Genomic DNA, 70,799 nt, shown 5'->3' with positions numbered 1-70,799 from the left:
CTACCATTTAACTAGCTCTGTGACCTTGGAGACAAATTGTACAACTTTCCTGAGGCTCGGCGTTCCTCATCTGTAAAATGGGTATGATGGTGGCTCTTCACAGGGTCGTGGTGAGGACTCAGGGAGAATGATGGACATATTGCCAGGTGTGCAGTAAGTGCTCATCAAATGGTAGCTGTTAGGAGGGGCTTTGGAGACTTTGAAACGGCTTAGCACACCCCATGCCCCCTTCATCCCCTCTCTCCCTATGATCTGTCTCAGGTCTGGCTAGAGAGAAGTAGGAATGAAAAGAGCAGCCACCTGCCTTGGAAGGTTTAGAGTCAGAGAAAACCAAACCATATAATGCTTTCTTCTTCTTCTTCTTTTTTTTTTTACCACTTCTCTCCTAAGAGGGTAAAATACACATCATACATCGTTTTTCCCTGGACCTTTGAAATTTTTGCTATAAACCATAAACCACATCAATGAATTTCCCCATGAATATTTATTGAAGTAGCACTTTTAATACAAAGCCATCTGAAAAGTGAAACTCCACGGAAAATGCATTTTGTGTAGCCATTGATCTTAAAATATTTACTATGAACATACTCATCCCAGAAACCCTCCACACCGCGTTTTATGATTTGTTCTGGGTGCCGTTGCCGGGACTTGGCCTAGATGGTTCTTACAAGCTGAATAGTGTTGGCGAAATGATCTTCTGGACTGCATTCAGCTTTCCTTCTCTCCAGCCCCTGATTTGTTGGTTTCTGGCAACTGTTCTATAGATGTCTCCGGGATTCTCACCAGCTGGTGAAGGCGGACTAAAGACACACCTGTAACCGATGAGCTCTAAAAACCGGTAGAGAAACAGGGACACAAGCTAGAAGGAGCTTAGAGGTCACCTTGCCCATGCCCTCCCTGACACACGCAGGAGCTCTTAAAGATCGGATGCCATTTCTCAACCCGCCCATTAGATGGGCAAAAGTGGAAGAGTGGAAACCCCCAAGGCCCTTGAAGATGTAGGGGGAGAAAAGCATCTCCTACATTGCTGGTGGGAATATGAATTGTTATGGACTTCTTGGAGATTAGGCTACCGATATCCACTGAAATTAACATGCCATATATCCTCTGAATCAGCAGTTTTGCTTTTGGGACCCTGTCCTCGGAGCTAAGAGCACCCGTGTACAGATGCACATGTGGAGGGTGCTTATTGCAACACAGTGTGCAGTGGCCCCAACGAGGAGCAGCCCAGATGTCCACCAAAAGGGAAATGTGTGCTTAAATCGTTCCCTGATTCTGTAGACCGGTGGTCTTTGAGTATTTTTGATTGCTTGTTTAGTGATAGCATGTACCTCCAAAACATGGATATTTGTTTGCATGTATGAATATCCGAAGTGGAGGATAAACAAACACAAAGTAGACATTTTAAAGAGATGAGATAAAAATCAAAGTTAGGGGACCCCTGTGAACTCTGGCCGGGAAGAAAGGCCATGAGGTCAGACTCAGACTCCAGCTCCACCACCACGCTCGAGCAATGGAGAGGGTCGGAGTCTTCCGCAGACGCGTGGACAGTTAGGGGCAGAGTCACTTCTGGAGCCCGAGGTCCCCCAGGATCCTCGGCCTGGTGAGCTCTCCACTCCTCAGCATATCTCATTGTCCACATCCACAGGTGATGGCCCTACACAAGATTTGCTCAGTGATCAACGGGATTAGGACAGGCAAGAGGTGTCAAAAGGGGTGTTTCTGTGGGAAATGGCAGTGACTCGTAGAGCAGAATGTGGCTTTTTAGAGGAGTCAGGATAGGTGAGGATGTCTCTGGATTATTTTCATCTGTTGTTCGTCTGAAATACAAAGTCTGCCTAGCCCTGACTGGTGTAGCCAGTTGTGCCATCCCATGCACTGAAAGGTCATAGATTCGATTCCCGGTCAGAGCATATGCCCCAGGTGCAGATTCGATCCCCGATCAGGTTGTATATGAGAGGCAACCTTGATTGATATTTCCCACATATATGTTTCTATCTCCCTCCATTTCCCTTCCTCTCTCTCTCTCAAAAGCAATAAAAATTTTTTTAAAAAATCTACCTAAAAGAGTTCACTTTGGAATTCACTGTCCGGTGCAGCTCTGAGATCTGACAGTTTGTAGGTATCCTAGGCATCAAGCATCCTCTTCCTGGCCCAGGGGCCTGGCCTGACGCTGAACAGTGTAACATGGCTCAGCCCACTGATGACAGTGAGAGAGGGGCAGGGGAGAAGGCGGGAAGGAGAGAGAGAGAGTGAGAGAGAGAGAGAGAGAGAGATTGCATTCTGGGACCTGGGGACTATGGTTGGTCTGAGGGGGCCAGGAGACAGAACCAGGTCCAGTACAATTCCTTGATCAGAACTCGATGGCATCAGAGATGGTCCTACTGCCCTTGGCTACTGGGCTATTTGAGGGGAATATTAAATTATAATCCAACAACCTTTATACATCTAGAAGTTTGTCATAGTAATTAAATGCTAATAAGGCGAGGGAGAGTAAATGGATAGTTTCCTTAAAGACTTCACTCCACCACCCAAGGTCAGGTGGAAATTATAAGTAATGTAGTGGTACAGTCAGATCACTCCAGCTGAATAAATGCCATGACAAAGGTAAGGAGTCATTCAGTCCTCTATATTTGAACATCTCATTAGAGTCTGTGTCATTCAAAGATGTATGGGGTGGCAGAAAGGTGACATTTAAGGTCTCCCACGGAAAGCCAAGCCTTTAATTATCTGATGGAGGTTAATGTGCCTATGGAGCAAGGGAAGCCTGGGTGTAACAGGGAATGACACATTATGCTAAGAGCAGATTTCATGGGGGAGCCCATGGGGTGGGCCATCTCCCAGGATGACTGTCTGGTCAGAGTTTTCCTGCCTTGTTGGTTCTCTGCCAGGATGAATGTGGGACCAGGAGAGTTCTTGGTAGAAAGAAGTGATGGTTGTAGTTGTAAGGGAGAAGGCTGCAGGAAATGAACCCCTACCCTCAACAATAATGTAGGCAGGAGCTCAGCCAGCCTGAGGGTCTGGAGGCACATTGCTGAGGATGCTGAGGGCTGTGCGGTGGCTCCATGCAGGGTGGACTGTGAGGTCCTCAGCTGGATGATGGAAGGCAGCTACCACAATGGCTCCCAGTGATCCCACCTTCTGTTCTAATCCCCTCCCCTGAGGGATGCACCCAGTGACTTGCTTCTAACAAATATAATACAGTGAGAGGGATGGGATGTGACCTCTAAGATTAGGTTACAAAAAACTATAACTTCTATCTTGCTCACACTCTCTTTAGCTCGCCTCCCTTTCTCACTCTGATGAAGCAAGCGACCATGTCGGGCAATGCCTTTTGGAGAGGCCCACAAGGCAAAGAACTGAGGTCTTCAGCCCACCAGCCCATGAGGACCTGAATGCTGTCAGTGACAATGTGAGTGCACTTGGACATGCGTCCTCTCCCAGTTAAACCTTCAGATGAGACTGCAGCCTGGTCAGCTTCTTGATTGCAGCCTCATGAGAATCCTTGGGCTGGAGGACCCAGTTAGGAGTTTTCTGACCCACAGAAACCCTGAGTTGATGAATATTTGGTTTGAGTTGTGGCTTTAAGTCATGCTTAAGTTTTGGGGTGATTTCTCACACAATGATAGATAACTAATGCAGTGAGTGTTAGACTCTATGATGATGCTGCAGTGGGAGGTTCTAAGTGCTTGCATGCACCTAGCATCTTTGTCTCTGCACGTCTCATCCTTACCACATCCTATGGAGAGAAAAGATCCACCTACACTAACCTCAGGAGTGGGGGTGGGAGAGAAACCTTTTTTCTTTCCTGCCTGGGAGCGGGAAGATATCCTCCAACCTTCCTCTCTGTGTCACTTATCCAAATACACTATCCCTCCTCTTGCCCTCAGAAGGAGTGGATGTCTCCGTATTATACTTTGGGGCATAAAATAGAAAGGAGTTTTTTATTTAGAAGAAAAAAAGTTTTGCCATAGGAAGGATTATCTTTAGGGAATGAGCTGCCGAACTGAGCTAGAGAAGCTCATCTATCTCAAGGAAAACAAGAATCACCCCCCCGCCCCCCCCCCAATGGAGGCTCACATGGGAGCAAAGGTGGGGCTTACACCATTATCTTCCTGAATGTCCATGAACAGGACTTTGGAGGAAAATCCTGCTGATTTATTTCTTGTTCTTTTTCAAGAGCCAGGAACAGAGGGTTGACCTGTACAGTAGTTCAAAATAACTCTTCAGGGGGATTTGGTGGCTGCCATAGTTCTTCACTTTTTTTTTTTTTTTTTTTTTTTTTTACCTGTAACACTAAATAGTTATGGCTGAACTCAGTTCCCAATATGCAGGTGATGGAAAATTTCAACCAAGTGTATTCAGCAACATCCTCTCAATTCACAGATAAGAATAGACATTATTTTTTTAGGAAGATATTATTTTCCTGAAAAACTTTAAAAGCCAGGTGATTTAGGGTTTTCGTGCATCCCTCCTTCTAGTTCACTAATACTTCCTGTGCCTCCTGCATCCTTGTCCTGTGCTAAAGGCAGAGGTTACAAAAATAAATACAAGACTCAACCTGCCTCCAATGGTTTAAAATCTAGTGATAGACATCTGTAAATACAGTTTTCAAGTTATTGAGAAATGTTGGTGAATTGTTAACATGAAGAGTGGTGGGAAGAAACAAAATGTATCCTAAGGCAATTTATTTTTCCCATGGCACTCTCCATTTGGGGAGATGCTGGACAAAGATTGGCTTCTCAAGTGAAGTTCAGTCTGTTATGACATTTTGGCGAGGGCCTGTATTTTGAGCAGGGACAGAGATTGTTCCTTTTCACCAGATTATGCAGATGAGACAAACACAATTTTAGAAGGCCAAAGCTGGATAAGGCCTAAGACAATTTTTATGTCAAACGTTTCATTGTTTTCATGAATAAGTTGAGATTCAGAGAGAGGAAGACACTTGTCCAAAGTCACGTAGTGAGGAAACAATGATTCTAGAATAAAACTCTCACTCCAAGCCAGGAATTTTTGCAATCATTTTAGGTTACCCGAAGACATCAAAGATAGAGCTAGTGCCTATGATGAAGGAGCTGGGGTCCATGACGAAGGAGCTGGTGTCCATGATGAAGAAACTGGTGTCCATGATCTTGGTAGATTTAGCAAGTGCTTGCTCTGTTTTTTTTCCCTCCCTGAATCAAATGTATATGATAACCTAGCTATGCTTGAGAACAAAAAGAGAACCAGAGTGGGCCCCAAACTGAACAAACTCTGAAAGACAGGAAACAGAAAGATGAGGAAATCAGCGCCCAGGACATTGCTGGCAGCTGTGCCTCAGAAGGGTGAGTGCTCCCTATCAAGAGTTGGAGTTGGAGGGCAGGAGGTGGTTTGAGGTCATGAACAGAGCCATTAGTATCAACCCTGGGGCAGCCAGGGTGGCTGACCCTTGCACAATTCTCTTCCCCTTTTATGAATACACAATCGCCAACATTTTGATGAAAACCAAAACTATGGGAAAGACAGCAGAATCAACCAATGAAAAAACTCACACCCTCCCAAAACAGAATTAATTGAGCAATCAGTAGAGAACATTTACATATGTATATTTAATATCCTCAGAGAGCTATGAAGGGGCATCGTCTGTGAAACAAGTTCTAATCACTTAGAGGTATTGGGGATAAAAAAGATAATTATAGAAATTAACAGGTTGGTTGGATAGGATAATGTACACAGCGAAGAGTAAATTATAATTCTTGACTGTCAAAGGGAAGACCTCTCTCAGAACCCAGCAGTGGGATTAAGAGATGGAAAATACATAAAAAGAGCTGAGATGTGGAAACTAGATTTTTGTGTTCCAGCGTCAGTGTAAAGGAATGCCAGAATGAGGGATTAGAGAAGGAAAGAGGTAACAATATTCAAATCAATAATAGTTAATAATGTCCTAAGATTAAGGAAATTATTGAAGGGTCCACTATGTGTCGAGCAAGAGAAATAAAGAGTGAGTATAGAGGTGGCCAATATGAGTTGGGGACGTTCGTAATGACTCTGTTAATGTCAGGGCAGTGGGCTGGGGACATTAGACCCACATTCATTATCACATGGATATAACTTGGATGATTCTTCAAAATATCCACTGCATTCAGTGAAATCCAGTGGTCAGCAGTGCTCTACACAACATAAGGAATGCACTGATTTCTGGACTTTTTCCATAATGGTATTATGATGAACAGATCTAAAGATGGTCCCCAATCCCTGGCATTCATGTCCCTGTGTAATCTCCTAGCCTTGAGGGTGGGTAGGGTCTGTGACTTGCTTCTTATTCAGAAGACAGCAAAGGTGAAGAGGTGGCATTCCCATGTAATGTATGTCAGACTGCCTCACTCTGCAGCCAGCCTAAAAAAGCCAACAGCTGTGTTGTGAACTGTCTATGAGAGGCCCACTTACTGAGGACTGTGAGTGGGCTGGAGAGACTCAATCCTATAACAACAAGTGACTTAGTCCTGCCAACAATCAGTAAATTAGACGCGGACACTTCCCCAGATGAGAACACAGCCTGGATCACACCTTGATTGCAGTCCAGTGAGATTCTGAAGCAGAGGACCCATCTCAGCTGTGCCTAGACAGCTTACCTCCAGAAGCTGGGGGGGCGGGAGGGAGGAAATGTGTGTTGTTTTCATCTGCTCAGTTTGTGGTTATTTATGTAGCAATAGAAAACGAATCCAGGTGATTCTGGAGAGTTGTGATCTCAACCCTGGCAACATCTGATGGTGCAATGTAGATGGCTGAAGGCTGGGTAGAGAGGGAAGTATCTGTGCCTGACACCACTGCTCTGCATTCCCAGGCATTCTCCCAGACACACTGTGTGTGTGCCCTGGCTTCCCTGTGTCATCTGGATGTGGTAGCTCTGCTTATGGGAGGAGGAGTTATCCAAGTGAGTTGATCCCAAAGTCATGTGACCTGGCTCTTGACACTTGTAATGCTCAGGTAGGCTGGCCTGCGACTCAAAGGGGCAGTTGTCCGTCAGCAGCTGGAGCTCACGCCTGCAAGCATGCATACTCATCAACGCATGCACACTGCTGGGCTCAGGCCCGCCAAAGATGCTTGTCTGTCGATATCTTTTGGGAACAGGGCTTTTCTGGTGCCTGGGATGTTTGGGACACAGGATAAAAACCCCAAACTCCTTCCTTATGGCAAGTTATGGCCCATCTTTCCAACCACACTCATGTGAAAGACCTGCACAAGTTAACCAAGTTTTCAAGTACTGAGGAGGCTTGATAAATGACTCTTAAAATTGAATTCAGGTGCCCACAAAATGGTACTAGCAGTGAAATTAATGGGGTCGCTTCCAAATGAGCTTAATGGCACATTTGCCTCATTTCCAGCAATTTCTTGAAGAGTTCCAGGAATGCAGTATGAGGATAGTCAGGTGGTTTCATGGAAGAGCCCTCTTTCCAGCCCTGTCTCCACCATTCATTCTCATAGCATGACCTCGTGGGAAATTCTTTCCCATTCTAAGTCTCATTTTCCTTATCTACACAATAAAGGATGTGAACTTTGGGTAACATACTCAGAAACTAAATTTCTCTCCTGGCCCCTCCATGGAAATTATAATGTCCACCTCACTGAGGCACATGTGGAATGATGTTTGTAGAACTTCATGACTTGCAAGAACACTGTTTACCCTTACGAATCATCATTGGCCACACCATCAAGCCATGTATCTGTAACTGCTGCTGTCTGAATCTAAAAGACATGTCTCAAGTACTGAAGACACCTTGGAAAGGTAATTCATTCAGCTCATACTTATGCTTACAGCATCAACTGGAATTGTTTTTATTTTTGTTTGATATTAAGATTCCTTATTTGATATAAGCAATTGTTCTTGTTACTTAGGATGGACCTGCTTCTATTTCCCATGGCAGAGGAAAATATACTCACATCCACTTCCTGGGATTCTTGGTTTTGACTACCTATAATAGAGATCTTCATCCTGCATACTGTTCTAGAGTCAGACATTCCAAGGAGAGTTTGAAGATAGGGGCTATAACTCCCTCTGTCCGTCTAATTTTTATCACACAGTAGAGTTAAAGAGGGGAGGGTGGAGGAGGGGAACTCTCAGTTTCGTCACTCACCTCTCCTCCAATGGCAGCGATTCTGCTCTGCCCCAAGCTTGCATGTCTCACTCAGCAAACTGAAGCTGTGACTAACCGTACCTACCCTCCTTTTAAGGCAGTTTACTGCCCATCAGCTATTACTAAAAAATGTCTCTTGAAGGAGGTCACACCTTCAATCCAAATAGCGTATCAAAGCACCCCTTCCAAGATCACATCATATTCTTCATGAAAAGAGTGATGGTAAATACAACAGGGCCATACTCTTACAATCACTAAAGTTGGTGTCCTAGTCCTCCCATCTGTCAAGTAGAGATGATAACAAAGTGTTGGTTAAGGATTAATTTGTGGTTTGAGCTGAACAAGGAGTACTTTTCTCAGGATATATAGGTGACTTCCCTGTGTACTGACTTAAAAATGCTTCTTGTCCTGGCTGACTAAGCACAGCCTTCTATCGAACATTTCACAGCCAGACCCGTTCCTGTAAAAAGCAACTTTCTAATTCTACCAGCTCAAACTGGTCTGAGTTTTGGTCTTTACCTACATCAGCCAGAAACAGAGAATGTCAGGACGGCAGGGCCTATGTTTGCCCTGGGATGTAACCAGAGCCCAACTCAACCCAATTTTAACAATAAAGGGAATTTATTGGCTCATGGAACAAAACTGTCCAGAGGTGCGGCCAATCGCAGGCAAAGCTTGATCTTATCCTTCAACAATGTCACCAAGGACCTGGCTTCTTCTGCCTCTGGACTCTCCCTTCAGTAGTGCCGACTTCAGGCTGAGAGTGCTTCTCCTTCATGGTCCCGAGACAGCCACCATCAAGACTCAAGACTGAAGACTACCTGCTTCCTCTGGCACATCCAGCAGGTGGATAAAAAGAGCTTCTACCCAACATTCCCAGAAAAAGTCTTGAAAGACCAGGTACCCTCTGGATGCTTTGCTCACATAGCCATACCTGAACCAATCACTGTAGCCAGAGAGCTGGAATGTGATGATGGCTTAGTTTAGGTCACGCATTCAGCCCTGGAAGTGATAGTCAAGCCAGCCCAGCCAGATGATAAAATACCCAAACAGAAATCAGGGCCTGCTGGGAAAGGAAATGGGGGAATGAACACTGGGGGTGCAGTCAACAACATCCACCACATCCCTCATTTTATGGATGGAAAACTGAGACTAGAGAGGCCTCCCCAAGATCACAGCAGAGCAGAGCCTGGGGTACACCCCAACCCTTCAATCTGCAGATCCTGTATTGTTTCTACTCTACTCTACTTGCTCACGCCAAATTGCCCACTACTGGGTAGTGATCAGTGAGGGTTCTGACCAATCAATTTCTCCCTAAACCTGAATGAACCGGAGGCATCACATTTCAAACACCTCCAATGAGTTTCTAGTCAGAAGAAAACAAACCTATGCAGCCACAAAGATCAACCCCAGCATTTTCATCTCCCCTCTCGGAGCCCCCTAAGTACCAAGTAGCTCCTGCTACTTTTAAGAGAAAAAAATGCATTCTGGTGTGCAAACATTACTGCATATTCATGCACTCAAAATCTAATTTTAACTGCAAGAGACTTCATTACAAGATGCTCACATGATTAAGCAGCTTTCTTCCCAGGGTTTGAAAGCCTGTCTATTCTTTTCTCTCATTTCCACATCACTGGGATTATCAGAATGTGATTTAGCTTCTTAAAATTATATATTTTGGTGTTTCCAAATTGATCCACAACAGGAGACGAAATCCATGAAAATTACATGTGTTAGCACAGGTTTGTGCAACCCCATAGCCTGGCTGTTAAAGTTGGAATCTGTAGACAGTCAGGGTGTTACTCTTCAAAGGTTCCTGATGCATTTACCACACGCCTCGCCTGGATACAGGTCTGCTTTTACTCAACCTGGCCGGTGGGGACAGCATCCTCTTTATGGAGAAGCTGCGAGCTATAGACAAGACCTAACTTGGACACAAACAGACTTTCTCGAAAGGACAGACGGATCCCCCTTCCTGTGCTCTGCTCTCCCACAGAGCCAGGCCCAGGGCTACGCCTGCTGGGAGTCAGAAGCAGGTAGGGCCTTTGCACCTCCTTGCTCACCCAACATCCAGAAGCACCTGCCAAGTGTCAGGTGCCATTCCATGGGCAGTGACTTGTCCTGACCTGGATGCACCCTGACCCCATCATTCTCCTCATCTGCATGCCTGGCTGAGGTGCAAGCAAGCTACAAGGCCACCTGAGCAGCTGACTTGCCAACCTGGAAGGAGAGGTCTCCGGGTACCTGGTCGCAGGGAACGCACCCACCCATCCACCAGGAGGAATGGGCTGTGCTGTTGCTCTCCTGACTCCTGGGGTGGGGAAGGGGGATGAGCAGGGGGCTGAGCCTCAGCGGTGGTCCTTCTCCACTCTCCAGCCACACGTCTGCCTCTCTAGCATGGCTTCTGGGTCTTCTATCTGAAGACCGTCTGGGTGGCCAGGGAGTGAGGGCCACAGCCATGAAGCCAGTCGAGGGAGGATGCCAGCTTCCCTCTTCTCCGTCAGTTGGTGCTGCTGTCTCTTTTGAGACTCTAGGTTTGCTCTGGGATGCAGGTGTCCCCTGGCCCTCTTCCCACTGGTGGGTCTCAGCTGCTCCTAGAACTCGGGAGACAGCCTCATCAGAGGCCTTCACAGACTTGACCGTGGAGCCCAGGCAGAGCCAATAATGTTTACAAAACCCCTGGTGTTTCCAGCTCTGAGCTGAGCCAGATGGTGCTGTGGGAGGGTCTGCAACAGCCTCAGCATCAGGGTGGGTTTGGGGAAACCTCAGGAGGAACTTGGAGGCCACCAGGAGCGCAGATGCTCAAGCTCAGTCATTGGCAAAGCAGAAGGCTGGGGAGGCCTCCCTCTGAGGAAGGGTGGCTCCGCTGGGCCCTCTGGCCCTGCCTGCCTTTCCTAGGGGTGCTCTTAGCTCACCCTGTCCCCCCCCGCCCCCATGGGCCAGGGAGCAGAGGGCCAGGCCATCCTCATACCCAGCTTTCCCAAACCGCTTGCCCCGTTTTCTCCCCGTGATGCAGCGTGGCTCAGGCTGAGGGGATGTCAGGTGAAGGCAGTGAGCATCAGCACCTTCACCCGGCTCAGGCTGAACACTAAGTGGCTGTGAGGACAGAGTCTTTTTCTGTGTCCCCACCTCTGTCCTCACCCACCCACTCCCCTTCTTCTGCTGCAGACTTGGAGACACGCACGCCCCACACCCCATTCACCAGTGTTTTCCAAGCCTCTGAGCCTTTGCACATGCTGTTCTCTTTGCCTTAATCACTCTTCCCCTCTGCTTTGCTGGGATAATCCCTACAGATTTCTGGAGACCAGGTCAAAGTTGCTGTGGTGCATTCCCTGAAGAGCCCAGGCACAGGGGCCCAGCACCGTGAGCTGCACAGCACACACGCTCCTGCTACTGGGCTTCTCACTCCACGTGGGATGACCCCTGCCCCGACCCTGCTAGACTGGGCTGGGGTGGGGAAGGGGCCTTTCACACAGGTCTTCTCCGGGAGGCCAGCACACAGCAGGTGTCAGCATCTGGGAGTGACCCCCCTCCGGCTTTTGTTGAGGAAATGAATGAACAAGTGGGAAAGGTGGCAGCGTAGCAGAAATAGGGACAGATGTGTGGCAGAGACTGGTGACAGGAAGTGGTGGGTGAGTCACAGAGAGACAGAGAGGGCTCAGCCATGGCCACTGGGGATCAGGCAGAAGCTGTGGCTATGGCCTCTCCCCAAAGGGTCCAGGGTTGTGTTGCTGATGGACTGTGCAGCACCCCCTCCTCATGACCCAGGGCAGGACTCCCCTGGAGAGCAGGGACCTGTCAAGATGGGCAGGGCCACTAGTCACAGTGACCCCAAGACACACTTCCTGCGTTTCCCCATGCCCACACAACCCCGATCCTAATGGCATATGGGGCCCCCAGGTCCAGGACTCCCCTGAGGCCCAGCTCCCTCCCCACCCCCCATCCCCTCACTCTCACACCCTGTATGTGAGGCATGGGGTGAATGCCCGGCTTCCCTGGGGACAGATGGAGAAAGAAGCCAGGCGAGGAGGCCCCCCTCCAAGGGGCACTCATGTTGGAGGAACGGCAGGGGGTGCACAGGACTTGCAGTGGGTCCTGAGATTGGCGTGTGGCTTAGGGGTGCTCTACTCTGCCCACGGTGCCGCCAGCCCATCCACAGAGAGCGGGAGGCAGGGCTGCAGAGTTCGTGGTGCCCAGTGGTCACACCACACACATTTATGGGATGTCAGGGCCACGTGGCCCAGCAGCAGCAGTCCGTGAGCCCACCTCCATGCCCAAGTCCCTGCTGCTCAGAGCAGGTGCCCGCCCAGCCCATCCCCGCAGCCAAGAAGCCTGACCAGCAAGTCCATGCCTGGGGCTGAAAACAGGAAACCTGGGGCCTCCGAGAGCCCGGGTGCACACGTGTCTGCGGGAGACAGACGGAGCCTCTGGGAACACGTGGCCTGGAGACTATGCGTGGCAAGTCTGAGAGTGTCTGCACACCAGGCATGGTGACTTGGGCTTGTGAAAACAGGCACTGTAGCGTGGAGTGGCATGTCTAAGCGTGTCTAGCTAGGAGCGTGTGTCTGTTCGTGTCTGTCCTGTGGCATCGTGTCTGCCTGGGTGGGCTAAGGGCTTGTGGCTGGTCTCCTTGCACCTGCGGGAGGCAGCACCGGGCAGCCCGTGTCCCAGCGAGGCCACCACCTGAGCATGTGAGCGGGTGCAGCCCCAGGGGCGGCTGGCTCTCAGCAGGGCACGCAGAGCGGCGGCCTATCATCTGGGCACGTACTCCCTGGGCAGCCCAGCCCAGTTGTGGTCACGCAGGGCCTTGTCCACTGTCCGGATGTAGCCATTGATCAAGTCCTTCATCTCCGGGGTGAAGGGCTCAGGGTCGTGCGGGCGCCGGCCGTGGCGCCGGAAGCTGCCTTCCTTGTTGTTCTCCACGCAGAGCAGCCGCTCCTCGCTCACGGACACGTTGAGGAAGGCCACCATCTCCCGCAGCGTGGGCACCAGGCTGCGCCGCAGCTCCTCGTAGTGCACCACCAGCAGCCGCTTGCCGTACTTGAGCCAGTCCAGCACGTGTGAGGACCACCACGAGGCATAGCTGTTGACGAAGTCCGGCCACTCTGGGGAGGACAGAGAGGTGCCGTGTCAGGACCCGGCCCGGGACGGCTGCTGGTCTCCCTGAATGCCCAGGGAAGCGGCCAGGATTTTCCATCACCCACTGCCCAGGGCCAACCTGCCTGAACCCCCTGCTGAGGAAGGTGACTTACTGTGAAAAAGGGTTAATATCAGGCTGCGCTCTGAGGAGTCCTAAGCCAGGAAGATGTGACCTTGAGTCTGCCTATTTCCCAGCAAACACATCGAGTTAAAACAAATGTAAACTGCACGGACCAAGCACTGGCTCGCTCTCTCTCTCTCTCTCTCTCTCTCTCTCTTGCTATGAATTCATTGACCTTAGGGACTGCACCTGGCCAGGGAGAGCTGGGCTGCACCACGGTGCCTGGCACCCGCATTAAAGACAGGCGGAAATCGAGGTGCCCTCCTTCACCTGGATCTTGTCTCTGGCAACTATGCACACCTGATGTGGGGTGCAGGGACCGAGCAGCGTGCGTGGGGCAGCTGCTGGGCCTCCCGGTGAGAGGAAGACGCTGTGCCGGCCAGGCTTCCTCTCCTGGCCCCTCCTGTGATTCTAAGGCAGCAGTTCTCAACCTGTGGGTCGCGACCCCTTTGGCGGTTGAACGACTCTTTCACAGGGGTCGCCTAAGGCCATCCTGCATATCAGATATTTACATTATGATTCATAACAGTAGCAACATTACAGTTATGAAGTAGCAACGAAAATAATTTTATGGTTGGGTCACAACATGAGGAACTGTATTTAAAGGGCCAGAAGGTTGAGAACCACTGCTCTAAGGCTCACTGTGCTGGTGAGTGTGAGGCCAGCTGAACCTGGGCACAGCGGGGTGGGAGGACGCACCATGAAGCCACGGATAGGGCGATTGCAAACTTCCGCAGATGACCGACTTCATGAGATTTCTTTTCTAGCAAATTAAGAGATGAGGTGTTTTGCTGGGGGTGGGGAGTGGGGATGCACATGTTAAGAATCACCCCAAGGAAAATAGTTTCCATAACTGGGCTATGGGGAGCATTTGTTTCCTCTCATCTTCAACATGACCCTCTGAGATGGGGACCACCTTGCTTTTCAGAGGAGGAAACTGAGGCCCAGAAGGTGTGCAGCTTGCCGGGGTGACTGGGCTGGTAAGAGGCCCAGGAGGGATCAGAGCTTATCTGGCCTCCATCCTAAAGAGGAGTCAGCAAGGAGGGTAGGGATGCTGGGGGCTGGTCTAGGTGAAGGGTGATGGGGAAAGCGGGGAGCGGGGGTGGGGGAGGGAAGACATAGGTCAGCCCCACCTGACCCAGAGCCACGCAGGGACAGACGCACAGCCTGCCTGGCCTACAGCCCTGCATCTCATCATGCCACACCCTGCTGGACGCAGCTTTATTTCGGAGGAACACGCTTGGCTTTATATTACTCACCTCTGCAATTCACTGCCTAAAGCCGGCTGTGCGCGCCTTGAGGGCAGAGACCATGACCCCTGTCCCTGGGCCCCCCGGCCTTGCCCAGTGCCTGGCACACAGTAAGCATGTGTCAGCAGGCTGACTCCATGAATAACGCTGCAGCGAGGCCCCGCCCCCAGGCCCCTTCTCTACCTTTGCTCTTCCAGTTGCGGTCAGCTGCGTAGCCCAGGTGCCCGGCGCACTTCCTGTTGAATTCGGCCACCAGGGACCTGTACGGGTTCCGGATCAGCAGGATGGCTGAGTCGAACATCTCGATCTCCCTCCTGCCACTCTCGTGGGTCTTCACACAGATGGTGCGCCGGCTCCGCCAGTGGTCCTTCTCACCCTTAAATCCTGCCCGGGAGGGAGGAGAGGGCCGCTTTGGAGGAAGGCATTGTGGGACCCACAGGGCCAAGGGGCAGACAGGTCCTAACGCTCACCTGCCTGCCTGAGGGAAGACTGGCAATAGGGGCCGAGCAGAGGGCACTGGGAGGGCCTATGATGGTTGATAGGAGCAGCCTCTACAGGACTGACCCTGCCCAAGATAGCAGGAGATGTCTCAGAGCTGGGAAAGATGGCATCTGCTAGACAAAGGAGATAAGGCACCTCCTGCAGATCCCCAGGAGTCAGGAGTCAGAGGGCTTGACCATGCCCCATCTCTGGGTGCTGGAGATGCATACATTTGGGTATTTTCTTGGCAATTTCACAGGAACATCACAAATACCCCTGTGAGTCAACCATAGCTGCACACATAACTGGATGAAGTGACTGAGGTTCAGAGTGGGTATGTGACTTGCCCAGGATCATAGAGCACCATGGCAACAGAGCCAGGCCTCTCTCCACATGGCTGTGTGTGTCCCTGAGAAGCCCCCCACTTCCACCCAGCTCCCCACAGTAGGAGCAGGATCCCCATCATTACACTCAAGGGTTGTGAGCAGCTGTTGCCCCTCCCTCTGACCTCACGCCACAGGGCCCCAGCCTGCACCTGTGGAGATTCTCTACCTGGGACCCCAGAGCAGGTCTGGCCAAGGTCTCATCCACAGTGGTTGAGCCTGGCCCTGCAGAACCCAGGGACCAGTTTCTATGAACAGAGCCCTGCTCCCCTGGAACAATCTCTCTGGGCTGGGGGCCTGCCTTCTTCCTGGGTTCCTTAGGCCAGTCCTGGGCATTCGTGCCCAAATCCCTTCTGGCTGAGAAGGTCAGACTCTACCCACCCACACAAAAAGTCACATATTTATCAACACTGATTATCGTGTGCTCGTGCTGTGTCGGATTTTATGTCAGGGATCAAGACTGTCCTTAAGCTTACAGCCTAGTAGGGAAATAGCCCATGTATACTACAGAGAATAGAGGCTGTGGGAACAAAGTTTAGCAGGGACTGGTTAGAGAGTAGAGTGGGATGTCATAGAAAAATGTCCCCTGAATCTTGTTTCCTGACCACATCCCAGCGTAGCTATGCAGCCAGCTCTGGGGACATTCTCCATAGATGTGCATGAGCTTACCTCGGGCTCTTTGAAACATAAATAAGCCTTCACCCCTTTCATGACTGGCTGGGAAGCACCTGTATTTGCAAGTTTCTTTTGAATCTGGAATTCTGGGTTCACCTACTGAAGCTCCACATGTTTCAAACTCATCTCTTTCATGGGCCAAACACTGAAAGTTTTGCTTTGATTCATTCTGTCAAGCAGCTGGGAGCTTCCGGGAAAGGAGGAGTCCCACTCTGGGCTGCGTAAATCTGAGATGCAGTCTTTGACGCTTGAGACCCAGGGTGCCTTTCCTACTGCCTCCGCCTATGCCAACAGCGGCCACTTTTCCTTATAACTCAACCACATTCACCCAGGACAGGGTTGGCATTTTGGCTCTGGAGCTGCCTTGTGAATGTCCCATCTGCACGTGTCATTGCTCTGTAAGTGCTCTGAGGCAGTGGCTGCATCTAACTGGCCCTATAAGGCTCAAAGATGTCCTGATATCTCTAAAACCATCCGAGGCAGCTGCGCAACACTTATATGTGGCTGTTCAAACCACTGGGCCACTTAGCCATTTGTGGACCAAAATAGCCAGCTGTGAGAGACAGGGGAAAGCCTTCTAGATGAACGAGGCGGGTCACTGCAGCTGTACACCAAGCATGTCAAACTCACGGCCCCCGGGCCACATGCCTTATTCATTTGGCCCGTGTTAGCCTTTGAGTTTGACATGCTTGCTGTGCACAGTGGGTGGTTCCCAGGGGACTAGGACAGAGTGGGCAGGACCACGTGCTTCCCCTGACCACTCACCTGTAGGTACCCATAACCAAGGCTCCCAAGGACAAAGGGTTGTATGAACAACCTTGGCTTTGTCCCGACCAGACTGAGATTGCTGTGGGTGATTCCAGAACCCACTGCCAAGCTCAGAAGTTTCCATTTCCTCTAGGATGCTACTATAGCACACTCTTTTCAGAGGAATGGGCCATCACTCTAGTGATGAAGCTTAGTTGTTGTGACACTTGACAACAGAGAAATATATTTCACACATGAAGATGCCACTGGACTCACCTGAGATTCTTGGTTCTGAAACAGCGCAGACTCAAGCCATTTAAGGCCCCTTATTTCTGCAAGATTTTAAACCATAAAGCTCTTGAAGATTTTAAGACCAGTTTTTAAAACATAGCATTGTGAGCCTAGCCGGGGTGGCTCAGTTGGTTGAGTTTCGTCCTGTGCGCCGAAAAGGTTGCCGGCTGATTCCCGGCCAGGGCACACATCTGGGTTATGGTTGGATCCCCAGTGGGGGTATGTGTGGAAGGCAACTGACCGATGCTTCTCTCTCACAGGTTTATTTCTCTCTCACTCTCTTTCCCTTCTTCTCTCTAAGCATGTCTTCGGGTGAGGATTAAAAAAAAAGCATTTTGATAAGCTACCCCTTGCCCAAAAAGGAAAAAGGAGTTAGCAGATACCATCTCACTCAATGATCGAGGGTTCTGAAAAGCAAGGAAAGTCCAGGAAAGGTTTCTAGAGAGGAAATCCATGCCACTAGGCTTCCCCTTTGAGTCCAGAGCGGAGCCCATGAGCTGTCACTCTCAGTGTGGCCCGAGGCCGGCCTCCATCGTCACCCGGAGCCTGCCAGGAACGGCAGTTCCCAGGCTCATACCAGATCAACTGGGCCAGACTCTGAGGCGCTGCCCGGGAATCGGCTGAATTTACCAAGCCCTCGGGGAGGCTCTGACACACACGCGTGGGAGAAGTACTGCTCCCGCACTCCCAGGGGACGGTCTGGCCACGGGAGCCGCCTTCCCCACTCTCTGCCCCTGCTCACCTTTGTTGTAGAGAGTTCCGTCGAAGTAGTAGCTCCCAGTATAGAAGCCGGTGGCGTGCTCGATGAGGTGCCGCGCCCAGGTATTCCCGGCACCCGGGAAGCTCGACAAAGCCACAAACACTTTGGACTTGGTGGGCAGGAACTTCCTGTCTGTGCACCGAGTGTCTGAAAGTCAGAGGTCATGTCAGGGTCACTCACCCCCATGGTGATTCAGACTCACCACCGGACTCCCCTGGATAGAAACTGCTGACCCGAGGCTCCCGCTTAGTACAGGTGTGAACTGAGGGGGACGGGTTCGCCACCTGCACGTGGCTGGCCAGAGACAGCCCCAGGGACCACGAGGCCCCAAAGCCCACGCAAGAGTGTGATGCAAATTGGCTCCTGTGGACCCGCAGCCCCTGCTTTGTCTCCATGGCCACAGTCAAGCCTTGGCTACTGGCACAGCACAGGTAACTCCAGGGGAGGTGGCTGGGTCATAGCTGGGTGGACCAATGCCACACCCTGAAGTACAGCCAACAACAAACTTGCTGGACTAATTTCAGGCAAGTGACCTCTCTGAGCCTCTTCATCCCCCACCCCCACCCCCCCGGGGCTGCCTGAAATCTTCAGGTGGAAGCCCCAAAGCAGGCTCTATAAGGTGGCAACATCCCGCCCTCTCTGCTCTTACTCCACCAGCTCCTAAGGCCAGCCGGGCAGACGGGATGTTACACACCACAGCCCAGGAGCCTTGCTGGATCCCAGGTCCTGGGCTGCCTCGGGAAGCCTCTGAGGCCCTTGTGGCCCTGAGCTCCCATGCCACCCAGTGCTGCCACCTTGCCCTTGCTGTCCCCCTGGACTGTGCCACTCTGCTCTTCCTTCCTTCCTCAAACCACCTTCATCCCCAGAGAGATTCAGGTTAAGGTCAGGTGCTTTTCAAACTGAGCCCTGCATCCTGGCCCGGCCTCCAGAGATGGCGGAGGCCTCCTCCATCCATGATCCCCAGCTGAGACTATCCACGAGGATCCCGGGGTTCTTACACAGATGCCCCTCCTACCCCAGGACTGCACACTCCACCATGGCCAGCATTTCCAAACCTCCAGACCACAGGCCACCAGCAGAGGCAGGCACGGGGAGGAGGACCCTTCACGCCCTGCCCACCTCGGGGGCGGGGCTCACCTTGCACGGGTGTCTGGTAGACCTCGCAGTACTCTGCCAGCTTCTGTGCCTCAGACTCCTGGCTACACAGCGAGCTGTCTACAGCATCCCGCAGGTTGAACTGGGAGGTGGGGTAAGCACAGTAGCACTCCGAGCCTCTGAGGATGGCCAAGGGGAACTCCTGCCAGACGAAGAGAGGAAGAGAAGCAACGCGGTGAATGCAAAGGCCACGCCTCCCGCAGCTGCAGGATGAACGCGTGGACCCACTGCCGGTTGCAGGGGATCAACAGGGATGTCTATCCGTCCTTCTAGTGCCCAAGCCCAGGGAGACCAACTCAATGAGATGTGACCCCTGCCCTCCAGCAGCTCACAGCTGGCCAGCGACAATCCAGCAGGCACAGCGCAGTGGGGCTGTGGCAGGTGAGTCAAGTGTGCAAGGAGGGAGCAGAGCCTGGATCTGGGCTCCTGAAACGTCCAGGAGGCAGTCGGGAGCATCGGGATGGGAACAGGCCCTCCAGACAGTGGCATCCATGGGAGAAAAATGTGTGTAGGGGTCAGAACGGGACAGAAAAGCCCACACATGGCAGTTAGGGCTCAACGTGTCACAGGTTTAACTAACAAACTGGGAGCCCTGCGTGACGTCTGGAATCCCCACTAGCTCTGCCTGGAGAGACCCAATCCAATCCTATGCCTGAAGTCCACTGCTGGGGGTTCAGGACCAAGGACAGTTGCCCACACGCCCACCTTTCCAAGACAGGAAGGTGGGCAAGAGTAGACTTGGATCCACTGAGGTGGAAGAACAGTGAAAACTACCCACCTACACACACACACACACACACACACACACACACACACACACACACACACACCATCTTACTAAACTCTCTGATTCTAGAGCTCAGAGCTCCCTTTTGCATTGGAAACACTCACAAACATTCTCTGGGACCATAAGTATGTCACCTCCCCTTAGTTTCTCCACCTGTAAAACGGACATGTTCCACAAATGGGCCTGCCTGGAAGAGCTGGAGGATCTCATTTCTCTCTGGCCCCCTCACTAGCCCCTCCTGGCCCACCCCAGGGGCAGTGAGACCAGGACGGCTACCCCCAAGGCTTTCCTGGGAGAGGCTTGACATGGGGATGGAGGATGGGGGTGGGTATCCAGGAACTTTTATGTCAGAGGGAGGAAGCACCACATAGTAGAGAAAGGACCATGTTTATCATCTGAAAGACCTGGACCCAAGTTCCAGAGTCACAATTCTGTACCTGTGTGACCTTGGGCAAGTGCCGGCTCTTTCTGAGCCTTGATTTTCTCGTCTGTACCGTGGGGGTAATGACACTCAGCTCACAGAGTGGGGGGAGAATGAAGGGAGGACCGTGCATGAGAAGAACCCAGCCCAGCGCCCAACACATGGTACGTGCTCCCCTATTTTTCTCTCTTCAGGCCTTTAATTATACTAGAGGTGGGCCCCAGACCACCTGCCTCTCAGCATACCAGGAGGTTGTTTCCTTAAAGGTCCTCCCCTTGGCTCCCCCTCCAAGGCCTGGGAAGCTCAGGACCAAGGGAAGGCTAGAGCCCCTGCCCCTGTGAGCCTGTGGTCCTTTAGTCTTGCTCAGGCACATGCAGAAGAGGATGCATTGAAGGCTCAGCGGCCACAATGAGGCCCTCACTTGGGAACCAGCCATTTCCCGAACCACAGCTGCCCCCAATGTCAGCTGCAGTGGCAATCCAACGCCAGCAGCCAGGGCCACTGTCCCGGTGCAGGGCCAAGGTTACGGGACGTGGGAGTGAGCGGACAAAGGCTGACAAACCCATTAGCATGTCCAGCCAGATACCACCTCCAGCAGCCCCCGCCGGGACCCCCAGGCCACTACTGCAGAGAAAGTGAAATCTGTGTCTGTCTGGCCCCTCCATCAGAACACCACTGGCTTTCTGGAAGCAAGTTCTGCTGCCGTGAGTTGGTGAAAAGCCGTCATAGGAACCGTGACCTCCAGCCCCCACCATCACCATCCATCCCCTCCCACAACCCCCCTCCTGCCTCCTCCCAGATCAGCACCTTCACCACAGCAGCCTGGGCGCCCACGGCAGCGATGGGCAGAGCACGCGGCCACCTGGCTGTGTCCCCGTCTGTTCGCACTGGCTGTTATGGGCGGAACGGTATCCCCCTAAACTTCACATGTTGAAATGCTAACTCCCCTACCTCGGAACGTGACTGCTTTTGGTTCTTTAAAGAGGTAATTACGTTTAAATGGGGCCATGAGGTGGGCCCCAGTCCAATCTGACTGGTGTGGTTATTAGAAGTGACTAGAACACAAACACACAGGCAGACCAAGGGAGGGCCCTGTGAAGACAAAGGGCCAAGGCCACATGCGGTCTGGGGACAGAAGAAACCATCACCTGGATGTCAGACCTCCGGCCTCCAGAGCTGCAAGGAAACAAATCTCTGTTGCTGAAGCCCCATCCGTCTGCGGCACTTGCTACAGCGGCCCTGGGAAGCTAACACACCAGCTTTCCTACCGGTCCTCGGCCCGGCCAGTCACAGACCCACCTCAGGGCCTTTGCACTTGCTGTTCTCTCTGCCTAGAATGTTCCTCCCCCAGACACCCACATGGCTTTCTCCCTTACTTTCTTCAACTTGCCTTCTCCCCGGAGGCCTTCTCCGGCTTCCCCACTTCAAGTCACAACATCCTCCCACCACCACCGACACACCCTATTCCCCGGCTGCTGGGCCTTCTAATTTGGTTTCACTGGGGTGTCACAGCGATGAAACCCTCTGACCCTAAGTGTACCCTCAGCAGTCCTGATGCGTGTGTATCAAGACCAGCGGTTCCCTCACACCAGGTTCCTCCACCCCTTTCCAATCAGCCCACCCTCCCTCACAGCAACCTCTTCTGATTTCCACCGACACAGATTCATTTTGTCTAGAATATAAATGGAGTCATCCAATGTCTATTTTTGGGTGTCTGCTTTCTTTCATTCAAAAATGTATTTGTTAGGCCCACCCATGTTGTTTTATCTGTTAATAGATCATTTCTTTTTTATCCCTGTTATTCTGTGTGTGAATGTACCAATCTGTTGATTCATCCACTTGAGGGACACATGGGCTGTTTCTGGTCTCTACCTATTACAGATAAAGCTGCTATGAACATTTGTGTACAAGACTTTCAGTCAATAAATATTTTCCTTTCTCACGGGTTTATACTGAAGGTTCCTGCTTCATTTTCCTCCACGTAACTTGTCGGCATTCAACATCTGCTCTGTTTTACTTACTGACCTGCTTATTGCTTGCTTCCTTCCCCGAGGGTGTGAGCAGGGATTTCTGTGTGTCTGTGAGCTTTGCTGCATTCTCTAGAACATGGTGGATGCTTAATGACCGTTTGATGGACAAACCAATGAACAAATGAATGAATGAATGTCCTTTACACTCCCAACTCCCCTCCAAATTACTGGCAACGGACTTGGGCATGAGCTTTTTGTTGGTCATTTCACCCTGGGCAAGAGGGAGGAGAAGAAAGCTGCCACATCTAAGCAACACCTCCCCCCCACCCCCAACACCAGGGACCCCAGGGGGCTTGGATCTCCTGGGATTCCTGTTCAGAGGAAATTTCAGCAACTTGGTAGCTCTGCTCAGGGCGGCTGGCTCTGTCTCCCTCCCTGGCTGTACTGCTGCTGCCCACGGTGGTGCCTCCTAGTCCTGTCTCCCAGGGCTGGGGACAGGCTGCCCCCACCAGTGACCCGAACCTCTTTGCTTCCTTGAGTGGATTAAACTGTCGAGTTTCCGGGTGTGTGCAGAGCATGGGCGAGCTGCAGACAGTAATGTGGTTTTATTTACAACATAACCACTTCGGCGACATCACTGGATTCTGAAAACACAGAACAATTTTTAGCCCCTTGGGGATTTCTAGGACATGATTTCCATAAAAATTAAATATTGGAGAATCTTATCTCTCTGCCAACTTCCCCAGTCCTCCCACCCCTACCCCAAGCTCGAGAGAGAGAGAGAGAGAGAGAGAGAGAGAGAGAGAGAGAACACGCAGAGACAAAGGAGAAGATGATTAGAGAAAGCAAGGCAGAAAAAGGAAGCACAAACCAGATGTGGGACTGTTTCAATAAACTAGCCGAGGGGTTGAAGAGGGAGCCACGGAGCCCGGCTGGAGGGCGGGTGGATATGCATCCTACTCCAGACACCTCACCACCAGCCCCAGCCAGGGTGTCAGCCTGGAGCCAGGTCAAGACTCAGCCAGGGCCTGGCTCTCTGGGTTATGGGGGGTCCACATGCAAAGGCTTGGTCATGGCCAAGGGGTCAAGGAGTGGACATTCCAACAGGCAAGAAGAACACCTCTAACAAACTGGCCCAGCTGGGTCTCATCTCCTCCATCTTCATTCCTCCTTGAGCACCTTGCTTGGGATCTCCCTGGTTATATGGAATTACAGAAATCTCACAGATCGGTGCTCCAAGTTTCCGAAGGGGAAATTGAGGCTTGGAGGCAGGTGGTGAGCAGCCTGAGACCTCAGACCATCAGGGTGAGTGGAAGAGAAGCCAGCTTCCTGGAGTCCAGTCCAGGGCTTTGCCACACCCACACTCAACTCCTTGGAGGCAAGCACATGAATGCATGGATTTTTTATGAAATCTGCAAACTAGCACAGAGCTTAGCTCTGACCAGTCTTTACCTCCCGGGCCGTTCCCTTCCCTCCAGAGGCAAGTCTGGACACAAACAGGGAATGAAGACAGCCGCAAAGGTGGCTGCGAATATGGGGGATGAGGCCAACTTTTGTTTTGGGTGCTTTCGGGCAAATGTCAAGTTGCATGCAAACCCGTCAGCTGGTGCTGTGATTGAGAGGCTGTTTGCTCCGACCCGATGCCTGTGGGGTCTGACCGCAGGGGTGGGCTGGGGGCGGTTTGTGTGGTTTGGAGAGGCAGCTATGGGGAGGTGGAGCCACACCAAGGCTTGGTGTCAGGAGCACAGTGTCGACAAGCTAGTGAGCATCTCTGAGCCTGGGTTTGATCACCTTTATGAAAGGGGCATAGCTTGATGATTACAGGCTTGGGAGCCAGCAGGCGTGAGATTAGGTTAAGATGGACTGAGTCTTGATTTCCGCACCTGTAAGGGGGCGGTGAGGATGGAATGAAACACTCGTGAGGTGCCTGTCAGAGAGGAGACACCCAGCAACTTGCATGGCCTGAGTCCAGGGGAGGCTGAAGGTGTGGGTGGGGGCAGGGCTTCTCCATGCGAAGAGCTGACTCACAGCCCCCTGCCTGTGTCCAGCCTCAGACGTGCTGCTTCGGGATTGTTTGGGGCAAATGTCAGTGTCTCCAGGGGCCTCTGGATGTTCCCTTGGGCAGTGGCTCTCTGCAGACACTGGGTCCCCAGACAGTAGACCCACTCTCCCGCTCCATGCGACAACCTCCCGTCACAGCCAAACACGCGCCAGAAAGAAGGCCCATTCAACCCTGGGTGTTTCAGAACCACCACACCCTCGGGACCCCAGGGGCCCGGGTTTCCACGGACATGGGGAGGACCTCGTCTTAGGCAGTTTCTCAAGCTTCCCACGCACAGCAAAGGAACCAGGGAAGCCGCATAGTAACGATCATCATCCCACTGTCTGCAGTACTCGCTACGCAAGAGATGCCCAAACCACAGCAAAGCCACCGAGTCCTCCTCGCAGTCTGGTGAGGCACTGCCGCCGCCGCCAACCCCGGGCAGCACAGGAGGACACTAAGGCTCAGGGCTACGTGACTGGCCAGGACCACAAAGAGAGAAAGGGGCCGAGCAGGGCTGTGCACCCAGGTCCTGATGCCTCTAAAGCTCCCTCCTTCCATTTTTAGAAGGATGGAGATTATATATATGTGTATATATATATATATATATATATACATATATATCCTTGTGAGATATATATATATATATATATATATATATATACACACACACACACTTTAGAAGGATATATATACATACAAAAGTGTGCAAAGTGTTATTGGTTGTTTTCTCCGGTGCAATAAAATTACAAGTGAGTTTTAATTTCATTTCTGCATTTCCAAAAATTTCTAAAATTTTCTTTTAAAAAGCCTGTGTAACCTCCCCTTCAAAGAAAACAGTAAGTGTGCTTTAGAGACTTACAACATAATATCAACAGGTTTACGACAGAATTTTTATAGGAAATCCAAAGCCACCCTCTATCAGTCACCTATTGGAATGACTATACAGCATTTTGGAAAAAAAAAAATTCTTACTTTCCAGGTAGGAAGTCACAATACCCAGACTCTTACAGGCCTAACCTTGGCAGAGCGTGAAATTACGTGCCCCACGGAGGCAGCAAGTCCACCAGCAGAGACCGTGTCTACTGGGGTCCAAGTGGACTGAGCCAGCGCGGCCCAGCAGCCTCCACAGTAACATGTGCTTTTCCATTTCACAGACGGATGGGTAAGCGCTGCTATTAAACGGCCAAATAAAAAACCCCTAGAAGACCGTCAATGGGAAAACACCCAGGGGGTTAATATTCTCTATGAAGGACGCATGCACCCAAAAGAGGCTAAAAGAGGACAAGAAGGAAGGGGAGCACCTCCCCCCCTCCCCTCTCTCCCCTCCATCCTGTCCCTCTGGTTGCATTCTCAGTAGAACCAGCAGCAGTGGCCGGCAGATAAAACCTCAGATCACAGGCATAATGCTGGGGAAGCGTCACACGTTTGTAACCTGTTTACAGATGGTGTCAGATTTCGCTCACCAGCCCACTATGGGAACCCACGCTCCCACAAATAGTCTATCTGTTTGCACACAAATAGTGGGCTTCGAAATTAATCACCCCCAGATCTGAACTGGTAGCAACACAAATATCTAAGCTCTCCCCCGCCCCCCTCATCCTCACCTCTGTCCAAAGGAAGGAGCTGAGTACTGAGAATGAGCAGGCTTCCTCCCATCTCCAAAACGACCGCAGAAAATTAGACAAGATCACTGTACTGTGTTTAAAAACACATTACATCGGTCCAGTCTCTCCTGCTGGCAGGCAGTCAGATGATTAAGATGCTGCTATTCCCCCAAATGTTCTCCTCTGAGTCAAACTATACTCTTGGAGCTCCCCAAATTCATTGTAACTAACTAGCAAAAAACAATAGAGATTTCTATCTGGGGCTACAAATAGACCCCAGATGGTGCTCAAAATCGGGGTGCTGCAAGGAGGGCTCCCCTCTTTTCCTGTTCCCAAGCCCCAACTCTCACATCTGCTGCTGGGCCCCACAGTCCTAATTAAGCCCTTAGTCCCCTCCCCCAGATTTAGCTCTGTCTCATTTCACATTCTGCTGTGAGCATTTTCCATCATAAAAGTCTTTGAAACCATTTTCAATGGCTGCATTATAGTCCACTGTATGGCTGTGGCTTAATGTAGCCATTCCCACATCATAGAACATCTGAGCTTGTCTTTCTGCCAAATTAGGATGAGATGGAGCTGCCACTGGGTCAGCCCTGCAGCCTCGGTGCTGCTGGCCTTGCTGGAGAGGAAGTGCTTGGCACTTCAGACAGGAAAGTACAGCCAGACATCCCGAGTTCACCTCTCTCTGCCCCTCAGCATCCAGAACAGGAGAGGGGAAACCATTCCTGCACACAGGTCGCTGGTCCCTCAGGCCTGGGTCAGCTGAACCCCTAACTGACCTCACATCCCCCAGACATCAACACCAGAGGCAGAATTTGCTTCCTCATCCTCACCAAATAGTTGGATGAGACAATGTTCTCAAGGATTCAGACTCATGGGGAACGTGGGCCGTGCCTGGGCCTTGCTGAGCCAACACATTCAAGCTGGCCCTGGAGGGCAGTGGCTCTTGACTGGGCACGAAGAGACAATTTTGTCCTGCAGGGGGCATGTGGCCTTGTTTGGGGACGGTTTGGGTTGTCACAACTGAGCGGGGAGGGGCTGTTGGTATGTTTCGGGTAAAGGCTAGCAACGCTGCTAAATACCCTGCAATGCACAGACAGATGCTAAAACGAAGGTGACCTGACCTGAAGTGTCAGTAGTTGCAAGGCTGAGAAACCCGGCTGTAGAGTGAAGGCAGAGTCCCCATAAAACCCTGGCCAGGAAACTGCAGAGCTCAGAGCTGCCCAATGGGGGGGCGGGGCGGGGGTCTGCTCCCAAAGTCTTGAGTCCGAGTTACACCAACACCCATGAGGGAGGAGGGATGGACGGCTTGGGAACCAAAGGCTCACTCAGTTGGGTAGAAGGTGGTTTTCCTTGGGTGAGTAACATCTGGGCCTCGCCCTCGCCCTCCCTAGAATCCCTAACTCCAGAGCCAGGCCACAGGCCACCTTCTATCTTTGCCCAGGCATCTCTCAAGGTGTCTCTGAGGAGGGCTGCCCCCCAAAGGGATCCACAGAGGGCGCCTCCACCCCCCTCCAGAGCCCCACCTACGGCTGTGAGGTGCCACGCTGGGCACGGCATCCTCTCCCTGCAGGCTACACCACCAGTGGCTCCCTCTTATGCACCAAAAACATCTGGGCTTTGAGGCAGGCATCCAAGGCCCATTGCAGTGTGTCTCCACCCACCTTCCACGCCACGCCATGGAGCCCTCCACTCCGGCAAGCTGGGCTGCTTCCCACCAGCCCCCGCCTGCTCAGCAGTTGCCTGGTCTTACAATGCACCCCTCACATCCCTCATCCGCCTGCGGACACTGCCCACATCCTCTGGCTCCCACCCTTCCACACAAGTGCAGATGAGCTGCCACTGGGTCAGTCCTGCAGCCTTGGTGCTACTGGCCTCCGAGTCTCCCTCGCCCCCTTCAGGCACTGACCTCACTCTGTCACGTCCTATCTCAGCCCCTCCCCAGGGGTGAGCTCTACCTCATGAGAGGGGGCCAGGTTTCCCCCACCCCTGAGCTCTGCTGGCACCCCCCCACCCCCACCCTAGTTTGGACACATCTCACTAAATGCCTCCTGCCAAGATCTGTTTTCAACATGAACGCTGGAAATGAGGACTTCCTCCCAGCTGCAAACTTCAGAGCACCTAAACAATGGCCCTGGAGGAAACTCCCACCCGCCCCAGCCCATCCGACAACGCAGGGAGGCCAGGAAAGGAAACAAGCAGAGGCATCTCGAGGACCCGGGATGCCCTCTCCTCCCTGATCTGACCCGAACAGAATAGTTCCCACCAGCACTGGCCAGAGCTGAGCCTGTCACTTGTCCTTGAAACATGTCACGAGGGGAGACGCACAAGGTGCTAAAGCGAAAAACGGGGAAGAGATCGGGAGCCTGCAGGTGCCGCTGGCACAAGCTCCAATGCAAAACTGCAGCAACATGGATTTGTGCCAGCAAAAGCGAAGAAAGGCTGAAAACAGAAGTTGGAGAGTGTAACATCTTCAGGATGCGTATCTGAAAGCACAGGGCGGACATCTCTGGGCCCTCGCGGGCTGCCCCAGTGGAGGTGCCCCCAGGATACTGGGATGTCTCCCTAGGATGCTGCTTTGAAGTCATTGTCCCTAAAAGAAGAGCCAAAGGCTGCCTCATTTCCCGCTCACACAGCGCTGGCGGGGGTGTGAGGTTAATAAAGGGTGTCCCAAAATTCACGCAAGAAGTAATTTTGATAGAAAACACAGGTTTATAATTAAAAATTGTAAATTTTTTATTGATTCATAAAGTACATAGTATAGGGTTATGTATGGAATAGCACATAGGGTAAATGGCCTCCGAGGCTTTGCTGGCACATAGGCAAAGCCGTGGTCTTCATTGGTCTTCATTGTCCCTGCTCCTGGGCCATAATTGGTACTTGGTAATGCTTATCAAATTTAAGGGATTGAAATCAAAGGGCAACAGATATTAGAATCTGATTCAATAAACCAAGTAAAATTAGGCTTTTATTTTTTGTTGTTTGTTGTTGTTAATGCTCACGCAAAATTCAAATCTTGCGTGAATTTTGGGACACCCTTTATAACCTCAGCCAAGGGCAACATGGCAAAGTCTGCCAACGTGAGAAGGACACAGGGCCTGGAACCCAGCACCTCCTTGGAATTCTGGCTCCCAGATCCACCGCAACAAAACGCCCCACCCACAAGGGGAGTCACTGCAGCCTTATTTGTAGAAGCAAAGGACTGGAAACATGCTAAATGTGTAGCAGCGGGAGGCCGGTTAAATAAATTATAGGACATCCTGTAAGGGAATGAGAGACGGGGAAAGCACGCTCCTTGCCAATAGGAAGCCATCGCTCCCCGTCCCACGCAGGGCGGCTGTGAGCAGCTCGTTACCGCCTGTGGGTTTGTAAAGGAATCGTGTCTTTGAAAGAAACGATGGCTGGAATAGACACAGATGCTCTCTGACTGTGGACACAGGAAGTTAGGACCATGGCTGCCTCCGAGGAAGGACAGACGGTGGGTGGTGAGACACTGGGCGAGAGGAAGACGCTCTTATCTGAGCACTTTGGTGTCTCTTTATTGTGTGAGCACATTACCTACTAAAAATAATTTAAAACACTAAGGACACACAGCGGTGATGTCTGTTTCCTGTCACGTTCCCCTGTTTCTTCTCTCCTGTTGCCTCCTTTCTGGGCTCACCCACTGGGGCCCCTCCCCCCAATGTCACATAAAGGGAGAAGCACGGGGGGGGGGGGGGGGCGGGGGGGCGGCAGGGGGGCTGTAAAGCCAGTGGCTCCCTGCCTGTGTGCAGACCTGCTCTGGCTCTGTTGCAGCAGCCGGGATCAGAGCACCTCCCTCAGGGAGCGCTGGGAGGGTGAGGCAGATCACGGGCGGGGCGGTCCCCCCGCCCCCCAGCACAGCACCCAGCACACAGGACACAGGACACTGCCCCGGGCGGGCGGGCGGGTGGGGGACCCTAGGAGGCTGCCCTCAGACCGATCTGACCCAGCTGAGCTCCTCTGATTCCAGCAGAGGCTCCTCGGGGACCTGCTGGGACCTGCAGGTGTGCAGGCCACCCTGGAGAGCAGTTTGTTTCCTGTGAGCACACAAGCAGGTGTCCCTGCTGCCTCTACCCCAGTCCCTGCTCCCACAAGGGGGAGAGGGGAAGTAGAGATGCCCAGGCCAGATGTGTGCAAATCAACAAGCTGCTCCTGGCTTGCTGCACGTGTCTCGTGATTCCCTGATGCCCTGAAAGCTTCCTCGGAGGACATGCAGGAGCCTCTTCAAAGGCTGTGCGTGCGCAAGAGGAAGGCGCACATGCGAAGCTTTGACTCCACCTGCCTCCAAGGGGAGCATTCACAAGAGCGGGGAGGGCACGCAGCAGAGGGGGGAGGGCAGCTTCGAGGAAGGGTGGGGCACCCCTGGAGGGCAGGCTCCTCTGTGTCCAACCACACCTGCCTTCGCAGAGGCCCACTTCCTGCACCCTCAAACACCAGCAGGCCATGGAGCTACAGAGCTCAAGTCCTGGCTCCCCCCTTACTGGCTATGCGACCTCAGAAAGAATGCTCAAGCTCTCCCTGCCTCAGTTTTCTCACCTGCAAAATGCAGATAATCGTAACACTATCCCATAGGGTTGCTACAGGATTAAATTGGCTAACACATTTGGGCTTGGAACAGTAAGCAGCTGGCATGAAACAAACAAGCAATACATGTTAGCTACTGTTGATAATTACTGTCGTCATCATCATCATCATCATCATCATCGTTGCCAAGGCCCCTCTCTTAGCCCCATGGTGTTACACTGCCAGGTATCATGGTCTCATCAAGGCTACTGAACCCCCACACAGAGGAGCAGTCCCAAACCCTGGCCTGCTGCCACTGAGGGCATTTCCAGGGCTGCTGCATCCAGACCCATTTGGAGGTTGCTGGACTCCAGCCCCAGATCTCAGTGCTCTTTGGACAGCTTGCTGGTTCCACCAGCCTCGCTTCACAATGCCCCCCGCCCCCCAGTCCTGCTTTCTGCAAATCCTACCTGGCCTTGGCCAATTTCCCTGCCCCAGAGCTAGCCTCGGTGCCCAGCCCAGCCCCCGCACAGTCACACCCCACTCCTCAGCCCAGGCTGAACCGAAGGTGCCCCTGGGACTCCAGCCCCTGAAGTCAGGTTCATGGCCAACACCATCAGCACACACAACAGAAAATCCGTCTGTTCTCTCCAGGTCCCGACCCAGCATCTTCGTGCTTCCAAACCAAGTCAGTCTACCATCTGACACTTGTGCCAAGAGCTCATGACGGGAAAGGCATGATCATTTCAGCTTCTACAACCTTCGCTGACAATTCCCCGCCCGGCCTGGAATCACCAGCCCTAGCAACAGACTCCCCGCGGGCACCCTCAGGGATGTCTGCTGCGCAGCCTGCTGCTCTGGGCGGACGGATGTCTGCGGCCCGGCACCGCACCTGCCCCCTCTCCGGGGCCACCGCACATGCTGATGTGGTAGAATTATAATTGGTCTTACTTTCTTGGAACAAAATCCCGAACACGTCTCCACTGTCACGTTGGCCTGCATCAGGGAGTCGGGGAAAGCGTGTGTGATGTTCTCCGGCAGCCTGAAGCACCCACGGTACGTGACCGACCTCCCTGGGGGAAAAACAGGATTTCGGTGAGAAACGGTGCTCCTGGTTGTTGGTGCCTGTCACAAGGGAAACTGGTGGCTTCTGCGTTTCAGCATGTGAAGGGGCGTCCTCAGGAGGGCGGGTTTCACATCAGAGAAGGCAAACTGCCCTAGAAGGGGTGTGGCCAAGCCAAGACCCTGGAGGAAGCCAGGCACCAGGACCTTGGTCACCCGGGATCACCGACAAGGGGCTGCTTGTCTGACTTCAGGTCTCACTATTCCACCAGCTCTCGGGGGACGGTGTCCATTCACCTTTCCTTCCTTTCTTCCTCCCTTCCTTCCCCGCCTCCCTCCCTCCACAAAATCCGGACTGTGCGTCCATCGTGAGCCAGATTTGGCACTAGGGAACCTGCGAGGCGGATGTTCTGAAAAGCGCATGACTTCCCTGTGAATGTGCGGAAAGAAAAGCAGGCCTGGAAATCAGCATCCTGCCAGGTTCCCGTCACTGCGCCACCGAGTGACACACTGTGTGCTTCCCCCCAACCCCCCTGCCCCCCCCCCCGCCCCCACCGTGAGCTCCCATCAAGCTCGAGGATTACGCCTTACTCCCCATCCCAGGAAGCCTCAGGCCACGGTGTTCCTCAGACCTTCTGGTGGAAAACTGCAGCTCCCTAGTTGGCGTCCTTGGTGCTGAACAAGCCTTCTGGAATGTTCCAGCACCAACTGATCAGTTTCTTCCAGACTCATCAGAGTTTCTCTAGATGGCATCGCGATTCCTATCCCAGATCTCCCAGGGCTCAGCATCTCTCCCTGCTACCCGTCTGCTCAGCGCCTGGCCAGCAGCAGAAACCCTCTCCCCAGCCAGCCCCGCGGCCAGAGGGCTCTCCACGCAGATCTGCAAAGCAGGATGGAGCCCTGGTCTGGAAGCCCATCTGGTCAACCATGTCTCCAGTGTCTGCACGTCAGGACACCAGCCTAGTCGGGCACAACTGAAGGGAGGCAGCTGGTGCCAGGGAGAACCGTCCAGGCTGAGCATCTGACTGGCCTGAGGGCAAGTCCTGGCACTGCTGATGACTTGCTCTGAAACTTGAGTGTGTCATGGACTCAAGACCCTCTGTTTCCTCGCCGACATAATGCCCGGTAGCTAGAGTTGTTTTGAGGGGCAACGTGTACCCACAAGCCAGCCCCTGATGTGGCTGCCTGGCCTTGGTGTAAGGACTTGGGGTGATGGCTTGTGCTGAGCTCACAGAACTCCTTCTTGTCCTGTGGCATGAATGAGCCCCAAAAGGACAAAACAGCTAGGTGGACTGGGCTGTGGTCCTCAGCCAGCTGCTCTGGGGTGGGACAGACACCAGGGAGACAGGCTCCGGGGCACGTGACTAAGAGGGTGAAGAGCACAGGCAGGGCACAGGGCCAGCGGGGTGATGGGTATCCCAGCCAGTCCCAGGCTGCAGGGAGGTACAAACCAGAATCCCAGGGGCATCTGCATGGGGGTCACCCTGTGCTCAACCACACCAGCCCTGACTGACACAGCAGGTGCCCAGTGAGTACTGAGTGGATGAATGAACTGAACAACAGGGCACGTGAGGGCGCAGCATACACTGCGATGCCAGCGCTGCTGGGATGGCAGCATCGGCTGCCTCTGGGCATCACTGAGTGACTGTCTTTCGGGGAAGAGGCTGTCGTCTAGTGCAGTCTATCCACACCTGCCTCCCTCGCTTCCCAGGTGACAGCCCCAGGGCCACTTCAGGCAGGACACCTCTGAGATGAAGTCCTCGACGAACTGCTCTGTTCTTACCTCTGATCCCAACCCGGGGAGCTGAAATTTAACACGGGTGGCCGCCTGGTTGCCTCTTGACAGAGATCCTGTTGACTCATTTCCTTGAGAAGGGAGCGGGCAAAGTTCAACTGCATGGGCCCCACAGGCTGCCCAACGGGGCAGCTATCACACTGTTTTCAACATGAGCCATGACATCAAGGCTAGCCCACTCAAGATCTGAGGCTGAATAACTGGGCCACCTCACTCTTAACCAACGGGCAGTCTGAAGCAAATCAATGATCCCTAAGAGCCAGGGGCTGAGCAGGCGGGAGGAGCTGGCAGGGCTGCCGGAGCCCACATATGGACCTGGTCCTGCTGGGGGATGGTGGTGGCTTTGAACCCAGGGAAATCAATGGTCCAAGAAGCCAGTCTGGAACATTCTGGTCCTCAGGAAGCCCATTTGGATGCCCAGGTGACAGAGCAAAAGTCGACAGATCCATGTACCACGGCAACCTCTGTGCCAGGCCCTGTCCTGGCCCAGAGTAGGTATCAATCACGATCTGTTGAGTTAATGGTCTCATTAGTGAATCCACAAAGAAGGTGTTGCCAGGGTTACAACCCTGTCCCTGTCCCCCAATCTGGAGCCCTTGTGCCCAGATATATCCTCTCTGACTGTAAGCACTTACGCAGCCTCAGTGGGCTGGGCCTGAGCATAAGCCACTCTCCCCGTCACGCTGGTCCCTGGCCCCATAGCAGTCACCATGGTTCTCACAACTGGGCGTCTGTACTGCGTGGCTAACACTCATTGCTAGGAGAGCTCTCAGGACACCCCTTTGTAGTCTAGCGCCTGACCTCAGCCCTCTTTCCCTGAGCTCTGCCCGTGCCTGGACTAATGCATTAGCTGCCCTGGAACCGTTACCAGGTGCACAGCCAGAGGCGCTGTGTCCGGGAGCCCGTGTGCCCCCATCGTCCACGGTCTCACCCTGGCCAGCGGTGGGGACGGCCTCCCGTGCCCTGACTTCTTCCCAGCCCGGCCCCTCCTGATTATGAAAAGGACGGCCCTGGCCGTGCTCTCAGCCATCTTTATTTGATAAAGGAGCCTTTTATCGTTAGGTGAAGTGGACCCAGCATCTTGCAATCAGGACAAACCTGAGCTTCAAACACATCTAACAGGGGCCCCGGTATTTAAAAGCACTTTCCATTGACATTCTTGGGGGTTCAGTCTGCCTGTCTGAAGCATCAGCTGCCTCCTCCTCCTGGCTGATTATTCCTCTTCCGAGTTCTGTACTTAAACTGTAAGCTGACCTTCAGTGAGAGTTTATCTCTGGGAACTCGTTACACCGGGGTGGGTGGCACAGCTTTGAGCGGTGTTGCATTTGCCTCCGCCGGCCCCTCCCGGTGGTCCAGAGCTGATGTTTATGTTGGAGTGTTCAGGACCAGGAAGATCATGTAAATCTGAACCCCCAAACTCGTACGAATGCAGGTCGTCCACAGTTACTAATCCTTAGGGAGATTTTTCTTTTTGTTTGTCCCCGGAGCTCATGTCAAACAGACAAGTTTTTTGCCATCTCCCTGGACTATATTTTAGAAACCGAACTTTTATTGATTTACACTTCAGTGGAAGTGAATCCCATGTGAGGCAGAGGTTTCCATCCAGTTCCCTATCCTGACCAGCTCGAAGCCTCCTTCTCTGTCCTATGTGGACACCAGGACATCAGCCCGCGGCCACCAAGACCAGCGACTGCCCTCTGCGGAGACCAGAGCCGCACAACCTGTTCCCGACTCACATCACCACTGCGACTTCGATTCCCTCTGCATTTCTGGAGCAAGGGGTTCCTTACTTGCTTGCTAGTTCGGCTATGCATGTAAAATACCATTTGCTCCATTTTACCCTCCATTCCTAGGGGTTGGGTAGCTAGGAAACTTCCAGATGACCTGGTCCACCCCAGTGCTAGAAATCCAGGGCTGCCTCTGCACTTTACAAAATAGCCTGGAGCCCAGAGAGGGAAAGCGAGCTGCCAGAGGCCACACAGCACTTTTGAGACCTACCTAGGCCTTGGCCCCAGGCCTCTGGATCACTTTCTCTCTCCTTCAGGCGATAAAGAAAGATGTGCTTCACATATGAACTCAGGCGACCTTTGGCACACTCTAGCCCCGCACCCCACAGAGAAGAGGCTGTCCAGGGAAGCTGAAGAGAAAGGGAGGGCGGGGTTTCTGTTCCAAGTGATTTGGAGGAGGGCCCACAGGCGGGGGAAGTGGAGAGGGGGCAGACAGAGCCTGGGGGAGGGGAGGGGGCTGCACACTCACGCTTCCTGGAGCTCGGCTGCAGCTCCTCCACTCGGTACACGGAGAGCCGGCCAACACCTCCGCACGCGGAGCCCTTCTCCCCCTTGCACTCCTGCTTACACTCCTCCGGCCCGACGCTCAGCACCGGGAGCCGGTTCCCGCAGTAGCACTCTGTCCCGGCCTCCAAGCCGGCGTAGACATAGGACCTGCGGGGAAAGTGGGCCTGGGATAAAGCTGCCCTTGGCCCAGAGCCAGGCCTGGCGTCCTAACAGCTGGCTGTGGGGCCAGGATGAGGGCTGGGCTTGAAGCTGCGGTTAGGTCTGGTTGAGAAGGCAGGGGCCACGGCCATCAGCGTGTGGCTGGCCTCAGGGGTCATCGTCCTGGGTTTAGGGAACAGTCTCTCCTTTGTGCTAAGCTGACTGAGTCAGCCCCACTGGTTCCTCTCCTCAGCCCTGGGCTTTGTCCCCTAAGGTGCAGGTCATGTGACAGGTCACGATGGGTCTACAGCAGTGGTGAGCTGGTAGCTGGCTCTCGGGAGGGGAGGGAAGGGGCCTAATTGGTGGCATTTGCCAATTTCTGTAGGTGATTTCAAGCTAGCGAGGGTTCAGCAATGGGCTTAGAGGATTTCTGAAATTTAACTGTCTGCTCTCGTGAGCCATGAGCTGGCTCCAGCTCACCACTGGTCCAAAGGGCCCTCCACATGTTACAAGCAGGCCCCGCCACAAGCCTCCCTGCCCTGGAGACCGCTCTTACCCGCCTCCACCCAGCTGTAATGCTGTCGGTAAAGAAAGAGAGAGAACGGAACCGATATGGTACCACACGGGATTTAACATTTTCAAACTCCCTCCTCAGTGGACCTAGGCATAAAAACCAAACTGAAAACCCAAACACCAGCTCCTAACCCTTGTTTGGCCCCTGCTGGCTGTGTGATGCTGAATATCCCTTACTACCTCTCAGCCCCAGTTTCCTGAACTGTTAGGAGAATAGAATGAGATAGTGTCCATCTCAGTTTTAGCGCCCTTGACAGGGGCCCTGTCTTTTTCTTCTCTGGCCTCAGTTTCTCCACCTATAAAATGGGCATGATTAGTTGTTACCTAGCAGAAGGTGGTAAGGATTTATGACACAACAAATATGAAAGAATTTGATGAGATTGAAATAAACTAAGAGTACCATCTGCTGATTCTGTTGTACACGCACACGCGCACACATGCACACACATGCACGCACACACACAGAGTGGTCTGTGACAGTCTTGATGGTAGAGACCACTCCCTGGCATATGACTAGTGTCTGGTAACTACTGAGTGAGTTGGCAGCAGCAGAAAGGGTAAATCTTCTTTGAAACACAGTAGCTGTTCCTATAGAGCCCTTGATTCTATTTTAAACATATAAGTAAACTGAGGCCAAGGAAAGGCAGAGGGCTCAGAGCTAAGTCACATGGCGAGTCCCTGGCTCAGTGGCACTAGAACTTGGTCCCTGGACACCAAGCCCAGGGTTCTATGCACAACCCCAGCCACCTCATCAATCAACTTTCTCTCTTCTGGACAGCTGGGCCCCGATCAATCAAGCTCTAATTAGTTCCACCCTGGATGCCACTGGCAGCCGAAGTATCCCCTCCCTCTGGGGAATGTCTCTTGACCTTATTTCCGGTGGCGTCCGGGGCCCCACACTTACCGCTCAGCGCAGGCGTCCTGGCAGTGGGAGACGGTCATCTTTCTCAAGTCAAAAAACACAGTGCCCTTCAGCGTTCTCTCCTGGCCGTCGTCACGGAAGCAGCCAACATAGGTGCCTGCAGGCGAGAAGCACAGCAGAGACTCGGAGGCCCTGGGGAGGGAGGGGTCCTAATGGCAGCCCACCCTGAGCGAATGCCAAGGTCACCCCCAGCCCTTCCGGGCAAGGGTAGCTCTGCCAACTCAGAGAAGCCAGGGCGTGAGGCTGTGGTCCCACGTCCCGGCAGTGCTTCTGGATACGTCAACCCTATTCCCTTCTGCCCCTTTTCTTGGTTAATGGCCTCCTGGCCCCCAAGACACCCTGCCAGGACCCTGGTGTCAGTCTGAACACCACCTTCTTCCATCACAACTCAGCAAGTCAAATACCTCCCCTGAACCACCCCCATCCCTGCCCTTCCTGGGCTTGGAGAGGCCTCCCAGCTCCACCAATGTCCTGAGTGGCAGGTTCTGTCACCTCCTTGTCATCCAGAAGAAGGAAATTAATTGTGGAAACTCTGACTGTAGAGAATATAAACCAGATCCTGCAGATAGATCTATTTCAAGAAAAAAAAATCTGCCGCCCCAGGTGAGAGCAGGCCCCCATCCCTGGAGGGGTGTAAGAAGCCTTGAGTGTGTAAGAGAGCTGTCCTCTTCGGGACTCAGCAGGGCCGTGGACTGTGGGGCCTACCAGTCCAGGCATCCCTGGCACACCCCTGGCACACCCCTGGAGGGAGAACATGGCTCCACACAGAGGTGGCAGTGCTGATTCAGACATGCACATGCCAGGGAAGTCTGCAACAGCCCTGCCCTGCCACCCTGAGAGGGCGGTATCTCTTCCCCTCCAGGCAATGAACCTCTTAGATTCCATCAGCACACAGGTGGCCACACGCCATGTCCACCCATGTCCACGCAGAGGCACATGCTAGACCCTCCACGCAGGGCTTCTAGACCCCCAGGCCATGGAAGCTTCTCTCTCCTTTTCTGTAAAGTCTCGGGACTTCTGAGACCAGAATGGACCGCTGCAGGAAGATTTCACCCAGGTCAGCGAGAATAAATTGCTCTCCTTAGCCTGCCTGCTTAGTAAAAGAAAACGAATATTTCAGAAATTCCTCGTGTGTTGCTCAGCAACAAAGAAATTCTATTACAGCTTTCAACTAAACATCCAAAACACAAGCTCGGAGGTGTTAAACATTTATCACTGCTGGTGAGAAATTAACCTGAAGGTTGTAAAGATGCCCTGGCTCAAGACCCTTGAAGGCTGAGAATGGCAGGGACATGTTTCTGGGGGAGCAGGGAACAGCTTTTGGGAATGGGCTGACTTAGGTTCAAGTCCAGGCTCCACCCTTGCCTGGCTGGGTGGCCTCGCATGTGCAGCTTCCCCTCACTGAGCCTCAGCTTACCCATCTGTGAACTGGGGCTACAGGCCCATGGAATTCATGGGGCGCTGATAAGAATTCCACAGCACCTGGGAAGTGTCTAATGCAAGGCATGGCATGTGGTACGGTACCCACTGCCGTGGTTGTGTTTATTGTTAATGTATCATTATTAATATAAACATTTAAAAATTACTATACTTCCCTGGAACTCAAGTTCTTCATCATTAAAATGGTGATAGCACCACGTACATATTAGGCTGTTCGAAATTAAATGAGATAACAGATGTACATCCACACAGAACAATGATTGACCATTAACAGACGTTCGAATAAATAACAGCTATTATCATTCTGATCCTTCACTCTAACCTGGGACCTGGTATGATGATGGATCAGTGAGTATCGGCTGAATAATTACCACACTCATAAAAGAGAAAAAGAAGTGGTTCCAAGCAGTCAGGCTCGGGTTCTTCGAAACACAGGGAGGGGAGAACCATTCAGCAGCTGCCCACGTCGGAACTGTCCTGCCCTCGCCCTGCTGTCCCGCTCAGCGTGTAGCAGGGGCCTGAGACGCAGATGAGGAGGAGGTGAACTCTTTCTTCCGGAAAAGTAACGAATGGCTTTTCTAACTCCCTGACAGAGGCAAGAATGTGCGGAAAGAAAAGGGCTTCCGAGGGATACGCTGGGACACATTCCGAGGCGGATTTATTACTTTCGGCTGAAATGGAGGCAATGCATTATTGTCTGTGACTCCACATCTGTTCATTTGCACATCAAAATGGACATGCTGCGAGGCTATTAATGATGGCTTTGGAGATATTGGAATGTCTTTGGAAATTACTATCAATAAAAAACAAACCGGCCATGGAGAAGTTACTATTTTTCCCCTAGTAAACGTACTGACATTTTATTCCATTATGGATGTTGTCCAAGGTATAATGAAATGCTCAGTGATTGATGGAGCCTCCTGCAGCTTCCTAGGCTTGCAGGATCCCTTTTCAGGAGGATGGCAGGCTGCCCGCGCCTCAAAGAGACACCCTCTTTGTCTGCAGCCCCAGCAGCTGTCCCGAGGGCTGGACTGAGGGCTACTCTCCACCAATGAGGCCTGCCTGGTTGTGCAGGGCCCCCAGAGCAGAAGGGGGCTCCCAGAGGGTTTTCAGGCCAGTGCCCTGCCTCTTCCCTCTTTCTCTGAAGATTTCCAGCCATGTGACACCACTGCCTCACCCAGAGCACAAATTCCTCCTGAAATCTTGGGGGATATTAAAATCTTTAATAACATATGGAGTTACTGACCATTCAACACTAGAGTTCCTGCTGTACCAGGTATTAACTCTTCACTTGCTGTTGGGCCATGGGAAGGCTTTAGGGGTCACTGGGGAGGGCAGCAGAGTGCACAGGGCACCCCAGGCACTCAGGATAGTCACCATTCCAATATTTTAAGAACTGATAAGGCCATACTGGTGTATAGCGGCTGACCTAACCACAGTCCTTCAGCCTTCACTGGAGCCCCATTCTGTCACTTTTTTAAGTCACTGAAGATGACTTAAAGGGGGTACCCACTGGTTCTCCTGGACACATGCACGCAACACCCAGGGCTATAACTAGGTCACCCTGAGCCCTCGCCTCTGCTGGCCAGACACGTTGAAGTCAGGTTATAAAGAACTAGTCACGTCTGTCTAATAAGCCCAAAGCCCTTTGCACCTGCCTCCCTCATGCCCTAGTCGTGCTATGCAGTAAACATGTGGGTGCATGTCTGACTCTGTCACCAGACCCAGATCCTGAAGGGCACTATGAATAGCATACATGGAGACCCAGACACGAATCCTCAATAAGTGCAGATTGAGAGCAATAAAGAGAGGAATTGCAGCTAATTTGCCCAAGGTCACAGAGCCCAGAACTGGCAATACCAAGAGAGGCACTCAGCTCTGCTTTCAAAACTTGTGCTCTTTCTATGGCTTCGTCTCAAGAAATCCATGTTGACCTTGTCAGTCATTGACACTTTAGTCTAAATGAGTTATACTGGTGCCACCTGCATAGGGACCCAGTCTCTGGGTGAGTTGAGGAGAGTTTATAGAAATCATACCTGCATAAAATGAGCAGCAGAATCAGTTCCTCGTTTCTCCCATGAAAGCCTTGCTGAGGAACCCCACGGTGAGGGCTTTGACCCAGATGGTTTTAGAAGAAACTTCCTTCCATGCAGATGGCAATGCGGTCTTCCAGTCTACATTTTACTGAGCCACTAGGGTCATCCTCCTAAGGTGAAGGAAGCCTGGGCTCCTTTCTCTTCCCTGGCACCTTCTCATTATCCTTAGAATAAAGCCAGATTCCTTGGCCTGATCCTCATAGCCCTCCCTGACTTAGGCGCCAGACCTGAACTCAAAGCCTACGCTCCAATCGCCTCACATCTTTCTGCATCCTGCCATGGAGTGCTGCATTCTCCAACCACACTTTTTATAGGTAAGAGAGCAAGTCCCTCTGTGACTTAGGGTTCAGGACCAAATGGGGCGGTGATAGAGATGCTGAGATGCTGACTGAGCCGTCAACACCCAACAACAGCCATGACACTTTCTGGGTGCTCATCACATGCAGGCTCCGTTCCTGGGCCCACACAGAGCCTGTATAACCCAGTGCACAGAGCCCCGACCTGAAGCCAGGCTGTTCCCACGTTAGGATCTCAGCAGTGTGACTGTGGCGGGCCCACCTGTGTCCCCCAGGCTGCACCTTGAGATGCATGCCCCACCCTTGTTCTGAGCCCCCACCTGCTCCGCTCCATAACACACCCTTTATTGGCTGTCTTCTCTTCCCTGGCTCACTTCTCACTATCTAACAGTGTTCCCAGGATCACAGCCCTACTCTACCATGTGCATTGGAATCCTGGTTTCAGGGTTTGCTTCTTGGAACCCAAACTAAGAGAATGACCTTGGGAATTGACTGAACTTCTTTGTGCCTCAGTTTCTTCATCTATAATACTGGAATATAACATAGAACCCATATATAGCACATTTACAGGAACATAGTAAATGACATATGAGTTAGCTGTTTTTATTAAGTGATAACAGCTGCCAGTTACTGAGTGCCGAATAAGGTACTAGGTCCTCCAGCCCAGGCGTCCTCGGCTTAGGTGTATAATGTACATCAGAATCACCGGGGAGGGTGGCTACATGGACTGCGGCCCCTGCCCCAGAGCTCAGGATCCCCCAAGTCCGGGAGAACCCGAGAATCTGCACTTGGAACAGGCTCCCCGGTGATGCTGAAGCTGCCGTTCTGGGACCCCACCTTGCCAGCCACTGCTCTACACGATCACATTTAATCCCCATGACAACCCTGGGGCGGGCATCTCTATCTCCATCTCAGAGGGACCTGGGGAAGGTAAGCGCCATGTTCAAGGCTACCCGACAAGTTTGTGGCTAAGCCAAGATTCAGGACAAGGATGGTCTGAACCCAAAGTCTGAGCTCAAAGTGACCTGCTCACACATCCTGCCTCAGCCACGTGGAAGTCCAGCTGGTGAGGGAGCGAAACTCCAAGGGGCTTCCCATCACAGGCCCTCCCCGCGCCGTGCGAGCAGGAGGGAAGGGACAACAGGTGAAGGCCGTGGGTCTGCAGTGCCTACTCCTCAGGCCGCCCCAGGGGCCAGAGAAAGGGGCCTCTGATCCCGTGACCCTGAGCAGGCTCCTGAGAGCAGCTCCCAAATATGCCAGAGGAACCAGGGCTGAGCACCTACCTCGGCTGCTGGCGGCTGGCCTGGGGGCCGCGGGGCCCAGGGCGGGCAGCGCCTGGGGGTCAGCCATGAAGTGGTGGAACCAGCGGCGCCGCAGCTGGCGCAGCTCCGAGTTGCGGCTCCGGAGCCAGCGGGGCCCAGGTCGGGGCCGGGCCAGGGGGCTCTGCAGCACGTCCACGCCGAGCAGCAGCTCCGGGCTGACACGGGGGTCCTGCAGGGCTCTGCTGTCCAGCAGGCCCACGCCCAGCGCCATGGCGGCCACGGGCAAGGCCTGCAGGGAGCCAGGCGCCCGGGGCCCCTGCGGCAGGGCCACTCGGGCCCGCTGCAGCAGCAGCAGGCTGCCGGTCATCAGGTAGGCGGCCGTGAGGAAGAACAGCAGGAACTGTGTTCTGCGGAGAAACTTCTGGAGTCGGAAGAAAGGTTTGGCCATGCCCCTGGGCGGCAGGGCTCCTGGCTGGAGCCTGGGCACGGCTCCTAGCGCCCGGGCGGGAGCGAGGCCGGGGCCTCCGGAGGCATCATCGCCGCATCCTGGAGCAGCCGGTGCTCTCGGGGGGCTACTGCTCCTCCTGCCCCGCTTCCGGCAGGTGCTCAGCTGGCACCATCACTCATATCCGGCCACTGGGCCCTGGGGCTGCAGCTTCTGGCCGAGTGTCATGACCTTCGCCATCCCTGAGCTCTGCCAACCCTCACCTCCGGCTCAGAAACCTGGAAAAGCAGAGAAAACCACGTAGGTGAAATAGGAGGGGCCACCACTCCCACCGCTCCAGGCCAGGAGCCCCTCGCTGCTGGCTCCGTTTACCAAAGGGGCTGGCTGTGCTGCAGGCACTGGGCAGAGAGCGGGCTTCAAGTCTCAGCTCTGCCACCGGCCGGCTGGGTGCCATCGGGCGAGTTACTTCACTTCCCAGGCCTCAGCTTCGTCACCTGTAAAATGGGACAACACTGTCCCCTGAGCGGCAGTGAGGATCCAGTAACGACAGCGACAGGGACGAGGAAGAGCAGCAGCTCTGTACTGAGTCCTACTGAGCGTCAGGCACTCGGCTCAACGCCTTACGTGTTATCTCATTTCATCTCCCCACCAATCCAGTGAGGTGGATCCTGTAATAGCCCCAATTACAGATGAAGGAACCGTGGCCAGAGGGGGCAAAGAAGCTTTCCCAACATTGCAAAGCTGGTCGACGGGGGAGCCAAGGTTTGCAGTACAGCTGGTCTGTACTCAGAGCCTGTGCTCTGAACTCCACAGATAGCCCGGCCACATCCAAGCGCAACCAGCCCAAGGCATGAGTATACAGCAGGTGCTCAACACAAGCATGCAAAACTCCCAGGGGCACACGAGGACAGCAGGCAGTGCTTTGGAAATTGCTTGGCAGAGGCGGTCAGCTTTAACACGGGAACAGGCACCGGGGGTGGGGGTGGGGGTGGGGGCGGGTGGAAAGAACTTGCAGTCTCCCCAGGCTTCCTGAAGGCTACGGGCCAAAGGAACAGGACAGCCCAGGGCCCCGCACCTGTGATCAGGGGCTGGAGCATCTGATGTGGAGAAGGTGAAGGGCTCTCAGGGCAGCCTCCCAGGGACCCCTCCATCCCCAGCATCAGGTCTCCTGCTGAGCGGTGGTTCCCACTGGCGGGCCTCTGAAGTGTGCTGTGAGGGGCGGGCAGCGGGTTCTGCAGCTGCCTGGAGCTGGGCTGCTGCGGGAGGAAGGCCCTCACACAAGGACAGGCTTGTCCCAAGAAGAAAGGCTCCGAGGAGCGTGACTAAGCCGCTGCCCGTAACTAACATGGGCCGGGACTCCCGCCAGACTCGCGGCCCCTCAATGGCTGCTCTGTGCGCTGGGAACAGGCAGCCGGGTGTGAGAGGAAAGACAATGTTTGGGCTCTGTGGCCTGGCATTCCAGGGGCGAAGATCCGGAGAAGCCCGGACCTGCATGACCCTTTCTGATCGAACGCTGATAGCTGCCAGTTCTGAGGCCTCTGGGGAGGGCAGGGATCTGGGAGTCCAGGCGGCGGGCCCTTTAGGCTGAGTGGGGGTGGCAGGCTGGGTAACCAGCAAATGAAGGTGGAATTAAACTCTGAGTCGGGAAGCCATTTCAGACCTTTATTTTCCCTCTAAGCTGGTGTGTGCCAGGCCCACCCCAGCCAGCCTCGTCAGATTTGTAAAACCGCAGAGAAAATCCTGAGAAATCCTGACTGATCTCCCCGTCTCCAAGCTCTGGCCCTTCCGACCCACCTCCACAGGGCTGCCGGGGTGATCCTCCTAACACGAAAATCTGATCACAGCACTCCCCTGCCTAAAACCCCTTTCAATAGCTCTCCATGGCTTTTGGGATAAACTCCAAGCTCCTTAGCACAACATACAAGGCCCCTTCATGATCCGGCCCATAGCTCATCTCTCCCCAGGCCCTTTCCATTGGCTTCGCCATCACGCATCCATGCACATGTGCACGCACACACGCACACACACGCCCACCATGCTCCAGCACAACTACCCAGCACATCTGTCTTGATGCCTCTGTACAGTGTCTCTTATGTCTTTCCCCCCTTTGCCTAATGCAGGGGTGGGGAACTTTTCTCCTGCCGAGGGCCATTTGGATATTTATAACATTATTTTCAGGCCACACAAAATGATCAACTTAAAAATTAGCTTGCTATATTTGGTCAAACATTTAATTAACTCACCCCTAATGCCTTGGCAGGGCCGGACCAAATGATTTCTTGGGCCTTATATGGCCCGCAGGCCGGACGTCCCCCACCCCTGGCCCTGTGCTCCCTCCAAGGCTCAGCCCAGGTGCTACTTCCTCTCAGAAGCTTTCCTCACCCACTGGGAGATTCCTCAGTTTCCCACAGGCCACAGCTGGCCCCTTCCCCAGCACTCACATCCTGGGACGATTTTAATTGTCCAGCTACTTGTCAGTCATCTTGGCAGGACTGTGATCGCCTCAAGGCTAGAGGTCCTACCCTTTTCATTTTGGTAACTCGGGCCCCCAGCGTGAGGCCTGGCCGTGCAGATGCTCGGCGATCTTTGGTTCTGAATACATTTTTGTAAATGAATGATGAGATAAATTGACAGGAGGATCCCAGTATCAGAAACCTGCCCCTGTGGGGTCTCCGGGCAATGAAATCTCGAGTTCCACTTATCCGGAGCTGTGGGAGCTCAGCCTGAAGAGCAGAGGCCACGGTGCGTGAGCACACTGCCCGAAGGCAGCTTAGCACAGGGAGGGCTTCCAGGCCACGGAGGCCGACGAGGTGCCTGAGGTTTATGCTATCCTTTCCCAGCTGTAAGTCCATGAAGAGGTGTTTCCAGCTCTGCTCACAAAGGACTTCTGGTTACAAGACCAGGATTCTATCAGCAAAAATAATCCTGTGAGGTGAAACTAAAAGGGGAGAAGGAAGGACTCCCGCTAGGGAAAGAAAAGTCCGGATAAGACAGAGCAGAAATGTGGGCAGAGGGTTAACAGTTCAGAACCTGGAAGATGCGGTGTGGCTCCCATACACACTTTACATACAGGCTGTGGACACGAGCTACAAGTTGGGTGGTGAACAGTGAGTGGGCATTGTTAGGGCTACAATCAGGATTCTACTGATCACACCCAAGTTCCCCAAGGCCTTCCAATGTCCTCTCTGGAGTTCCCCCTTCCCCGAGGGGCTGCCCCTGGTCTGAGGAGGGGGACACTGGGCATGAAGGCAGGGGTTGGGCGGAAGCTCAATGACCCAGGCCTGTTATAAAGCAGGCTGCCAGTCCAAACTTCTAAAATCACAAAGCAATTCCCAGCCCAGAACACCTGCATTGGGGGCCTGCATGCCCAAAGCATTAGGAACTTGCCCCTCTGCCCTAGACTTCTGCCACACTTCCCCACCAATATTATACTTGCCAATCACCCCCTCCCTGCCATGCCCACCTCTCCTTCTGGCTGGCAGCCCCTCTAGGGCACAGATCACATGGGATTTACCACCACATCCCCAGGTCCCAGGGTGGGATACATCTGCGCAGGCGCTCACAGCCAGCCAGGAGGTCAGTCTTAAAGCAGCACTCGCTGACCCCTGGGGACATCCAGCCACTGCCTGAGGCACTGGCCTGGGAGCCCATCAGCTGTGCCCACTGCCCTCCAAAGCCCGCGGGGGGGGGGGGGGGGGGGACGAAAGGGGGGGGACGGGGGCCGGGGTGGGGGGGGGGACTCCACAAAAGCGAACCCAGCTTGGGAAAATCATTGCCAGGACAGAGCCTCAGGCTCCTCACCTGTTAAATGGGCGTAAATCAGCATTGTTGTGGGGTCAATCGAGGAGTAAAACTGCTACCCACCAACCATGGCCAACACTGGTTATGAATACAAAGAGGCAAACAAGGAAACGCCGGAGGGGAGGCCTGCGGACAGTGAAATCAGTCACCTTCGCCTCTTCTTAGCCCCTCATGGCCTGGGGTGGGCCTCCTATCCCATTCCCACTTGAAGCTGGTCCCAGCTAAGATGGCTGTTAGCAATCATCTTATTTTTCCAGGCCACCATTTATGAAGCACATGCGGTGTTAATACACAGGCTAGGCTGCGTTGGATACTCGACCTGCGCCGTCTCATTCACTCGATACCTCCCACCGCGGCAGATGCCCTGGTTGCCCCCATTGAGAGCCAAAGTCACTAAAGCTCAGCCGGGTGAAGTCCACTGCCCAAGGTCAGACACACCGGGGCTGGCGCTCAGACCCAGGCCACCAGCTTCAGAGCCCGCCCCGTGCCCACTAAGCGTCCTGCTCTCCCCACACCAGCTCCGGCTTCACACAGGGCAAGATTTATTCCGCAAAGAGTGAGGTGTGCCTCCCTCCGCACCTTTCTGAAAGCCTGCCAGGCCAGAGCTCCTGGAGGAAGTCCTGCACACGGCGTCCCCGAGCCAAACCTCCTGGACGCTGCCATGTGGGTCAGTGTGCCGCCTGCTGGGCCCTCCCCTCCCGAAGTCTGGGTCATTTCCCCTAAGCCATGCTTCCCATGTGGCACCTCCCTCCTCAGAACCATGCAAAATGCTTCAGGGGGGACGATGGGGGGCTCCATCTTGCCTGAGGCTCAGGCCTGGTTGGAGGGGCGCCAGGGCTGAGGACACCTCTGTCATGCCCAGTGGCCGTCTAGAGGCCGGTTGTCACCCCAGAGAAGGGCAGGGCCTGGGGGATGGAGACCTGGAGTTCCCTCAGGAATGAGAGGAGAAATAATAGGACAAAGGTGCTCCCTGGGTCTCAGGGAGGGAGCAGGAGCCTGGCTCAGGTGGGCACTCAGGCAACCTGAGCCCTCTTCTGTCCCTCTGTTGTTATCTGGGTCCCAGGTAGATGCTGAACATAAAGAAGGTGTGTGTGGGGGGGGCAGGGGGGGATTGGGAAGATGGCACCTGCCTCTCACCCAGGTTTGGGGCTTGAGAAACTGAACAGGGAGAGGAGGGGGGAGGGGAGGCCAGGAGAGGAGGGGGGAGGGGAGGAAAGAGAAGAGAGGAGAGCCATAAAGACAAAGGAACAGGGCCCAGCATGTTGCTCTCCAGACAGGGAGATGGGCACTCTGAGCCCCAGCCTCTATGACTGGCAGCCGGCAGGGGAGGGGGGGTGTCTCAACAAAGCCACACCAGGGATCCTCCCCTCCCTGTCTTCTCCTACCTCACCAAAGCCTGCCTCTGCCCTGCTCAGGCTCAGTGCCTGTCATCTGGACCCTCCCCTCCCAGTAGCCTAAGAAGGCGATCTTTCTAACAGGAACTAATGCTACGGCCTGCAAAGGATCCCCAGGGCTCAGATGGCCAAGTTGAAGCTCCTCAGCCTGGCATTCAATGGCCCTTCTTGGTTCAGTCTCCCAGCCCTTCCTTTCACTATTGCTTCCAGAATGCAATCTCCCAACCAGCGTCCGCTGGCCAGCATGAGGCGCTCTGCACCCCCTCACACATGTTCTTCCACTGGCCATGGATGTCCGTGCCCCGTCTCATGGCTCTGCAATGCATTGTGGCCACCAGCCAAGGTGGCATCAGCTCCAATGCCACCTCTTCCATGATGCCTTCCTGATCCCTGGAACAGAGCCGCCCTCCCCGGCCCCACAGAGCTAGATGGCAAAGTTGGATGCTCTGTGAACTGTGCCTGGTCCTACCTGGAGTCAGGACTCTGCTACTCTGCCTATTCCTCCTCCCAGCCTGTGAGCCCCTTGCGGACATAGTCAGTACCTCTGCCCACCTCCGAGTGGAACACAGGACAGGCTCCCAGGAAATCTGTGCCCACTGGCCACCCTCCAATGCTCCAGGCCATGCTGCCCTCACCCTGGGCTCCCACGCCTCTGGTCTTGGAGACTCAGAAGAGAGCGAAGGACCCATCTATATATATAAAAGCCTAAGCGACCATTTCACCATCTGACCGTTGAACCGGTAGCTATGACGTGCACTTACCACCAGGGGGCAGACGCTCAATGCACAGGCATGGAAACATGGAACAGACTGATGAATCTTAGAGGGAAGGACGGGAAGAGATTAACCAAAGATCTTATATGCATACTAGAGGATCGGTGCATGAATTTGTGCACCAGTGGAGTCCCTCAGCTTGGCCTGTGGGAATCGCCAAAACCAGCAGTCTGACAACCCCCGAGGGGTCCTGGATTGTAAGAGGGCACAGGCCAGATCGAGGGACCCCACCGCTGTACGAATCCATGCACTGGGCCTCTAGTTAAATATAAACCTGCTGGCCCTTGAGTGGGATATGGTCTGGGAAATGGGAATGGAGTGGGGGTTCCCTAACTTTGAAGAGACAAATCTTTGGTATATGTGCTGCCAGAGTGAGCACAAAGAGGCAAATCTTTGAACTTCTGAACTTTTGAAGAAAGCCGAAAAGTAAGAAATGTTGCTAAAAAAGTTATAAAACATAACAGTAAGGTAGAAACTCCAGTCAATGCAAAAGCAAGGGGATCCTCCATCAAACCTACTGCTGAAGTTCATATAAATAAGAATACATTTTTCTATGCTACATTAGAGACTGCAAGGTAGTCAGGCTCGCACACTATCAATTGTGTTGAATGAACAGATCAACAAACCAAACGAATGAGTGATCGCTCCATAAACTTGTGAAGTCAAAATCATTATCATCCCCATTTTACACTTGCAGAGTTTGAGACAGAAAGAGGGCCAGTTAATGTGGGCAAAGATAAGTAGCTATTGCTAGCCTGGGCTCCAAGTTTTCTGATTTTAAATGTGTAGTTTCATCTACCAGAGCACATGGCCTTCATGTGTTCAACACCAGCCATGTAGGTTCTTCCAGGCACCGTGCTAAGGGCCAGGGCTGCAACGAAAGACAGAATACCCCTGCGGGGGCTGGTGTGTTCCCTTTGTAGTTAATTGATCTAGAGCCCAACCCACTCCTGAAACAGCCAAGCACAATGTCTTCTGGGCTATCTCTGGGTCACCTCTTTCACAGAACCTTATTTTGTTCATTTGTTCATATGTTTCTCCTACTCAGTGGTGCACTTCTACGAGTTGCCTAGATCCCATTGAGCGACCAGGACAAACCTGGGCAAGTGAGTGACGTACCCACCCAGTCAGCCTGGCCCTTCTCTGGCTCTCTGCTTGCTGTGCCTGCAGGCACTGGGATGAGGGGCTCAGGACACCTCCCTCTTGGCCCCCTCATACCAAGACAGCTACCCTCTGGTTTCCAGCAGCAAGAGAAGAGAAGTAGAAGGGAGAGACCTCAACAGCCACCAATCGGTGCACTGCATTTTAAAGCTTACAAAATTAATCGAATCCATTCTTTCCTCCACTTCTCACATCCACACTGGGAGGCAGAGTTCCTCCCTAACCACGTTCTCCAAAAGCGGCACATTTCTGATAATTTTCTGATAATTATCATCGGATAATATGTCAACATGGATTATTAGAGCCACGAGGAGGGATTAGAAGAAACAGTGTGTAAACAAGACATTGAGCCCCACGGAGAAGGGAGTCAAAGGCCAGGTTCATGCATTCGCTCCCCAGATGAGCAGGCCTGCCTCTAGCCCAGCTCTGCCCCTGCTGGCGGGTTTGATTATCATGCATATCTAACAAGTAAAGACCCTGAAGGCCTAAACACTGAGCTGCCCCAAAGCCCTTGGCCTTAACCTCAGTGTAGCACCCGAGGGAGAGTCAGGGAATGGGTCTCACCAAGTGTGACTGGGATCTGAGACAGATGGGAGCACAAGCCGAGAGTCTACAAAGAGAAGCACCCATTCCCCAGAGGCCCTGCTCGGACAGGATTCCATCTGGCCTGGAGGCTCGGTGTAGCCTGAAGACTCTACAGGGAACCAGCTCTGTGACTTACTCCCCAAATGCCGGGCCTTACCTGACTCGGCTGGAGGCTCGGGCTTCAGCAGCCGACCAACTGGTGGCCCGGAATACCCACTTCTGCCTGGTTAGGCAGACATGAGGGAAGGGACAGGGGTCTGGCCTTATGCCTAATCCAGGCTTCTCTTCGCTTCCAGCCAGATAGGCTGCAGGCCACAGAACAGCACCCCACAGGCTCCAATGCCCACTAACCCCCCGAATAATCCCTCTTCCTTCCAGAGGAGCTGTGGGAACGGTCCCGCTGAGCACAGGAGGATGCAGCAGCAGGTGAGGACCCCGGCATCCTCCTGGGGAAGGTGAGCTGCCAGCTCAGCCCACCAGCCCACCACCCAGCTCACCACCCAGCTCACCACCCAGCTCACCAAGCTCCTTAGCAAGTGGGCCTGGGAGAGACCAACATATCCTCCCACAAACCAGCACCGCTGCTCCTCCTTGTAGAACCCCTGGTCTGTGGTGGCCCAGCAGGGCACCTTCTCCACGGCACTCCCGAGGGCCAAGCTAAGTGTGTATGAGGTAGTGAGAGGCATAATTGAGAGACACCTCCCCCTGGCCCTCTCTCCAGCCCCTACAAGCACCAGGTAGGGCTGCCACAGACAGGGCAGGGCCAGCCAGCTTTCCACCTCCTCTGTTCTACTCCCCAGGGGCCCTCACTTTCTGAACTCCATGGCCTAGGCAATGCGGAGGAGAAAAGGCCCATCTCCTCATCACAGCCATGGCATGGAGTCCCAAGCTGGGACAACCCATGTGCCTCCATAAACCGCATGTTTCAGCGACAAGAGGGAATACACGGAGGACCAGGGCATCTAATGTTGTTAGAAAAGTAGTGGAGTTCCGAGCTTGTCCATCTTGGGAGCAGCGGGGACCCGGCTAGTGTAGGCAGCAGATGGATCCCAGGGCAGGACTATGGGGGCGGTGGGGGGGGAGGGGTGATTGGAACCCTTACACCATCCTCCCAGGACTCAGCAGGCTCAGCAAAGCAGCAGAAGTCCCCCGCTCTGCGCTGCGAGCCGGTAAGGAACAGGCATTATAGGAGGGCGCAGATGCTCAGGAAAAGACAACCCCCAGGTTACCCAGAGGCAGGGTACTCCTGGAGGCGTCTCGATACAAAAGAAAAACGCAATTAGCAGCCACCAGGCGTGAGTTTCTGTCCACGCCTGTGAAGACGCAAAGCTGTACTTGGGGTAGATACCGGGACAAAATATATATACATCTTGCTTTAGCTTCTGCCTCTGCTCAAGTTCACCAAGCTGGAGCAAGCCCTCTGCTGACCGGAAGCCTGGCTTGGTAGCAGAACGAGAGGGAGCTGCCGCTGGGTGAACTGTCTCCTCCTAGGAGAGGCTGTGCGCACCCCAAAGCGTGTCCTCGCTCCCCTCCCGGTACCAGATCCGCGGCTCATCTGGGAAACGGACAGTCTCAGTAAACCAAGAGGGGCATGAGCTCCAGCAACTGCCTTGAGCCCCCGCCCCCGCCCCCGCCCCAGCCCCTCATCCCGGAGCCCTCCCCGCCATGCGCACACTCACACTCGCTGCACCCCAAAGGCGCCCCGCCAGCGCGCCCGGAAGCCCCGGCAGGTGCAGTCCCACCGCGTCCCCAGCCGCGTCCACACAAACTTGTTCGCCGGCCGGACCAGGGGAACCCTGCCCGCAGCCCGCGCGGGTGTCCTGGCCGGGCACCCGGGGGACAGGACTCACCCGCGATCGCGGCCGGCTGGGGCGCCCGCTCCGGCGGCCACGCGCGCGCCTCCCTGGGGCGGCGAGCCCGCAGCCCCGCAGTGCCCGAGCCCAGCGCCCCGGCGCCCGCACGCCCCCGGGCTGTCCCGGGTCCGCGGCGAGCGGCCTGACGCGGCCGGGCACTGGGCGCCGCTGCCGGGCTCGCCTGGGCTGCGGACGGACCTCTGCGCTGAGCCCGGCGGCAGAGCCAGCGGGCGCCGAGCGGGCGGCGGGCGGGCGGCGGGCTAGCGGGCACCGGCTCTGCACATGCTCACTCGCGCGGCCGGGGGACAGCGGCCGGCCGCCGCCGGGTCCTAGAGGCGCCCGCGCCGCCGCCCTCTCGCCGCCGTGGGAGGGGTCGCGGCTTGCGGTGGGGAGGAGGCCCACACCTGCCCTGGCCCGCCAGACCGAACCACTGCGGGCCCTGTACCGAGCAAGGACGCTGACACCCAGTCCCGTACACATACTCACAAGCGCACACACAGCCCTACTCGCTGTGATACACACACCAGGAGAATGCATGGCGCTCACACCCAAACACACTTACACACAAGCACACTGGGCACCGCCGCACCGGGGAGCGTGTGGCCACGCTCAGATACAAACACACAGGGCAGATGCACACTGCCTGATACAAACACACCGAACCACTGCTTCACAGACCTCTCACACACGGAGCGCTGTCCCACACACTCAGAAACAGCCGGGGACACTGTGACAGGCACACATGCACACTGCCACACGGTTGGTAGCACTCTGATGCCAACACACAGCCAGACACACTTGGATCACTGTCCCATGCAGAGCTGGACACTGATGCCCACGTCCTTATACACACACACTGTGGGAAATAGTCATACACGGGATCACTACCCCACAGACAAATACGCTGACACTAGCTCCTTGCCCACACTTAGGGCTCTGCCACCAGCTGCTCCACTGCTCCACACCAACCCGGCCTTGATATAGACCTCCACAGAAGCAGAGCCACACACGAGTCCACTGACACACACTCTTATACAGAGAGTCATCCTGGGCATGGCCCACAGGCATACACACACACACACACACTGAGATTGACAGGTGTTGGTACAGACACACAGGTATACAATCACAGGCTATACACACCCCTTCTTTTTAAATAAGGGTTAGATCCAATCCTAAGGATTTCCCCTCCACACCCCACCCCTGCTCCTCAGCAATCCCCAGGCCACAGTGTCACCCCTGCCCTCCCAGGTGCCTCAGTGGGCCCTGTCCTCACCTGTGGCTGACTGAGATGCTCCGGGAGGCTGAGGACCGCAGAGGCTGTGGGAGCAGGTGGTGTGGCTCTAATCCTGGTTTCCCGAAAGCAAGTTTCATGCCTCTGACTCCCGCTAGGGGCAGAGCTGCTTGCCAAGGCTCAGAGGAGCCTTTCAACAGGTGCTGGGCTGCAGGGAGAGGATGAGCCTGGGGACCAGTCAGAGCCCTGCTTTCCTGTGGGTCTGCCAGAGAGAAGAGGGCCTTGCTGGTCTGACCAAGCACCAAAGTTAGAGCAGTCAGCTCGCTCCAGGTGATCGTTGTGAGCTCTGGAACTAGCAGGGGCACGGGCATAAGAGACACATCCTGTTGGGCCCCAGCACTCCTGGCATGCAGAGAAGCCTCTTGGGCATCCCTTACCGAATGTGAATGTGTGTGCTGCTATAATTGTCAACCACAATAACCACTGCATGTTTTACAGTGCATTTGGGGTTCAAGGCCCTCTCCAGGAGCTGCTACATACTAGTAATTTGCAGGGCCCAATACAAAATGAAAATGTGAGCCCTTTGTTCAAGAATTTTTAAGAATTTCAAGAGATAAGAGCAGAACAGCAAGCCCCAGGGGAACTCAAGCCCAGCTCCTCTGGGAGGCCTGGCATTGCCCTGCAGCTACCATTTGGGACAGAGGATCCAAGCTGAGTGTTGTGGCTGCCACAAGGGAGGAAATTTGCCTCAAGAAAAGAAGAGAAAGGGCTGCCAGGCATCTGTGCCATTTCTGTGGGCAATGCCACACTGCACCTGCTTTGCAAAGCCCTCTAGGGGCGCACCGCAGGGCCTCTGAGTGGGAGAGAGGTAGGAAGGCGCACCTGCTGACTCTGGGGAGAGATGTTGAGAAAGGAGGTGCATAAAAGCATCCAGGAAGTAGTTGTGAAGGGCCTGGGACATGTTGCTTGGGCCACTGACAGTATTCAAATGGCCAGGAGTGTTACAGGGTTGGGATGAAGCCCTCCTCTGTGTCAATGGAGATAGATAAGGGGGGTACCAGGAGGCCCTGGACTACACCTGATAGTGGAATCACTCCCAACCCCCGTACAGCTCTCTGCCACAGCTCCTCTCTCTCCGTAGCTGGGACTGTGTGACGTGAATTCGCATATCATCTCTGTCTCTATCCCAGAAGCCATTGTGGGAAGATATGTTAACATCACAGGGCTATGGAGGTCCCATGACGGTGCTGACACATGTCCAGGTCCTGCTGAGTTACGTACTCTCCTATGTCCTCGGCAAGCCTGGCACTTCAGTTCCATCTCCCTGTGTTTGGCTCTTGACTCCAACTCCTCTCTTGTGGCTCCCAATGACTGGATCCCAAGTATTTAAATTGCCTCCTAGCCTCATGCTACATGGTGGTTTCTCCTTCCAGCATCCATCCTTCCATCTAGCCATCCTTTCATTGATTCACTGGGCAAGGCACCCGTGGATTTTGTGTTCAACATTGGAAACCCTTTGAAAAGAAGAACCAGAACCCTCAATGAGTTTCCAGTGTGGAGAACTGGGCAAAGAAACAGACCCAAAGTGACACCATACCACAAAGGAGAAGCTCTGCTATTCCTGCTAGGATGCTTGCAGCTTCAGGCACATGGCCACCTGCTCAAATAGTTCCTCTGTTTGCAGAGAAGAGTGTGATGGCTGATGGGAAGACTACTCGCTGTGTGTGCCATATATGTGCATGGTGCATCGGAAATCAAAAGATCTGCAACATCATTTTGGAAAAGTTCAGGGAAGGCTTCATGGAGGAGGTGACATTTCACCTGACTCTCGAAGAAAAAGTAGGCATCTGCAGGGGCCATTCCAGGGCAGGTAAGCATCCTGTGTGAAGGTAGGAAGGCATGAAATGCACATTGTATTAAGGGAATTGCCAGTAACTTGACACAGCTGGTGCAAGGTCAGGGGTGGTTGGAGAGGAGGCTGGACCGTTACTGGCCGCCTGAGCCCTCATTCTGATCATTGACACCAATGGACATGAGCTCAACGATTTGCTGGGCTGCTGTTTACTTGTCTCTCCTTGAGTACTAGCGACTTAAATATGCCTCTGAGCCAGTGACAGATGGTAATTGCACCCCCTGCTGAGCTGCGCCAGCCAACACCGAGAGGGACGGGAAGGGCGGGAATCTGCCTGGGAAGAAAGGAGCCCCTCTGAGCACTGGTCTGGTCTGGGTGCAGCCAGGCTTCCTAGGCCTGGGCCAGAGGTGCCTGGAAGTTTCAGGAATTCTGAGGCCGTGGAGAGGGCACTGGGCTGAAAACAGGAGGAAGCCTGAGTTCCTTTTTGGTTCCACCTGGACAGGCTGTGCAGCCTCAAGCAAAACTTCCCTTTCTGGGCCCCGGTCTGCCTTTCTGGGCCCTGGTCTGCCTTTCTGGGCTCCGGTCTGCCTTTCTGGGCCTCAGTCTGCCTTTCTGGGAAATGGGCATGTTGTCTCGCTGATGTTGAAGGGCTTTCTTTAAGCGAGGCAGGGAATGAAATGAGAGTGCTTTGGGATCAATCCCTTCTGCTTCTCTAGTTGGGCAAATAAAATAATTTCTCCCAGTAGCTTTTAATTTTCATTTATTTGTTTGTTTGTTTGTTTGTTTCAATCCTCACTCTGGGATAATTTTTCCATTGATTTTTAGAGATAGTGGAAGGGAGGGAGGGAGGAGAAAGAGACACACATGGATTAGTTGCCTCCTGCATGTACTGCATGCATCCTGACTAGGGCATGGGAGTGAATTCGCAACCCAGGTATGTGCCCTTGACCAGGAATCAAACCTGAGACCCTTCAGTGTGTAGGCTGATGCTCTAACCGCTGAACAACACTGGCTAGGGCTTCTCCCGGTAGTTTTTCAATCTGCAAAATGAGGAAAATGTTTTCTTTCTAGGGCATAGTTCCTGGCAGAGGTGTATATTTAATATGAGGATTCTTCCAGCTGGTGGGAGTTATGATGATAATTTTCACCAGACCTGCCTGGGGTCTGATTGGCAGGTGCTGGAGTAAGGTCTGATGGATTGGGTTTGTGGCTGCCTGACCCATCAGCCATCCTACCTGCACAAAGACAGCGATGGGGTGGTGCCGAGTGCAGAAGTCAGTTGGTTGGGTTTGATGCAGAGCTTATGGGACCAGTTGTCAGCTAGAAGGTGTGAGGGTGCTGGGGTGGCAAGTGGGCCCTGGTGCTAGAGAGGGGCAGAGTAGATGCCCTGCTCTGTTCCTCCCGCTGCCTGGTCACTAGTGGGCACACGATGTGCATAGCAGAGGAAGCACCTCATCTTTGTTCCATTTTTATGAACTTCCCTGTAAGTCACTTATCAAAGGCCTTGAACTTGCAAATTGTCTTCTGAGTTAAGCTGCGGAGCAACTCAAGCTCATCACATTGATAAAAGCGGAGGTGGCCCTGGCTGGTTTGGCTCACTGGCTAGAGCATCGGCCTGGGACTGAAGGGTCCCAGGTTCAATTCCGGTCAGGGGCATGTACCTGGGTTGCGGGTACATCCCCAGTGGGAGGTGTGCAGGAGGCAGCTGATCGATGCTTCTCTCTCATCGATGTTTCTAGCTCTCTATCCCTCTCCCTTCCTCACTGTAAAAAGTCAATAAAATATATATTGTTAAAAAAAGAGGAGATGGGTTCACTTTTGTACACGGATTTTGTAATAATTTTGGATTTACTGTAAAGTTGCAAAGACAGCAGAGTTCTCCTGGGCCCCTCCCTCAGTTTCCCCCGTTGTGAACATCTCATATCATAGGGCGCCTTTGTCAAAGCTGAGAAACTCGCATTGGCACATAGCGGTTAACCAAACTCCAGATTTGTTTGGATCTCACCAACTTTTCTTTCCTGTCTCCTTTCTGCTCCAGGATCCAAGCCAGGCTGCCACACTGCCTTTAGTTGTCGCTTCTCTCCAGTCCCTTTTGCTCTGTGGCACTTTCTCAACCTTTCCTTGTCCTTCGTGACTTTGACAGTTCTGAGAGGTGCTGGTCAGGTATCCTGTAGAATGTCCACTGGGCTCATTTCAAACAACTAGACGTCTCAGACTAGAGAAGTTTGGAAGCCAGAGACATCATGTGACTATGGATGTGCATGAGGCAGGACCAGGCTCAAGTTCATGAATGCTACTTCCCCAGAACCGAGGACAGGGCCTGCCTTGGGCAGGACTCTGCCAGGATGTGTGCAATGGACGGTGCACGAGCTCCCTCATGCTTCCTCCACCTCCACCTGGGATTGTGTGTGAGGCAGAGATGTGCGCCTGGTGTCTGGGAGGGTGGAAAACTGAGGGCTGGGTGGGTCAGGGACCTGGGGGCATGGAGGTGTCTGTATAATTCAGGTAGGCCCTCCAGACCCTGATTTCACCAGAATGAACAGCTCAGAAGAGCAAGGAATCCATTTTGGAGGAATAGAAATAGGGGTTGAGGAAAACACTTCAAAAAAAGATATGGGTTGATGGAGTGGGTGGGTGGAGGAGAAGAATATTCCAGAACCAAGAGGAGGCGATGCAAGTCCATCAAGACTAAGGCAGCAAGCATACTTGAATGCCCAGGGAAGGTGGGCCATTCTCTATGGTTGGCAAGCAGGTGGGGGCACAAGGCTAGAAGTGTATTAGGAAACCTAGGGGATTTGGCCTTCATCCTGGAGCTGGGCGCTGGAGAGCCGCTGGAAGTTTTGCACCCATAGGTGGAAACAGTGATGTGGGGAAGGGAGAGGGGTGATGGGTCCTGACCATCCTGACCACCCTTTCTAGGCCTGCAGTTGCCATGGCAACCAGAACCAGGGAGAGTGGAGCAGGATCTTTTTGTTTCTATATGTATGAGTTTGACCCTCAGAACGTTGGCCTGAGTTTAAGACAAATAGCTGGGGCCACCTCTTCCCCTGAAGTCAGTCCCCAGGTGAGTAGACAGTTTCAGCACCATCTCAGCAAAGCCAAGGCCTGGTTTGTGGGCCCAGTGCCCCTCCTGACCCCTCCCCACCTGAGAGATGACAGAAGTCAGGTATGTGTCAGGCTCTCGGACCAGACTCCACCCAGTTTGGACCAAGCTCCCAGGAACAGGCAAATGGGAAGGGACAGCCAGTGCCAGCAGTCATCAGGTGTCTGTCACCTGCATTTCCAGGCAGATGGAGGTGGCTGCCAGTGAATGTGGCACTTCAGAGGCAGCCTTGCCCCTGAAGGAGCCACTGAGACACGCTAAGGCCTTGCCCAAGTTGCAGTTCCCCCTCCGTGAGCCTGTGCCACCTCTGCCTCCTTCAGCCTGACTCCCTCCTCCCAAGTCAGCCTCCTGGAACCCTGCATTGTCTGCCTGGCCCCTGCCTCCCAGAACCACCCTTTATAAAGACAGATCTGGCTCCTCCACACCCAGCCGCAAGCACCTCTTTACCCATCATTATGACCGTCTCCTGAAAAGAAATCACCTTTTTCAGTGCTTTTTGAAGATAACGTTGCTAAGATTTGCTTACAGCAACACCAAACAGTTCTGGGGTCAGTCCCAGGAATAATTAATTAATCCGCCTATGTTCAATTTCTTTATCTCCTTTTATTTCTACTGACTGATCAAGGCGGGCTCAGGCTACCACGTCTCTCCCCAAACAGCCCTGCTCTTCAAAACAATCTAGACAGCGTCCTGTTGGTTACATAAGAAATTTTGGAAGAAATCTTTTCTGGGGGGAAAATTGGAGAAAAATAATCTCATCCTATATGTGGGCATTTGCAGTTTCTAAAATGCAGGTCTGCCCTGGCTGCTGAGCCTCAGTTGGTTGAGCGTTGTCCGGGGCACCGAGAGGTCACAGGTTTGCTTTCCGCCCAGGACACATGCTCAGGTTGTGGGTTTGGTCCTCAGTAGGGGGCGTGCAAGAGGCGGCCGACTGACGTTTCTCTCTCCCTCTCCCTTCTCTCTCTCTAAAATCAATAAAAACATATTAAAAAAAAATAAAATGCAGATATGGCCAAGTCGCACCTCCTTGTGATCCTTCAAGGTCCTACCAGTACAAACTCCATCAGTAAAGGTCTGATGCAGCCAAACTCATCATCCATGTCTTGCCAGCCTTGCCCAAGACTTGACCTCAGCTCCTGAATTACAGTATCTGACTCCCCCCGGCTGGGTTAGGCACCCCCAACCTGAACACAGACACACATACATGCACACTTGAGTGTGTGCACTAACATATTTTATGCATGCACATATATATGCACACATGTGAACGTGTATACATACATGTACAATATGTGCATACACCTGGATACACGTGCATCACAACACACCACGCCCATGTACACACAAATACATGCGTTTGTACATACATACATATACACATGGACATACATGTGTGCATGCACACACACAAATACTTTTTATATGTGTTTGTTTTCATCATAGCTCTGGTTCTTAGAGGATTTAGGAGTCTTGCACTGGTCTGTCCCTCCTCCACACTGCCCTCTGCTGGCCCTCAGGAAGAGGGCAGTCCCAGCACCCAATGAGAGATTAATAGCACTGAGCAGTTAGGAGGCTGGGCTCTGGAACTGGCTCAGCCACTGTCCTTCTGTGGGACCTGGAGCAGTCCCTGCCCTTCCCTGGGGCTCAATCTCCCTCAAGGACGATGAGTGGGGCCTATGTGGGACCTACGTGGACCAGGTTGGAGCCGGTCCCATACCCGGGTAGGGACATGAGGAGGCTAGCCTATGATTCCCGGCTGCAGCCGGCCCGGCCGCCCTACCCAGCTTACTTACAATGTTTTTAGTTCCAAGAGGACCCATTTCTGAACTCCTGTCTGAGATATAAATTACCTTAAAGGGCTGCTTTGTATCGCGGTGGTTGGACAGTACCTAACCAGAAAGCTCGCCTGCCTTTCAGCAAGTTCAATCCAAGGAGAGTTATGGATTTTTTTTTTCATCCTAATTGAGCACTTCAGAAAGGGGAGTTGGAAACCTTCAATAGGTCTCATTTTTAAGGAAAGCAATTTTGACTTATTAGGCGCCGTTGGCTTCAGAAATATGCTCACTAATGACTTCTATTTAAATATTTCCCTCCAGCTGAGACTTTTAAGGGAAATACTGTGTGCGTGGAGTCAGCGTCCCCCAGATGAGCATTTCCCACCTCAGCCTCTGACCTTTCTCCGCCGGATTCTCTCAGGAATTCGAGACCCGTTACAGGCTGAGTTAAGAAAGCCCCTGCTGGGGTCATCTACAGGAACGGTGGCCTCCCTGCCTCTCACCTGCTGTGTGTAAAGCACAAACTTGGGTGGAACCGCTGGTCTCTCAAAATCCCTCACTGGCTCCCCAGCCCTTACAGGATCAAACCCAAACCTCTAGTCTTGCACAAGAGGCCCGTCCTGCCCTCATCTGGGACCACAATGCCCACTCCACTCCCTCTTGAGACCCAGGCAGGAAATGGTGGCGGTGGTGCCCAAACTCCTGGCCGGTTCGTGTGCGAGTGACCTGCACAGGCCCACAGGGCTCAGCATCCAGAAAGGCCTGGTTTAATGCTCTGCCATCGCTGCCCCAATATTCTTTCTTCCTTTCTTTCTTCCTTCCTTTCTTTCTTTCTTCCTTTCTTTCTTTCTTTCTTTCTTTCTTTCTTTCTTTCTTTCTTTCTTTTTCTTTCTTTCTTCCTTTCTTTCCTTGTTTTTTTATTTTAAATTTATTTATCTTTATTGTTGAGGGTATCACAGATGTCCCCCATTGCTCCGCTCCACCCAGTCCCCCCCCCCCGCCCCCCCCCCCCCGACATGCCCGTGGCCATGGGTTATGCATATAAGTTCTTTGGTAATCTCTGCCTGCCCCCTCCCCTCTTCCCTCTGAGATTCCACAGTCTGTTCCATGCTTCCATGTCTCTGGGCCTATTTTGTCCATCAGTTTATTTTGTTCACTAGATTCCACATATAGGTGCGATCGTACGGTACTTGTCTTTCTCTGACTGACTTATTTCACTTAACAAAATACGCTCCAGGTCCCTCTATGCTGTCTCGAAGGGGAAGCTGCATAGTATTCTGTTGTGTTAATGCACCACAGCTTTTGGATCCACTCACTTACTGATGGGCACTTGGGCTGTTTCCAGATCTTAGCTCTGTAAAGAGCGCTGCACACATTCTCATTTTGCTCCGGGCCCCGCAAATTATGGAGCCGATCGCCACGCCTCCTATAACTCTCTGCTTTTCATTGTGCGTGCCGTTTCCTCTACACAAGGCGTCAGCCTTCAGCCCTGCTTGTGCTTGTCCATGTGAGCAGCCCTGGGGAGGGGAGCAGTGCGGCCCAGTGGCGGAACAGAGCGGGGGACAGGGGGCAAATCTCAGCTCCGAGTTACCTGTTCTGGGGCAAGAGACTTAGCCTCTCCAAACCTTAGTTTTCCCACCTGAACAACAGGGCCATCCTCATCCCTGCTTCCTAGTTTGCTGCAAAGACTAAGTTAGAGATAAGCGTGGAGTAGAGTGTCTGGGACCAGTGACTGTTTAGCGATATTCCTCCCTGCTGTGGTTTCTTTGTGACTGTGATTTAGTGCTGACCCTCTAGGAAGCCTTCCCCAGCTGGCCTGACTCCTTCACCTGGAGTGAGACGGCCCTCGCCCGCGCTCTGCAGCCTCCTCTCTTGCCCGTGTGCCGGCTGGGCCAGTGCATTGCAGCTGTCTGTCACACTTATGAATGCTTTCGTTGGCAAGTGTCAGGAACTCACTCAAGCCAGGTTAGGTCAACAGAGGGGCTGTTTATAAGAATATGGAGGTGTCTGTCCCACAGAACCCCAAGGCCAAGATAGTCGCTGAGCCTCAGTGAGGCCTGGAATAGAAACCTGGGAAACCTCTGGGAACACAGGGAACAGCCACTCTCCCCCTTTTACTTCTGCTTTTATCTGAGTGTTGGCCTTGTGCCCCTATCTCTTCCTCTCCCTTTCTGCTTCTCCATCTTTCTATCTCTCTGTCCCTCCCTGTCCCTCCGTCCCTCTGTCTCCCACCCCCTCCACCCTCTCTGCAGACCAACATCTTCCTCAACTCAGCCACAAGGTTAAACGTATGGCCTCTCAGTAACTTCTCCCGATGGCTCTAGCCACCGGAATGTTGAGCAGTTTCTGATTCAGTTTCCAAGTTCTGCAGACAGAGGCCGATTGGCTCTCCAGGGTCAGGTGCACCAGACCCCAAATTATGGGATGACCTTACGCTCCAGAGTGGCTTCATCCTTCGTACCTGTCTACCATGCACGTCTCTCTTCCCCTAAAGGTCGATAAAGGGCCCCTACAGGACCACACGTTCCCCACCTTTGCCTCGTCCAGTTCCCAGTCCATGCCTAGAACATGCATTGTTGTTGAGTAATGGGAGGCGTGAACAATGAAGGAGGGGCTTGCACGTCCAACTTGGAGCATCATGCAATCTTACAGCTATTCTGCTCCCTGCGGGACCCAGTGAGGGAGCTGTTTCTAGCACCATAGCCCTCCCAGGAAGTCACTCATCTGAGGGGTGCTGGTCCCCATGCACCCGGCAGGGCGTGGCCTGCTCCCCCAGCCTCCCTGTGGAGCCACTCCTGCTTACCCGTCCTGCTTGCGCCCAAAACAACTCAGCGCTCAGCCTTCCTGAATATGCAGTGCGCAGCTTCAGGATTTAAGTTGATTTCTGCAGGAGCGAACCTGCTCACCCGACATAATCTCCACTCCCAGAAATTATTAAAGGAGCTGAATTAAATTCGCTGGGGTCAGAGGTGAGGGAACACTGGGATCGAGGCAATCTCAGCAGAAGCGGAGCTAATTGCCGCAGTCGAACATGCTGCAGGGGTGGGAATGCTGCTGAGTGATTTACTTGGTTCCTAACATCAAAGCAAATAACAGAGAATCTGCTCCTTGGCCAGTGACCCTGGGAGCTCAGGGCTGGGGTGGCCAGGGGGGTCTCTGTGTTTGCCGAACTGGCCCCCGCTGACCCCTGCAGGTGAGATGAGCAGGAAAGAAAAGGGTGTGTCTGGTCAGGGTTCCCCTGGCCGAGCAGACCCCACATACCGACTGGAAGTCACAGCTTTCACAAACTCGCTATCAGTGGGCTCCCTCAACGAAGCCAGCTCAACGCTCCGCTTCCTAAGTCCCCGTCTTGAATGGTGTCAGAGAGGATGACTTCTCCCCTCGCCTGGCTCCCAGGAGGAAGTCTTTTCCAAAACTCCCTTCCATCTGTCTTTGTCTCTTCATCCTCCTGGGGATGAGCTGGCCACAGGGAGCTGGACTGTGCTGCTCTGTCCCTGCAGGGAGGTGACCCACCTTGGTCCAGCCAGCAGACCTAGAGTCGTGCCCGTCAGCCTGGCTGGATGCATTGGTGAAGGACTTGTGGGCCCCGTCCTTATTCTTGGTTTGCTCAACTTGTTCAAAACCCAGGTGGGTTTCTTACTGGAGGGCACTCAGATTGAGCTACATGCATCCGAAGTCACCCAGCAGCCCTGGCCAGTGTGACTTACCTGATTGGGCATCACATCCTCCCGTGCATGGAAAGGATTGCCTGTTCGATTCCTGGTCAGGGCACATGCCCAGGTTTTGGGCTCCATCTCTGGTAGGAGGCCCTGTGGGAGGCAGCTGATAGATGTTTTGCTCTCATCTGAATGTTTCTCTCTCTCTCCCTCTTCCTTCCTCTCTCTCTCTCTAAAAATCAATACAAATATTTTAAAATGTGCCCACTAAAGCCAATACCCCATTTGGCCTAGGGCACAACCTTCCTGCCCACACTGGGACTGTTAACAGACAACCACACAACGGTCAACAAACAGAAAACACCATGCAGCCTTCTCCACTTCTAGAAACCACCAGGATCAAAACACAGGAGCCGTGTCACAGCCACAGCCTCTGGCTGGCTGTATATTTGGCTTCCTGAATCCCAGTCTTTTTTTTTTTTTTTTTTTTTTTATTCCCCAATGCACCAAATAGCAAGGATCTTTGAGGAAACCCCTAATAGTACCCTCCCTGGGTTTTGAATAAAGTTCTGAAATAAAATAAAAAGTAAAACTAGAGGCCAAAAGATCAGGTTTATTATTGCTGGAGATCAGGTGGAAGTGCGGCTTTGGGCCTCTTAGGCAAGTGGCTTGCTAGTACTAAACTGCTAGATGTACCCACCCAGGCGCGGGTAGCAGCAGATTGGCACAGGCTTCCCCAAGGAGACTTATGTCTTGGAGGAGCAGAGGACTTTTTTTAAAAAATAGACTTGCCCTAGCCAGTTTGGCTCAGTGGATAGAGCATTGGCCTGAGGACTGAAGGGTCTCAGGTTCGATTCCAGTCAAGGGCACATACCTCAGTTGCGGCTCTGGCCCTAGTCAGGACATGTGCAGGAGGCAACCAATCGATGTGTCTCTCTGACATCGATGCATTGATGTTTTTCTCTCGCTCAGTCTCACCCCCTCCCTTCCGCTCTCTTAAAAAAAAAATCAATGGAAAAATATCCTGGGGTAAAGATTAACAACAACCATAGACTTTATTTTTCAAGAGCAGTTTTAGGGTCACAGCAAAATTAAGCAAAAGGTATAGGGTACCCATATATACACCCTGCTCCGTCTGTATTCATAGTCTGAGAGCCACTGTCAACATCCCCTATCCGAGTGGAACATTTGTCACAGCCAATGAACCTATATTGCCATGTCTTTATCCCAGAGTCTATTGTTTATATTAGGGTTCACTCTTGGTGTTTCACGTTCTATGGGTTTGGACACATGTACAATGACATGTATCCACCATTGCATTATCATACAGAAGAGTCTCACTGTCCTAAAAATCCTGTGCTCTACCTAGTCATCCCACCACCCCCAAGCACGAGGAACCACTGGCCCTTTTATTATCTCTGTAGTTTTACCTTTTCTGGAATGTCCTATGCAGCCTTTTCAGATTGGCTTCTTTCACTTAGTGAAATGCATTTAAGGTGGTTCTGTGTCTTCTCATGGCGTGATAGTGCAATTATTTTTAGCACTGAATAATATTCAATTGTCTGGATGTACCACAGTTCCTTTATCCGTTCACCTACTGAAGGACATTTTGGCTACTTTCAGGTTTTGGCAATTACAAATAAAGCTGCTGTAAACATGCGGGTACAGGTGTTTTTGTGTACATAAGTTTTCAACTCCTTTGGGTAAATACCAAGAAACACGATTGCTGGACTGTATGTCAGGAGCATGTTTAGTGGTATAAGAAATCACTACACTGTCTTCCAAACTGGTTGCACATTTTGAACTCCCACCCACAATGAATGAGAGTTCCTGTTACTCCACATCCTCGCCAGTATTTGGCGTCATATGTGTTCTAATGGCATCATATTTTGGCCATTCTAATCAGTGAAGAGCGATTGCTCTTTGAAGTTAGATTTGACCCCAAAAGGAAGGACAAAGCCTAACACATTGCAGAGTTATGCTTCCCAAGTTCACCAGTCAGAAGGGTCAGTGAGTGAGAAGGTAGAGAAAGACCACCTGTGCTCAGGGAAAGGTCTTCCTCCTGGAAATCAAGAGAGAAGAAAAGCGGGGGGGGGGGGGGGGGGGGGGTCCCTTCTAACAAATAGCAACTCTGTTCACTCAGTCACCTAAACCAGAAACTACGGCATTGTTCTTTTGTCCTGCCAGTTTTTTACTAACCACATACAAATAGTCATCAAGTCCTATTGATTCCATATTACTTTCTCAATAAATTTCAATCCTGTCCCCTTCTCTCCATTGCTGCTGCTGACACATTGGTCTACGCCTTCTCTCTCCTAGGCAATAGTAATAGCTTCCCTACTTGCTTTCTTGCTTCTCCACTCTTACTCATCCCCATGTCCATTCTGTGAGTCAGAACAGTCCTTATTTAGTGAAAGTCTGGTCATACCAATCCCCTTGTTAGACTTCTTCAGCTCCCTTCAGCCCTGTCTTTATCTACAAACTCAACTCTCCCTCATTTCTCATCCCCAGTGATGTCGACCATCTTCTGTGTCTCTAACATGTCCCACCCTCTCAGGCCCCAGGGCCTTTACACATGTCGTTTGCTCTGTTGGTTTGTTCTCCTGATCCACCTTCACTATTTCCTTGGATAAATTTTAATAATCTTTTAAGTCAAAAGATATGGTTAGAAATATACAACATTCATGGATAAGAAGTGTTAATACCATAAAGATGCCCAGATACAGTAAAACTCAAATCAAAATTCCATGTGCTAAAATATTGATGACACTTTCCAAAATGACTCTAAATTTGTATGTAGGAGCAAAGTGCCTAGAATAGCCAGGACCCTTCAGATAAAGAAAACTGACTTGTCCAACCAAATACCAAGACTTATTTTAATGTTAGAGCAATTAAGTCAGTTATGGAACTTGTGTGAGGATAGACAAGTACATGCTACAACATGGATGAACCTTGAAAACACGCTAGGTGAAATAAGCCAGACACAAAAGAACAAATTTTGTGTGATTCCACTTATATAAGGTGCTTAGAATAGGCAAATACATAGAGACACAAATTAGATTGGAGGTTACGAGGGGCTGGGAGGTGGGAAGAAGGGGAGGGAAAGTTATTAATGGGTACAGAGTTTCAATTTGGGAAGAAGTTTGGAAATAGGTATTGGTAATGGTTACACAATACTGTGAATGTAATTCAATGTTATAGAATTGTATACTTCAAATGGTCAGAATAGCAAATTTTATATTATATATACATTCATATAAATATGTATATTTATTGCCACAATAAAAATAAATAACTAAAGAGACCAAGTCAGGTCCTTGGCATAGGCTGTGGTAGCACCTGCACATCTTCATAGCAATTACCCCCTTAGTCCCTCCTTGTGTGTCTGACTTCACGTCTGGCTTGTGCATATTCGGTGCTCAATAAATTAATAAATAATCATTAAATGATTGAATGAATGAAAGATAGGAACCACATCAGTCTTGTCTTCGGCTGCATCTACAACTTCTAGCAGGGTGATTTACATAAATATTTCTTAAATCAATGAATTAACATTGGTGCATGAATGAATCAATGAAGGGTGTGTGTGGGGGGGTCATATCTATTGTTGGGCTCATCACTGTATCCTTGTTCCCAGCCAAGTGCCTTATACCTGGTGGGAACTCAGTGAGGTATCAGCTAAGTGAACAAATGCGTGAATGAATGAATGAGTGTCTACGGTGCAGAATGAGAGAGGTGAGAGTCTTGTCTGCCCAGAGATGGTTAGGACTCACTCAAGAGGAGTTAAGAGCAAGTCCAGAAGAAGTGATCGTTAGGTGAAAGATTTCTGTAAATGCTGAAGACACTGGAGTTGTGTCACTCTGTCTTTAAATGTCTTCAAACATCTGCCAGTCTGTCACAGGGAGGAGGAAGCAGACACGTTCTGGAATCCCCAAGGAACCAGCAGAGGCAGCTTCAATAAGATAGATTTTAGTGCAATTTAAAAATGGGAAGAGCCTGGATGCTTTGTGCACCAACCACGTGCAAGGCATTCTGCAGGTTGTTTCACATACATTCAACTACATTTCACACCTCCCTGAAACAGGCATGATTTAGGTCCCTACGGTGGAGGCTGTGACCGTCTCCTGGGAAGCCCGTGAATGCTGCAACTTCCTGATGAGTCGGGATTCACGTCTAGTTCAGCTCCCTCGTTTATTAGGCTTGAAGTCTTTATACACCAGAGATGACGTGGCTTGCCCCAAATCACACTGTTACAGCAGGATAAGCCAGGAGGCAAACTCACGGCCAGCTGCTTTCACAGCCTACACTCTTTAGTGCTGACAAAATGACCCTGTAGGCTGCTCCTTAGGTCATGAGTTCCCCCGTCACTGGAGCTGGAGAAGTGCAGGCGTGGCCGATCACTCCCTTCAGCTAAGAGAGAGCACAAGGTACAGCGGGAAGTGTTGCCGGTGGAAAGAGAGTTCTTCCACAGACTTGTGAGAAAAGCATTTCGGGGACCCATGCATAGGAGGATGCGGTGTAGTGGCAAGATTTACTGGAGCAAAAATACAGGCCTGTCGCCAGGTGCTCAGGGTCTCATCTTGACCAGATAGCTCGGCTCTGTCCTGCTGTGGAAAAGTCCAGCCTCTGGGGCTGCAAGCCTGCACCCGTGACCACCAGTCCCAGGAAGGTCAAGGCCCAGAGACGCAGAACTTCTCTGCCTCATTTTCCCATCTGCACATCCGCCGCCGCCGAGGCTGTGCTTGGGCCGAAACCGGTGCTGCACTCGGGCCTGCACCACTGCTAGGGAGAGAGAGCACGAAGGAACGGGCCAATGATTGAAGGACCATATGCTGTCCAGAGGGGTTTTTGTTAAGCTTTGATTATATTACCTCTGGCTTGGGAAAGAGCAGACTTTCTTTCAAACTAACCAATCTTCTTCCTAATCCTTCGTAGGCTTGTGCTGGGCCCTCCCCCTCTCCAATCCCTTTTCTGGATAGTCCTGGGTTTTGGGACATTTTTCCAATCGGACCCTTTTCCCAGGCACCTCCCCCTTATGTCTCCATTTTGGCTCCTACTGTGCATGCCTCAAAGTTTTGCCTAGTCATCTAGTTTCTACTGCACATGCTTACCTCCCCCTGCACCATCTTGGTTTCTACTGTGCATGTGCCCAGCAAAGGAATTCCCCCCACTGTTTTATCCCCCCCCCCCCCCCCCCCCAATAATCCCAGTACCGGGCTGGTTGTTTCCCGGGAGATTCTTCCCGCTCACTCGGCGATTGCTCAGGTATTAGGTCCCTACGGTGGAGGCTGTGACAGTCTCCTGGGAAGCCCGTGAATGCTGTAACTTCCTGGTGAGTCGGGATTCACGTCCAGTTCAGCTCCCTCATTTATTAGGTTTCAAGTCTGATTCCGGTTGCCCCCTTCCTTTATTAATCACTTGCTAGATGCCTATGCTAACAGAAGGACAGACTGACTCGAGTCTCTCTGGGGGTCTGGCGGTGGCCTCCTCCACTCTTGGATTGGGCCTACCCTGGCATCATAGTGGTTTTTTAAACAATGGATTTGGTCTAGGAAGCTTATTGTAAATAAAAGCTCCCAGTCCTCTGAACCACACCTAAGAGGCTTACAGAGCACCCCTGACACTAAGTGTAAGAACATCACATAGATTTTATGCTTTAAATTGAATCCGCTGGTAAGTGGCCACCTGGAGTGCTGCTCAGTTCTAGAGCTTTGTTTAGCCTCCCCAGGAAAGGGTGCTTTGATTGATTAGTGATGTCTGTCATGGGTATGGGGTAGTAACTGGCAGGCATTGGCCACACATTTGCCATCCTTGCTCCAGGACCCGCATTTTAACTCTGAAAGCCTAATTAGATAATAGTGGGAAAGCCACGTTCATCTAAAAACATACCCAAGTACATCGCCTTACAGCCAGAAAGAGGATTAACTCTCCGCATGGAGATTTGCAGCAGTCCATATTCCAGTTCCTGAACATCACTTGACTTGCTTCCTTGTGGGCCTGTCCTTTAATTAGGAAGCTCAGCAAACACTTCAAAGCTGAGCAGCCCAGGGCCGTCCCAGCCCAGTGGCTGTCCCTGCCAGCTCCCTAGCCACCCCCGCTCCCCTCAGTCTCCCAGAGCACCAGACTGGGTTTTGATCAAGCAAATAGAAATGGATGTTTCTCACTGTGCAGTAAATAGCCTGGCCCCATGCTCGACCACAGCTTCATCACAGCAGCTAATTAAAGGCGCCTCCCCATGCAGAACTGGGAGAACCACTGCTTGGATGTTTGGGGGATCCTCTGCTCCCACACTGCAATCTGTGCAGGCCACCAGAAAAATCTGAGAGCCTCCTTTGGACAAGTGACCCAAGGAGGTGTCTGCCGTCCCTGCCTGTTTAGTGTCACTCACCTTACCACGTGCCTCAATGGTTAAGAATGTGGGGTTTGCTGCCTGACAGTTTGAATTTGGGTTCAAATCTTAGTTCAATCTATCATGTACATGCTCTGTTACGTTGGGCAAGTTGCTTAACCTCTCTGAGCTTCCGATTTTTTATTTCTAAAATGAGGATAATACTATAAACCTCCTGATACTTGCGTCAGGAGGGTTTTCCCTCCTTGATTTATTCCACTGTACATCAGGAATACCCACCATGTGCATCTCTTCCTGGCCACCACCACGGTTCACATTCAGGCCTCATCAGCTCTGCTCTGTCTAGAGATGTGCCTGGTGAGACAGGGTTTCCTTCAAAGCCAGAGGAGCTGCTGTTTGGATGTCAGCCTCTTCGCCTGTGAAGCGACATGAAGTCACCTCAGAGATTTCCTCCATCCTGGGAAGAATTCCTGAC

The 70,799-nt window shown here is 52.7% G+C and overlaps 1 protein-coding gene across 6 annotated transcripts; it reads right to left on the bottom strand.

Annotated features, from left to right (window-relative positions):
• Positions 1-11,964: 11,964 nt before the first annotated feature.
• Positions 11,965-53,690, bottom strand: WSCD1 (WSC domain containing 1). 6 transcript variants are annotated; one of them, XM_070392963.1, is made up of 9 exons: positions 53,632-53,690; positions 42,365-43,066; positions 37,232-37,346; positions 35,579-35,763; positions 31,417-31,538; positions 19,098-19,257; positions 17,943-18,107; positions 14,808-15,008; positions 11,965-13,219 (listed from the first exon to the last, which is right to left on the bottom strand). In XM_070392963.1, the coding sequence occupies exons 2-9, from the start codon at positions 42,789-42,791 to the stop codon at positions 12,867-12,869; spliced, it is 1,728 nt and encodes a 575-aa protein (XP_070249064.1). In that variant the 5' UTR covers positions 42,792-43,066; positions 53,632-53,690; the 3' UTR covers positions 11,965-12,866. The 6 variants fall into 6 exon arrangements, with proteins under 6 accessions (XP_070249064.1, XP_070249065.1, XP_070249067.1 ...); XM_070392964.1 differs by lacking the exon at positions 53,632-53,690 and adding an exon at positions 52,353-52,513; XM_070392966.1 differs by lacking the exon at positions 53,632-53,690 and adding an exon at positions 51,870-51,884.
• Between the last annotated feature and the right edge of the window lie 17,109 nt (positions 53,691-70,799).

Source organism: Myotis yumanensis, unplaced genomic scaffold (genome assembly GCF_028538775.1).
Source record: "Myotis yumanensis isolate MYYU_CA2020_CCGP unplaced genomic scaffold, mMyoYum1.0.hap1 SCAF_16, whole genome shotgun sequence".
In the NCBI taxonomy this organism is placed as follows: domain Eukaryota; kingdom Metazoa; phylum Chordata; class Mammalia; order Chiroptera; family Vespertilionidae; genus Myotis; species Myotis yumanensis.
The sequence above is the reverse complement of the archived record's forward strand: the minus strand, read 5'-3'. Positions and strand labels throughout refer to the sequence as shown.

Coding starts and splice junctions, on each gene's coding strand:
- WSCD1 (XM_070392963.1), bottom strand. CDS start 42,791: ATGGCCAAACCTTTCTTCCGACTCCAGAAGTTTCTCCGCAGAACACAG. Junction 37,347..42,364: donor GCCAGCCGCCAGCAGCCGAG/GTAGGTGCTCAG, acceptor TCTCGCCTGCAG/GCACCTATGTTGGCTGCTTC. Junction 15,009..17,942: donor CGGAACTCTCTACAACAAAG/GTGAGCAGGGGC, acceptor CCTCCCGGGCAG/GATTTAAGGGTGAGAAGGAC.